The sequence below is a fragment of the Rhinatrema bivittatum genome, chromosome 19 (genome assembly GCF_901001135.1).
Source record: "Rhinatrema bivittatum chromosome 19, aRhiBiv1.1, whole genome shotgun sequence".
Classification (NCBI taxonomy): domain Eukaryota; kingdom Metazoa; phylum Chordata; class Amphibia; order Gymnophiona; family Rhinatrematidae; genus Rhinatrema; species Rhinatrema bivittatum.
In genome coordinates, this window is record NC_042633.1 from 4,733,237 (window position 1) to 4,805,078 (window position 71,842).

At 45.2% G+C, this 71,842-nt stretch overlaps 2 protein-coding genes across 3 annotated transcripts; both read left to right on the plus strand.

Annotated features, from left to right (window-relative positions):
* The first annotated feature begins 13,026 nt into the window (after positions 1-13,026).
* Positions 13,027-28,516, plus strand: LOC115080790 (extracellular calcium-sensing receptor-like). Of its 2 annotated transcripts, XM_029585199.1 has the most exons (3): positions 13,043-13,142; positions 14,671-14,705; positions 27,927-28,516. In XM_029585199.1, the coding sequence occupies exons 2-3, from the start codon at positions 14,676-14,678 to the stop codon at positions 28,221-28,223; spliced, it is 327 nt and encodes a 108-aa protein (XP_029441059.1). In that variant the 5' UTR covers positions 13,043-13,142; positions 14,671-14,675; the 3' UTR covers positions 28,224-28,516. The 2 variants fall into 2 exon arrangements, with proteins under 2 accessions (XP_029441058.1, XP_029441059.1); XM_029585198.1 differs by lacking the exon at positions 14,671-14,705 and having other exon boundaries at positions 13,027-13,142.
* A 21,441-nt stretch (positions 28,517-49,957) lies between these two features.
* On the plus strand, positions 49,958-66,639 carry LOC115081073 (vomeronasal type-2 receptor 26-like). Its single transcript, XM_029585586.1, has 3 exons — positions 49,958-50,017; positions 51,553-51,676; positions 65,258-66,639. Exons 1-3 carry the CDS (start codon positions 49,958-49,960, stop codon positions 66,169-66,171), a joined length of 1,098 nt encoding a protein of 365 aa, XP_029441446.1. The 3' UTR covers positions 66,172-66,639.
* Positions 66,640-71,842: the final 5,203 nt, after the last annotated feature.

Genomic DNA, 71,842 nt, shown 5'->3' on the forward strand with positions numbered 1-71,842 from the left:
TGGGGAGGGGGTCTTTGAAAAGGGGGTACTGTTGTGATCCTGCCTGCGAGCCGTGAGCAGTCCCCCACCTAACTTCCGCGGCCAGCCGGGCCGCCGACGCCATTCCCTCATGGCAGGCCATACCGCTGTGTCCTGGCTCCCCCGCGATCCTGGTGTCGTCGTCGGGAGCTCCCCTTCATGGCCGAAGCTGCTGCTGCTAGGGTCCTCCGTCTAAGTGGCAGGGAAGCCACCTCTGCTGCTGCCTGTGTCCATCTTCCAAGCGGCAGGTAGCCGTCCCTCTTTGGACCTTCCACGCGGCCTGTATGCTGATGTCTTCAGTCCTGCTTCCTGCTTCTTCCTAGGCACAGGCGCACGCCTCTTCTCAGCATTTAAAGGGCCAGCGGCGGGAAAAGCCCCGTGGCCCTCTGTGATGACATCATCAGCCTGGTCTGCTTCAACCCTTGAAAAGGGCTCTTCGTCTGTCCCTCAGGGCCTTCGCAAGGAGCCAGTCTGCTCTGGATGTTCCAGTCCACCAGTCCAGGAGGCTTCTGAGGTCCATTGCTACTTCAAGGTACTGTTTTTCCCATTGGAGCTCCTTTGTCTTCATCTGTGGCTCCGTTCCTGAAAATCCTGATGTTCCATGTCCCGACATTCCAGATGTCATGTTGTTCTGTGTTTCCATTCCTGAGAGTCCTGATGCTCCTCGTCCTGATGTTCCAGACATCCGTGTTCCTGATGTCTTGGTCCTGATGCCCTTGTCTTCACCTCGTGCTACCAGTTCCCAGGCTCCTTGTGCCCACCTGTCTTGGCGTGCCATGTCGTGGTCTGTGACCAGCCCCGGGGAGGCTGTGTAGGGCGCTTCGTAGTACAAGGCCTTCTCATCAGCAGTGCAAGCCTCGGGAGACTTCTGTTTTTAAAGCCTTGTACCTGAGTATCTTGTCCCGGTCTATGGAGTCCCCTTGTGCCTGCTTCTGTCCATGCCTAAGTCTCTGCCAGAGCCTGCTACACTTCAGCATGGTCCATGACCAGCCACAGGCAGCTGTGTAGAGTGCGCCCCAGTGCAGGCCTCTACTTTATCTTCATCATGTTCCAGTCTCAACTTCCATGACCTCGTCTTGAGCCTGCTTCGCGTTCAGCGTGGTCTGCGACCAGCCATGGGCGGCTGTGTAGGGCACGCTGTGATGCAGTTCTCACCCAGTTCTTTTGCCTGACTCTTGAATCCTTGCCTGAAACTCCCGAGCAACCTGAATTCTTTTCCAAGTCTTCTGAGTGACCTGAATCCTTGTCCGAGTCTTCTGAATGTCCTGAACCCTTGTCCGAGTCTTTGGAGTGACCTGAACCCTTGTCCAAGTCTTCAGAGTGACCTGAACCACCATCCGAGTCTTCTGAGTACCTGAATCCCTGTCTGGATCTTCTGAGTATCCAGAGTCCTTATCCGAGTCTTTCTGAGTCTTCAAGTCTTGTCTGAGTTTTCTGAGTATCCAAGTCTTCGTCTGAATCCTATGAGTACCCTGAGTCTTTGTCTGAGTCTTCATGTTCCTGCCCTCAGCCTCCGTTTGGCCTCACGCACTCGTTGTGCCCAAGTGGCAGGTCTGAAAGGGCTTCCGAGTTGTCGGAGGGCTACTCTCATGACCAGCATTGCGCTGCTGGGTCACACTGGTGTGTGTAGGTCCAGCGGAGGCCGGGCCCAGCCTTGTTCCTGTACCGGATTCCCTCGCTTGTCTTCAATCCAGCCTTGCTCCTGTCCTGCCCATGCTTGGACACACTTCGCCTGCCTTGGCACTTCTTCGGAGTTCCTCTAGGGTCGAGCCGTGGCCCAAGTTCACACTCTCTCCCTGAAAGTGGAACTGCTCCCTAGCGCTTCCCAACACATATACATGCCCATTATAACATAATAAACATATTATCACCCTATTCACCAAGAATCACTAAACGAACTGATGCCACTGGCCCCTGGTTAATTTAGCATCAGCTCCAATGTAGCATTTACTGTAGGTGAGCATGCCAGCAGAGTTAGACATTTTTTCCTAAATTTTCAAAGTGGATTTATAAGTCTTCTTTGAGAAAACCTGCGAGTGGTCCTAGTTCATGCATTGACATACACACACTAAGCTATACCTTCTCCCTAAGGGCCTGATTTTAAAAAGGCATTTACATGTTTACAGGTGAATTTTCAAAGGAGTTACTGGCATAAATGTAACATACTATCATAGCAATTTTCAAAAGCCATTAACTTGAGTAAAGTGCATTTACTTGATGAAAATCCTATGGACAATTCAAAGGCATATAGGGGTAGATTTTCAAAGGGTTACGCATGTAACCCCCGAAAAGCTGCCCCAAGCTGCCCCTGTGCGCGCCGAGCCTATCTTGCATTGAAAGTATGAGCATAAGTGCTTTTTCTGCCCCAGTTCCATTCCCTGAAATACCTACCATGAGTGTGAGTTCTTATATAATTGGGGTAGATTTTCACAAAGCGCGCCTTAGCGTACTTTTGTTGGCGCATCAGGCGCCAACAAAAGTACGCTGGATTTTAGTAGATACGCGAGTAGCCGCGTGTATCCGCTAAAATCCTGGATCGGCGCGCGCAAGGCTGCCGATTTCATGTAGCCGGCGCGCGCTGAGCCGCGCAGCCTGCCGCCGTTCCCTCCGAGGCCGCTCCGAAATCGGAGCGGCCTCGGAGGGAACTTGCTTTCGCCCTCCCCTCACCTTCCCCTCCCTTCCTCTATCTAACCCACCCCCCCGGCCCTATCTAGACCCCCCCCTTACCTTTGTCGGGGGATTTATGCCTCCCGGAGGGAGAAGTAAATCCCCGCGCGCCAGCGGGCCTCCAGCGCGCCGAGACGGGACCTGGGGGCGGTTCCAGAGGGCGCGGCTACGCCCCCGGACCGCCCCGGCCCGAAACCACGCCCCTGGGCCCGCCCCCAAAACGCCGCGTCCCGCCCCGAAAACGCCACGCTGATCGGCCCCGCCCCCGACACCCCCCGACACGCCCCCCTTGAAAAACCCCGGGACTTACGCGAGTCCCGGGGCTCTGCGCGCGCCGGTAGGCCTATGTAAAATAGGCGCACCGGCGCGCAAGGCCCTGCTCGCGTAAATCCGGGCGGATTTACGCGAGCAGGGCTCTTAAAATCCGCCCCATTGTGTTTTGCATATACTTTTACATGCACAAACCCTGCTTGGTTTTCAAAGCAACAGTTACAGGCATAAAGTAAGGTTTTATGAGAGTAGGTCACTTTGAAAATCAACCCTAAAAGTTTTCAAAGGAGGTGAAAGGGGTTAAGAGGGTCATTTTCAAAGGCCTTTCTGTAGGTAAACAGTGCTTTCCAATGCAAACATATATGCATACATTTCATTTTCAAAAGTATGTGTGGGTAGATATTGTGAGATAATTTGGAAAGGGAATTTATGTGCAAACTTTTCCTTTGAAAATGGATGTAACCTGCATTGGAGTAATTTTCAAAGGAGTTAGGGGGGAAAATAAAACATACTACCATAGCAATTTTCAAAAGCCATTTACTTGAGTAACTTGCACTTACTTGAGTAAATCCTAAAGACAATTCAATGGCATGTATTGGATCAATTTTCAAAAGCCCACTTACACGGGTAAAGTGCATTTACTCACGTAAAACCCAGTTTTACTCCAAAAAATGCTTTTTAAAATCAGGCGCTTTGTGTGTATTTGATTGAAAATGTACGCAAAATTACTGCTTGAATGTTTTACTTTCACCATAATACTGACCATTTTTCTTGCTTGTCTCATGCATTATGTATCTCCTTTGCACTTCACAGGTTAGCTATGCCTCAGCTCATCCCCTCTTGAGTGATAAAACTCAGTTCCCTTCTTTTCTTAGGACAATTGCCAATGACAATTTTGAAGTCATTGCTCTGGCTCGATTGGTGGCATATTTCAACTGGACCTGGGTAGGAGTAATAACCTCTGATAATGACTTGGGAAGGGCAGGCAGTCAGCTCTTAATCAAGGAAATTCAAAAGAATGGAGGTTGTGTTGCTTTCCTGGAAACTCTACCTGTGCATAACTCACAGGAAGAGGTTTCTCGTATTGTGCAAGTGATAAAAAAGTCAACAGTCACAACGATTGTGGTTTATACCACCATGGAGAACTTAATCCCTTTGATGGAAGAGGCTTCATCTTGGGATGTGATGGATAAAATTTGGCTGGGCAGTGGCAGCTGGTCCATTGATTCAGACTTTCCCAGGAAAGATATCTTAAAGACTTTAAATGGCAGCTTGGGAGTAGCACCTCAGAGAGGCCAGATACCTGGGTTTAAGGAGTTCCTTCAAAGCATCCACCCTTCCACTTCTCCGGAGGATGTCTTTATCACACAGTTCTGGGAGACTGCCTTTGGCTGTAAATGGCTGGATGAGAAAACTAGAGGAAATGCTTCAGAAGATGGTATTCCACTTTGCACAGGAGATGAGAGACTGGACAGTATTGACAACTCAATATATGATGTGTACAACTTCCGATACTCATACAAGGTATCTAATGCTGTGTATGCCTTGGCTCATGCTTTACATAATATGCACTCTTGTGTTCCAGGAGTGGGACCTTTTAAAAATGGATCATGTGCAAACATTCATAATTATCAGCCATGGCAGGTGAGTTTGGAATAGATTTTCTCTTTTAAGATATTTGCTCATACCCATATTTAGCTAATTAAAGAAAATTTAAATCTAGACAAAGAATTGCAGACTGAAATAAATAACCCTGAACTTAAAGCCATGATGGTAAGATATAGGAGGTGGAGGAGGAGATAGGTGTTGGATAAAGTATGGCATCTTGTATATTCTAGGGATGTGCACACATTTTTTTTTCGTTGGTGTTTTGGTCCACTCCCCGAACCCGAAAACGTTTTCCGCTTCTATTTCGGGAAAAACCCGAAAAAACAAAAAAAAAACCCCACCCCCAACCCTTCCAATTATTTAATTATAATCCCCCCCACCCTCCTGACCACCCCCCCCCCAGACTTACGGAAAGTCCCTGGTGGTCCAGCGGGGGTCCCGGGAGTGATCTCCACCTCTCGGGCCGTCGGCTGCCAGTAATCAAAATGGCACCGGTAGCCCTTTGCCCTTACCATGTGACGGGGCTACCAGTGTCATTGGTCGGCCCCTGTCACACGGTAGGAGAAATGGACAGCCTGCGCACCCACCCTACCCTCAAGATCCCCCCTCCACTGTACTTTCAGCAGGAGCCCTGGTGATGTTGCGGGGGTGTGGAAACCCCCCTGGCTATGGGCCTGGCAGTGATCAGTTTTCAAAAAAGCACCAGCCAGCCATCATGTGATAGAAACAGTCAGCACCATGTTTTGAAAATATGGCCAGGCCCAGAGCATAGAAGGTGCACGCGGGCCCCTGCTCCTTTTTTAAGTGCAGGGGCCTCGGGAGGGAGGGTTAGAGTGGGTGGTCCTGCCTCGGGTTGGGGCAGATCCCCTAAGAGGGGTTAATGAGGGCTGATTGTCCCCTTTAAGACAAAGCTCTGGAGGTATCAGGATGTGTGTTACTGTGCTGAGGCTCCAGGGGAAGTTAGCTACAATTCTTGACATGCAGCTAATTTCACCACAAAATACTGTCATTTGCAATTTGTAAGGAAAGCTACATTATTTGATTTGCACGTGTTGGGGTACTAATGATCTGATTAGCCAGCATTTGCGGTAGCTGAATAATAATTGATATTTTACTTTGCCTTATCACTGGGTTAGGCCATTTACCATGTGGTAAACAGCCTAAAACTCTTTAATTTATGAAGCCCTAACAAGGACATTTTTCATTTTGCGTTAGGTTCCTAACGCATGTGATAACGCCGTAACGAGCATGCTAAATCGCGCAATGTGCATTAGTATGCAAATGTCACATTTGTTATGCAAATGGGAGGTGTTTGAGTGGAGTTAATGGTAATGAGCAGCTCCTAACGTGGAATTCGATAGCCTAATGCATAGCAACACGGGTTTTAACAGCAGAAATAACTGCACCTTTTTTCTGTGCGCTGTGCATGCCGTTCGAGAGGGAGAGAGCCCCTCTGTAGAGAAATCAATGTCACTCTCTATTTATACCACTGTAAGAGGGGGCACTTTTAATTCTGTGTGGAGTTTGGGGGGGAGTGGGGTAGATTTGAGGTGGTGGTTTTACGTACACAGAAGGCGGTACTAACAGCAAAGCTGACATCACGGAAGATTTCCCAATAGGTAGAGAGTGCATAGTATAAATCAACTCCTTGTACCTTCCATTGATTCAAACTAACTTTGCTGTTAGTACCACCTTCTGTGTACGTAAAACCACCTCCTCAAATCCACCTCAACCCCCAAACCCCACACAGAGTTAAAAGTGTCCCCTCTTACAGTGGTATAAATAGAGTGACATATTGATTTCTCTACAGAGTCTCTCTCTCTCTCTCTCTCTCTCTCTCTCTCTCTCTCTCTCTCTCTCTCTCTCTCTCTCTCTCTCTCTCTCTCTCTCTCTCTCTCTCTTTCTCTCCCCCCATAGTGTATTACTTTGCACATGCTGTGCTAATTTATCACACCTTGTAGAAATTACCTATGCAAAATGGGAGCAGGGAAATTACCCTAACCACACCCCCTTTTTTATTGTGGGCGCTATTTGCACTATATTTAAAGCATTTTGATAAATCGAGACCTAAGTTAGTTGGATAAGTAGCTCTGTCCCAGAATGCCACATCCTGCCCCTCACTTATCTGGATAAACCTTTTAGTGAGATAAAATGTTATCTGGATAAGTAGTGATCACTGAACGTGGCTGAATATTGAAGCAATGCCACTTAGCTGGTTAAGTCTGAATTTATCTGGCTAAGTGGTGCTGAATATCAGCCTCTCTGTTATTATATTTTGCAATGTTTTCTGCATAATGCTCGATCAATTAAAAAACGTTGCCTTTATGCATATGATTTCATTATGGGCAGGAAGGCAGATTTGATTTGTACAATTGAGACTTGGATTAATAATAATTAGGCATTAGCTATTTCACAAAGTTGTCCAGTGGGGTATAATACTGCATTGCAGACTAGGATGGGGAAACAGAGTGGAGGGAAGGTCATTATTTTTTAGGGAGTGGTGACCTGTAAAACGGGTCTTTTTGGACCAGTTGTGAGGTGTCACTAGGTGTTGGAAACATTGTGACTATGGACTATGTGACATTGTGACTATGTGACTATGGAAACATTGGAAAAGGTTGCAGAAGATATAATAGCACAATCTTTGATTTACTTATCTCTGGGTGATGGGGGAGTTCAATCTACATATTGATTTAGATTCTTTTGTAAAACCTACCCAATTTTTGTCGATGCGAGCAGTAAATTATTTCATGTGGATAGTACATGAAAAACTATATATTCTGGATTTGATTTGTGGGTCTAAATTAGCTTCGGAAGATAGGGAAATTGGAGGATGGGGAACGGAGCTTTCCTCCTGGATGCATCATCATGGGGTGACTTTTGGATTTAAATAAATGATTGTAGCTAAGGTTACTCATCCTTTGCAAGTTTTCTTGATAGGTATATATGGAGCTGGGATTGAAAGGACAGGCACTAAAATGTTTCTCTTCCTTTTTACAAGAAAGAATTCAAATGGTGGCTTTTCAGGGAGTTAATTCTGTTTTTAAAGATGTTTCCCAAGGGGGTTCCACAAGGACTGTCCCTGTCCCCATTACTTTTTAAATTCTTTATAAGAACAGAATAACAAACAGTAATGAAAGGAAACTATAATGACCAAGCTTGAAAAAATCCATATAATCAGAGCAGTCCAAAGAAGTATAATAAGGCATAGTATAAACCGATATGATTTGATATTCTTTCAAGAATGTCGGTATATAAAAATTATAAATAAATAAATAAATAAAGTAGAGAAAAATTGTCCTAAAATTCAGGGATAGACAACATAGTGATTACAAGTTAAATAAAATCAAGATATTTATGTATTGGCTCCCTGGATTTAGATGCCACAAAAGTGTGATCAGTTTTATCAGTGGCAGTAATTTCCTATTTATTGTAATGGGAGATAACATCCCATTATGACAATTCAGAAGGAATGGAACACAGAAGAGGGCTGTGTTAAACCAAAGCTCAGCTGGGGGAGGAGAGGACTCCAACTCCCAGAGGACAAAGGGGTTGAAGGAAAAGGAAGTTGATTAAGGCCAGGCCAGGTGCTGGGCTGATTAAAGGAGAGTAGCCACATATATGAGACTGGTGGGAGTGGCAGCAGGAGGAGGACAGCAGAGGAAGGAGCAACTAATAACTAACGGTAGCAGTAAGCCCTGGTGGACTGTTGGGGTGGAGTTAGGAAAATCTGAGGTAGATGTGTTTTCTTTGAAATGTGTTTTCTTCAGCTTTTGGATTTTCCTACAGAAGGGGAGGAGCAATCTGCCTCAGCTCTGTGGAGACACCTGAGCTGGGGAAGGGAAGGACACTGCTGGGAGTGTGACTGAATTAGACCCCTGAAAGTGGGCCAAGCTTCAGGGAACTGCATTTAAGGACTTCACTATTATAAGCGGTGGGAATGGGACGGGCACAGTTGGAAATGAACTCTGTTATGGAGGAACTGTTGGGCTAAGACAGAGCCCGGCTTTAGCTGCGGAGTCTAAAAGCCTTTTCTGGCATAGGCTGTACCGTGGAGACAGGCATGGTCGTAGGGCACGAAGGTGAAGGAGCTGTTGGTCCCAGATACGGCTGAATCCTTGGAACTATGTTCAAGGCCAATGCTACTATTGGTCAGAGTGCAGGGGTGGGCACAACCTGGATGGACTTTTTTTTGGGAGAACCCATGGCTTTTTCTGAACAGTTCTGCTTACAACCTACCTGGGTGTGGACCAACCTTTGTTTAAAGTCAATCCAGACATCGTGAAATGTTGGGCTGTGAGACACCACTGGAGGAAGCTCTAGCAGCAGAACTCCATGCAGTTGGTGGTTACATATGGTGGCAGAAGTGGAATTGCGGCAGGACGACCCAGAGGGATCACAGCAGCCAGTTTGACCCTTCCTAATACCAGCAATGTCTCCTCTCAAGAGGAAGGACGGTAATTACCTGGGCTCTGAGGGGAGGATAACCGAGTAAGAAGAGGTAAAGTGAGCAGCAGAATTTTGGTTTTAAAGCAAGAATTAAGCTGAGCTTGGTTAACAAGTGGTTGGGAGGCGGCAACTGGAGTCGTTGGATTTGTGAGAGGCTGCACTTGTTTTTTATTTAGTTTGTTTGTTTCTGAAGGTACCACCAGGATGGAGGCTGAAAATATGCTAGAATGGATGATTGAGCAGATGCAGAAAAAGCAGGAAACTACCTTCCTGCTCCTCCAGGTGACCCTACAATGGCAGAAAGAATAGCAGCAACCGATCCTGAAGCTCGTGGAGGAACAGATGATAGAAACTCGGACCTTGATATGACAACAACAGCGGCTGTTCCTTCCAGATGAGGTGGGAGATTTTCCAGGTGCACTTGGGGAGCCTGAGTGTTGCATTCGTGCCTGTTCTCGTCCTCACGCCACCCTCTCTACCTTAGAGGCGACTCCCTTCGGGTCTGATGGACAGATGCTGCTGCGTCTTCTCCTCGCCATACTTCCTGGAATCCCCGGGCTGGCCTGATGCTGCGGATCTGCCATGTTCCTGATGACATAAGGGCGCGCGCGTGCGCTCCAGAGTTTGTACCGGCAAGGACGCGAACCTCAGGGGCATCTCCCCCGTAGTGACGTCATCTGCTTCCACCTTAAAAGGTCTTTACTTGCTACTTCGAATTGAGTTAGCAAGGGGAATTCTTTCTCCGCTGCTCTGCCTCCACCACCTTACGCAGGGGTACCCGCTCCTCAGGGGCCCCGCTCTCTCTTCTTGATTTCAGATTGCTAAGACGGGATCCGGTACTCGTTCCACGAGGGCCTACATCCGTGAATGCTCAGAAGACTCCTTACTACCTGGAAGTGATCGCAGACGTGAATATAGTGAGTTCTATTACAGATAGGAACTGGTACTCGCTCCACGAGGGCCCATGTTCCTAAATCCCTTCTCAACTCTCTTCTATATCAGAAGCTATTATATATCTTTATCTGGTGCATTACTATTATAGATTGCAGATAGGAACCGGTACTCGCTCCACGAGGGCCTATGTTCCTAAAACTCTCCAAAAGACTCTCTTCTGTTCTATACGCCATCTCATATACAGATATTGTGAGTTCTCATTCCAGACTGCATATAGGAACCAGCATTCGCCTACGGCTCCTGTTCCTGAATATACTGAAGACTCTGTTGCATAGAAGCCATTACAGATATCTACAATTGTGAGTAGGGATGTGAATCATTTTTTGACGATTTAAAACAATCGTCAGATATATTTTAAATCGTCAAAAATCGTTAAGAGTCGCGATACAATAGAAATTCCCCCGATTTATCGTGAAAAATCGTAAATCGGGGGAGGGGGGAGGGCGGGGAAAACCGGCACACCGAAAAAACCCCTAAACCCACCCCGACCCTATAAAACGAATCCCTTACCTTCCCCCACCCTCCCGAACCCCCCAAAACTTTTTACGAGTACCTGGTGGTCCAGTGGGGGCACGGGGACCGATCTCCCGCTCTCGGTCCATCAGCGCCATTTTGGCTGCCACTCAAAAATGGCACCGATGGCCCGATAAATAAACCCCCCACCCGACCCTTTGAAAACGACCCCTTAGCTTTCCCCACCCTCCCGATCCCCCCAAAACATTTTAAAATTACCTGGTGGTCTAGTGGTGGTCCCGGGAGCGATCTCCCGTTCTCAGGCCGTCGGCTGTAACTCAAAGATGGTGCCGATGGCCCTTTGCCCTTATCATATGACAGGGTATCCGTGCCATTGGCCGGCCCCTGTCACATGGTAGGAGCACTGGCTGGCCGGTGCCATCTTTAAAGATGGCCGCCACCTTCGTAAAGATGGCCGCCACCTTCGTAAAGATGGCCGCCACCGTATTTAAAGATGGCCGCCGCCGTCGTAAAGATGGCCGCCGCCGTCGTAAAGATGGCCACCGCCATCTTTAAAGATGGCGGCGGCCATCCAGTGCTCCTACCATGTGATAGGAGCCGGCCAATGGCACGGATACCCTGTCATATGATAAGGGCAAAGGGCCATCGGCACCATCTTTATGAGTGACAGCCGACGGCCCGAGAACGGGAGATCACTCCCGGGACCACCACTAGAGCACCAGGTAATTTTAAAATGTTTTGGGGGGCTCGGGAGGGTGGGGGAAGCTAAGGGGTCGTTTTTAAAGGGTCGGTGGGTTTTTATTTTATCGGGCCATCGGCGCCATGTGAAGTGTGTCAGAAGCTGGGGCCAGTAGATTATGAGGAGGCCCAGGGCAGAAACCGAACCCAAGTATTTCATGTGAACTTTCTCAGACCCTGGGTTGAGAGGTACGCCTTGGGGGTAGGAGGAGAAGAGAAGGAGAAAGAGCTGGATATGGAACCCGAGGTAGGACAAGCAAAAAAAAAAAAAAAAAAGAGTTCATAGAGATGGGCCCCACACTCACCCAAATCCAGAGGCAGCAGTTGCAAGCAGTAATTGACCAGCTCCCAGATATGTTTTCTATGTATCCAGGGAGGACACGAATAGTCCAACATAGAATACTTATGGAACCTGGGAAAGTATTAAGACAGAAACCGTATAGACTTCCCAAGGCTAAGAAGAAGGAAGTCGAGAAGCAGCTAGAAGGAATGCTGGAACTAGGGATGATTGAGGAATCCCATAATGAGTGGGCGAGCCCAACTGCCTGAAGGCAGATGAAACGACTCGGTTCTGCATTGATTTTTGACAGGTAAATGCCATATCATGCTTCAATGCACACCTAATACCCAGAATTGAGGACCCTTTGAAGCAGCTGGGTGGGGCCCACTACCTGTCCATGCTTCACCTAAGCAAGTGATACTGGGAAATCCTACTAGAGCAGAAGAGCCACAAAAAAACAGCCTTTATCACTCTCCGGGGCCTGTATCAATTTAGTGCTCCCATTTGGAGTACATGGGGCTCCCGTCAGCTTCCAAAGGGCAATAAACATAGTCCTACGGCCACACCAGGGTTACACAAAGGCTTATCTGGACGATGTAATCTTCTCAAAAACTTGGCAAGATCAGGCTAAAGTAATTGCAAATCCAAAGAAATGTGCACTGGGGAAGACCGAAGTACAATATTTAGGACATGTGGTAGAACATGGACAGATAAAACCCAGGTTAAAGAAAGTAGAGGCCATTGAAGAGACACCACAGTCTAAAACAAAAAGACAAGTTAGGGCCTTTTTGGGGTTGGCAGGTTATTATAAGAGGTTTACCCTCAAGTTTGCCAAATTAACACCCCTTTAATAGAATTATTAAAGAAGGATCACCAGAATCAAGTACGGTGGAACTAGCAGACTGAAAAAAGGCATTTGTAGAGATAAAACAAAAGTTATGCCAGCACCCGGTGCTATATAGCATTGACTATCAGTGCCAGTTTATACTACAGACAGATGTCTCGGACATAGGGTTGGGGGCAGTCTTATTTCAGAAGGCGGGCGAGGAGGAACACCCAGTCCTCTGTCTTAGCAGGAAGTTAAGTCTGAATAAGAAGCATTATGACACGATAGAGAAAGAATGTTTGGTCATCAAATGGGCCATGGAGAGTCCCCAGTATTAACTCCTGGGAAGGTCTTTTACATTGGTCACAGACCATGCTCCCCTGAAATGGCTCAACCAAATGCTCTCTTCTAATGCTCACCTTACAAGGTAGTATATGGCATTACAACCTTTTAGGTTTTTGATAAGACATTGGGAGGGAAAAGGGCACAGGAATGCAGACTTTTTACCCGGGATGCAATTACCCCTGAAAAGGAGAAGCCAGGGTCCTCTGATAAATGAGGGAAGTTATTTAATGGGAGATACGTCCCATTACGACAGCTAAAAAGGAATGGAACACAGAAGAGGGCTGAATTAGACCAAAGCTCAGCTGGGGGAGGGGAGGACTACAACTCCCAGAGGACAAAGTGGTTGAAGGAAGAAGTTGAGCAAGGCCAGGCCAGGCCAGGTGCTGGGCTGATTAAAGGAGAGCAGCCACATATATGAGACTGGTGGGAGTGGCAGCAGGAGGAGGACAGCAGAGGAAGGAGCAACTAATTCTAATGGCAGCAGTAAGCCTTGGTGGACTAGGAAAATCTGAGGTATGTGTGTTTTGTCTGAAATGTGTTTTCTTCAGCTTTTGGATTTTCCTACAGAAGGGAAAGAGGCAATCCGCCTCAGCTCTGGGGAGACACCCGAGCTGGGGAAGGGAAGGGCACTGCTGGGATTGTGACTGAATTAGACCCCTGAAAGTGGGCCAAGCTTCAGGGAACTGCATGTAAGGGCTTCGCTATTATAAGCAGTGGGACTGGGACAGGCCTAGCTGGAACTATTACGGAGGAACCATTGGGCTAGGACAGAGACTGGCTTTACCACCGGAGTTTAAAAGCCTTTTCTGGCATAGGCTGTATTGTGGAGACAGGCACAATCAGAGGACATGAAGGTGAAGGAGCCGTTTGTCCCAGATACGGCTGAACTCTTGGAACTGTGTTCAGGGCCAGTGCTAATGTAGGCTGGAGTGGAGGGGCAGGCATAACATGGCTGGACTTTATTTTGGGAGAACCCGTGGCCTTTTCTAAACAATTCTACTTACAGCCTGAGTCTGTGGACTCACCTTTGCTTAAAGCCACATCCAGACATCATGAAACATTGGGATACTGCAGCGAGGAACCACCTGAGGAAGTTCTAGCAGCAGAATGCCACACAGTGAGCGATTACATTATGCATAAAGACAGTGCTCCACCAGAATGATACATTTAATAATGATGTGCAAATAATATGAAAGTCTTAAGTTTCCACCCCAAGTCACAAACAATATCAAAAAAAGGAAACTCAACAGTGAAATCAGCTGTTTCAAAAGGCTAAAAAATTGTTTAGAAAAATTCTTAGAGAATATCATGAGCTTCTTAAACACATCAGCAAGCCTTGACGGCATACCCTTTTAAATTCTGGGTCGCCCGGACTAGGCGACCAAGTCAGGAAAACCATCATTTTACATCATCATACTAGTTGTTTAACTGTTGGAGTCATCTATGCCATTAGATGTCCATGTGACAAATTTTAGATTGGAAAAACTAGACGAAGTTTAAAGACCCGTATGATCAAACATAGATCTAACGTCATGCTACAGCGGCTAACAGCACCACTTGTGGCAAACTGTATTCAGTTGTCTCATGAATTTCATCAGCTGCAATTTAGCACATTACAACAGATCCTTCCCCATTGGCATGGAGGGGACATTGATCAACAACTTTTAAGATCCGAACAGAGATGGATTCATAGATTAAACACTAGGGAACCTTTAGGTTTAAATTATAATTTGGACATGAGTGTTTTCTTATAACTCCCCCTTTGAGTGAGACTATTTTTGGTCAAAATTATTTTGTGTCTGTTTTGGATTTTTTCAATCTGCTGGCCATAGTGTTTGGCCCTTGAGTGGGTAGAGAGCAGCTATGGAGGGCACCACTGTCTGATTTTTAAATGTAGACATTAAGAAGTGCCTCAGCGCTCACCTAGTTATGACATCAAGAATGTGTTTGGTCATGCAATTGTACACCTAACTGATTGATTTAACACACTAAATAACCAGCATTCAAGATGGCTGCTACTGCTGTTCCTGATCTTTTTCAGGTCGCATGGAGAGATGTTCATGTCTGGAGGAACTGGTAATTTTCTTGTGTAACTAGATAAGTATTGTGAGCTTATTCTTTTCAATGGATTTGAGTTTATTTTCATTTTTATTATAGTTTTCTCTTAAAGCTTCTGCTATATTTAAAACATCTCTGCAAATGACAGTGGATATTAATAATTTGACAACATGATCTAAGCGCTCTTGATGAAGCATATATGTGAAACATCGGCCCGTGTAGAGCCTAGATCTAATTGTTTGATCCTTGTTTGAAGCTATTTGAAATTTTTAGATGTATATAAAAAAAAATGGACTAAAACATTTGGTTTACACACATGATGTAGAGGCTCTGGTGACCCAAAATTTAAAAGGGTGTGCCATCAAGGCTTGCTGATGCTTTTTAAGAAGCTCACAATATTTTCTAAGAATTTTTCTAAATGATTTTTTAGCCTTTTGAAATGGCTGATTTCACTGTTGATTTTCCTTTTTTTGATATTGTTTGACATTTAATAATGAGCAGTCCTTCCCCATTACTTTTTAGTATTTTCTTTAGTATCGCTAGGGATTCTTAGTCAGACTTTTGGATTCACTCCCTATATCTATACTGATGATATACAACTGATTATTCCCCTGGTAAAGGATCCAGAAGCTATCCTGTGGGAACGAGCAGTGATTCCCACAGACTTGGAGGCAGAAATTCAATCTGACTCCAGCCTTTCTTAAAACATGAACTTTATTCACAGTTTCATTCATATACACATTGGACTGACTTTATCTTCCAACAGTTACTCTCTCTCTCTACTCACAGTTGAGCTGCTTTGTCTCAGCTCAGTGTTTGCACAGTGTTACATACAAAAGCTGCCTTCCTCCTGCAGACCTGTACTCCAAATAGATACTGTCTTGGAGGCTGGCTTTTATTTTCTGTGCAAAGCTTTAGAACAATCCCCATGCATTACATCCTATTTGGGAACGAACAGTGATTCCCACAGGTCTGGAGGCAGAAATTCAGTCTGATTCCAGCCTTTCTTAAAACATGAATTTTATTCTCATTGTCAGTCATATATATATATAGCAGTAGACTGTCTCTACTCAGAGTTGTGCTACTTCATCTCAGCTCATTGTTTGGCCAGTGTTACAGGAACTGCCTTCCTCCTGGAGACCTAGGCCTGGTCTTGTTATCCCCACCTGGATCCCAGATCTTATTCCCCAGTCTATGATTATGTTCTCTGAGCCCCACCTGGCAAGCAGGATCCCGCCCATAGTGCATACTCTCCTTAGTGGATTTAAGGTGGACCAGGCATCTAGCCTAGTCCTGCATAAGAAAATAGGGGAACACTAGGGAAGCTGCCTCACTTACCCTTATCATCATTAAAAATTATCTTCAGAATGTATGCATCTGGTTGCAGTAGAATGGTTTGGTTCTAAATATTAACAAAATGGAACTATTTCCTGGCGTGTAGCCAGATGGACTCAGAACGAATGGGTATAGTATGCTCGTACTAGCAGTTGGAGACGGATCTGACGTCAGCACGGGTGTATATATACCCCCACAGGAAGCGTAGCAACTTAGTAATTTCCGTCTCCAAAGCAGTTTGGAGAGCCTGCACGCTCGCTGAGCGTGTTTCCAATCTACTTTATACTTTCTTCTTACTAAATTTCTACTGCAACATCGAGCCCCGCACTCCTGCGGTGATACCCTTGGGGTCCCTCCCCCAGTAGAGTTTCCCGGGGTGATTTCCATGGTCCCCCGGAGGTTTTAAGTCCTCAGTCCGGTGGCCGAATCGCGGCAGGGACGTAGCCCCCGGGCGAGGTTCCGGTGAGGCATACGAGGCGCCTCGGTCCCGGCGTGGACGAGGCAGCGGGTGCATTTCCTCAAACGCGGCGGTGAAGGTACTTGCCCTCTCCCCCCGCAGCCGGAGACCGCCCGGGTTCCAGCCGGGAAGCGCCGAGGATCAGGTAAGGCGTACATCTCTTACTTTGGTCTCCGAGGATCGGCGGCGTGGCATGCCGTGGAGGGCGCCATTTTGTGGACCTGGTTCAGGTATTGAGCGCCCATGATAGGCGCATGTCTATGACTATGCGCATATTATATACATCATTGTGCGTATATTCCTGACCACATATTGCTGAGCATATTGTATACTATTGAGCGTGTATTGTTGACCGCTTATTGCTGAGAGCATACTGTATACTATTGAGCGTGTGTTGCTGACCGCTTATTGCTGAGAGCATACTGTATACTATTGAGCGTGTGTTGCTGACCGCTTATTGCTGAGAGCATATTGTATACTATTGAGCGTGTGTTGCTGACCGCTTATTGCTGAGAGCATATTGTATACTATTGAGCGTGTGTTGCTGACCGCTTATTGCTGAGAGCATATTGTATACTATTGAGCGTGTGTTGCTGACCGCTTATTGCTGAGAGCATATTGTATACTATTGAGCGTGTGTTGCTGACCGCTTATTGCTGAGAGCATATTGTATACTATTGAGCGTGTGTTGCTGACCGCTTATTGCTGAGAGCATATTGTATACTATTGAGCGGTGTTTGCTGACCGCTTATTGCTGAGAGCATATTGTATACTATTGAGCGTGTGTTGCTGACCGCTTATTGCTGAGAGCATATTGTATACTATTGAGCGTGTGTTGCTGACCGCTTATTGCTGAGAGCATATTGTTTACTATTGAGCGTGTGTTGCTGACCGCTTATTGCTGAGAGCATATTGTATACTATTGAGCGTGTGTTGCTGCCGCATATTATTGTGCGCCTATTGTATTAAGCGTATATTGCTGCCGCATATTATTGTGCGCCTGTTCTACTAAGCGTATATTGCTGCTGCATGTTATCGTGCCCTTATTGTATTAAGCGTATATTGCTGCCGTATATTATCGTGCGCCCATTGTATTAAGCGTATATTGCTGCCGCTTATTGTCGTGCGCCCGTTGTATTAAGTGCATATTGCTGCCGCATAGCATTGAGCGCATACTTTTCAATGGAACAGAACGCCTCAGCGTCTTCAGCGGGGGCGCCTCCTGCCTCCGGCATTAAAGCCCTCGGCCTCTGCTCCGCATGCCAGCTTAGAGCCACACACAGTGAAGAGCCAGACTCCCTATGTGCCCAATGTGAGGAGACTGTGGGACCCTCGGGCCAGGACCAGTCTCAGCCACGATTTGCGGACAGTTCCCCAGGGGCTACCCCGGATTTGGCGGGCAGTCTCGACCAATCTGGAATCCCGGGGGATCTTGTACCCCGGCGATTAGAGACTGCCTCCATTTCCTGGGTGGATCTCTTTAAGGGGATTCATGCCTTTGTACAGATGCAAACAGCTTCCCGTCCAGGCCCTGCGGTTCCTGCTGTTCCTGCTGTTCCTGGCATGGCTGCGACTGTGGCGGCTGCTGTGGCTGCTGCTGCGGTTGCAGCTCCAGCGGATCCTGTTCCTGGACCCTCACGCCCCTATCGTGAGCGGGTCCTCCCGCCGCTGGACAGTCTGGATCAGTCGGACCAGGAGGTCTCACTGGACGACTCCAACCTCCCGGACGAGGGGGAACTTCCCCCAGGGATTGAGCCATATAGAACCATGAGGTGGTTCTTCCCTAAGGAGGATCTCTCGGACCTGGTGTCTCAGTGCCTGGCGGAGTTGGATATTGCAGGTCCCAGTGCTTCGGTACCCTCTGCGCAGAACCCCCTGCTGGAAGGTCTTCGTCCCACAGCCCGCCATTTTCCATTCTTGCAAGCAGCACAGCAACTGATAGATTTAGAATGGGCGGCACCAGCGGCCGCATTCAAAGGGGGTCGGGCCCTGACGGGCATGTACCCCCTGGCACCGGCTATCCAGGAGCTGCTGGCGTGCCCTCAGGTGGACGCCTTGATTAGCGCTGTGGTCAAGTGCACTACTATTCCAGTTGAAGGGGGGGGGGCGGCCCTCAAGGAGCCTCATGACCGGCGACTGGACGCCATTCTGAAGCAGACTTTTGAGGTGGCAGCGCTATCTTTGCGGATTGCAACCTGCTGCACAGTGGTGACGTGTTCCTGTTTGTCACAAGTCAGGAACAACGCTCCAGCAGCAGACATGGAGTCAGCTCTCTCGTTCCTCACGGAGCTGCTTCAGACCTAGTCCGGACAACAGCCAAGGGGATCTCATCCTCCGTAGCCGCCTTCAAAGACATGCCTCACCAGAATGCCCTTTAGGGGTTCTTTCCTGTTTGGCAGCGACCTTGATAGACTGGACAGCACATGGGGCGCCTCTCCAGTACCTCGACTGCCGGAAGATCGGTTCAGGAGGAACCAGCGCGCCTTTCCAAGGCCCTCCAGGGGTAGAAGCTCCCAGCGCTTCGTTCCCTACAGGAGTCGCTACCAGGCACCACGTCCTCAGGCCAGGAATCAGTCCTTTCGGACCAAGCAGCGCAAGAGGGGAGCAGGCCCGGGCTCAGGGCCTGGCCGCGCCTCACAATGAGAATTAGAGATGTGCTTCATGTTTTGCTACCGGGTCGTTTTTTGACTCGGATACTTCGTGGTAAAGTTCGGTTTTTATCATTTAGTTTTTTTGAAAAAAAAAAAAAAACTAAACGGGGAAAACCGAAACCGGGCCAAAAAACGACGCGGGAAAACAAAGCTAAAAAAAAAACCCACCCCACGCATTTAAATTAATTTTAATACATTACATACACCCCCCCCCCATTCCAATCCCTCCCCAAGACTTACCAACATCCCTGGTGGTCCAGCGGGGTCCCAGGTGCCATTTGACCCTCCGTGGTGTGCCCAGTGTGCTAGTGCTAGCCACACTCAAAATGGTGCCGAATAGCCTCTGAACTACTATGTCACAGGGGCTTTCGGCGCCATTGGTCAGCCCCTGTCACATGGTAGGAGAACCGACCAATGGCGCCGAAATCCCCTGTGACATAGTATGGGCAAAGGCTATCGGCGCCATTTTGATTATTGGCAGCCGACGACGACATCGCTCCCGGACCCCCGCTGGACCCCCAGGGATTATTGGCAAGCCTTGGGGGGGTCAGGAGGCCCCCCCAAGCTGGCCAAAAAGCTTGCCAATAATCCCTGGAGGTCCGGGAGCGATGTCGTCGTCGGCTGCCAATAATCAAAATGGCGCCGATAGCCTTTGCCCATACTATGTCACAGGGGCTTTCGGCGCCATTGGTCGGTTCTCCTACCATGTGACAGGGGCTGACCAATGGCGCCGGTAGCCCCTGTGACATAGTAGTTCAGAGGCTATTCGGCACCATTTTGAGTGTGGCTAGCACTAGCACACTGGGCACGCCACGGAGGGACAAATGGCACCCGGGACCCCGCTGGACCACCAGGGATGTTGGTAAGTCTTGGGGAGGGATCGGGATTGGGGGGGGGGGGTTTATTATAGTTAATGTTTGGGGTGGTTTTTAATTTAAAAAAAAAAAAAAGTGCCTCTCTCCCCATACAAACCCGAAAAATGGATTTTCCCCGAAGTTCGGTGAAAATCCTTTTCGGGTTTCGGGGCCCCCGAACCAGGACGAATTAGGCAATTTCTTTGTAATTGCCTAATTCGTGATAAACGATTGCACATCTCTAATGAGAATCCGCCGATTCATCTGGGGGACGGAGACATAGGGGGCAGGTTAACCCTCTTCTACCCCAGATGGGTCGAGATTACGTCGGACCAGTGGGTCCTCGCCATATCCGAGAGGGGTATTATCTGGACTTTCATCATCTCCCTCCGGACAAGTTTGTGGAATCTTCCTGTCCCACACACAAGAAGGCAGCATTGGAAGCTACCCTGGCGAGGCTCCTGTCCTTGAAAGCCATCATCCCAGTACCTGCATGGGAAGTGAATTCTGGACACTATTCCATTTATTTCATGGTACCCAAGAAAGGGGGCACCTTTCGGCCCGTACTGGACCTCAAGTCAGTCAATCGGTACTTAAGGAAGTGGTACCTTGGGCAAGGGCCCATATGAGACCTCTACAACACTCCCTGCTCTCTCGCTGGAGCCTCCGTCTATGGAACTATTCCACACACACCTACCTCTGCCTTCCAGAGTAAGGACCCAGTTACAGTGGTGGTTGCAGTCCAACCACATGAGCAGAGGGTCGAAGATGTCCTCCCCTACGTGGACTCTGCTCACCACAGATGCCAGCCTGAGCGGCTGGGGTGCACACTGCGAAGGACTTACCGCACAAGGGCGGTGGAACAGAGAAGAGTCAGCGTGGAACATCAACCGTCTAGAGGCTTGGGAAGTCCGACTGGCATGCTTTCGATTTGCTCACAGACTGAAGAACAGAGCAGTCAGAGTGATGTCCGACAACGCCACCACAGTGGCATACATCAACCGTCAGGGTGGAACCAGAAGCCGACAAGTATCTCTGGAGATCGCCCCACTGATGACTTGGGCAGAGGCGAATCTTCAGGACATCTCCGCCGTCCACATTGCAGGGAAGGACAACACCACGGCAGACTTCCTCAGCAGAGAAAGCCTAAATCCGGGAGAGTGGCAGCTGTCACCCGCAGCCTTCCAGATGATTGTGGATCACTGGAGGATTCCGGACATGGATTTACTGGCGGACAAGTCCAATGCTCAAGTACCCGATACTTCAGCCGCAAGCGCGATCCGTTCTCACACGGAATCGATGCCCTGGTTCAGCCATGGCCTCCAGGGACTCTGCTATACGCCTTTCCTCCGTGGCCTCTGCTGGGCGCCATCATCCACAAGATTCAGAAACACCGGGGCCTAGTTCTTCTAGTGGCACCAGACTGGCCAAGAAGACCCTGGTACGCAGACATGAGAAGACTACTGGCAGGGGAGCCCCTTCCCCCTGCCTCCTCTTTGGGACCTTCTACGTCAAGGTCCCATACTCCACGAGGATCCGACTCAATTCTCTCTTACGGTCTGGCCATTGAGAGGGCTAGACTGAAGAAAAGAGGATACTCGGAGCCCGTGATAGATACACTCCTCCGAGCCCGCAAGTTTTCCACTTCCCTCACCTACGTAAGGATCTGGAGAATATTTGAAGCATGGTGCGACACTCATGGCACCAATCCACATGCGACCACAATCCCTATTGTTCTGGATTTCCTGCAAGATGGGCTTCAGAAGGGTCTCTCCCTCAGCTCCATCAAAGTTCAGGTGGCTGCACTGTCTTGCTATGGTCCCAGGAGGGATGGCAAGACCATTGCCACGCATCCAGATGTGTCTCGCTTCCTGAAAGGAGTTAAGCACATTCGTCCGCCACTGAAGTGGCCAGTGCCTTTGTGGAACCTCAACCTTGTTTTGGATTTCCTCGCGGGATCCACCTTCAGACCCCTTCGGGGCCTGTCTCTTCATTCTCTAACCTTGAAGATGGTGTTCCTATTGGCGGTATGTTCAGCACGCCGCGTCTCAGAGCTACAAGCACTGTCCTGCCGTGATCCCTTTCTGAGAATCACTCCAGAGGCTATCCATCTTCGCACGGTTCCCTCCTTTTTACCTAAAGTGGTTTCACAGTTTCATCTTAACCAAACCATATCCTTGCCTACCACGGTGGGTTTGAAGAAATCTGAAAAAAGGCGTTTGCTACGCCATCTCGACATAGGCAGACTGTTGCCTAGATATCTGGAAATGACAGAAGACGTCCGAAAGACAGACCATCTGTTCGTCCTGCACAGCAGGAAAAGACAAGGGGAAGCGGCCTCTCAGCCCACCATTGCCCGCTGGATTAAAGAAGTTATCAGAGCAGCTTACATGGAGGCCGGGAAGTCTCCGTCTCTACAAGTCAAGGCTCATTCTACCAGAGCACAAGCGGCATCCTGGACAGAATCCAGGATGCTGTCGCCTGCAGAGATCTGTAAAGCGGCGACGTGGTCCTCCCTCCATACCTTCTCCAGGTTCTACCGTCTGGATGTCCAGGCCAGGGAGGACTCCGCATTTGCGAGGGCGGTCCTACATGGTCCTCAGGCAGCCTCCCGCCCAGGCTGGGTGTAAAGCTTTTGTACATCCCATTCGTTCTGAGTCCATCTGGCTACACGCCAGGAAATGTTGAGATTACTTACCTGATAATCTCCTTTTCCTTAGTGTAGACAGATGGATTCAGCATCCCGCCCAGCTGCCTGTGTACATGGGTTTCACCGATGCAAGGTAAGCCATGTCATCTGTTTCCATAAGAGCGTACACTCTACCAGGTGTCAACGCCTTCCGGTTGGGAATGCTGGCAGTCTCCAGCTACTATCAATCGGTCAGGGGAATCCTGTTTCACTTTTCACTGAGCGTCAGTACACACATCCATAACAGCTTTTGCAAGGAAGATTACTAAGTTGCTACGCTTCCTGTGGGGGTATATATACACCCGTGCTGACGTCAGATCCGTCTCCAACTGCTAGCACGAGCATACTATACCCATTCGTTCTGAGTCCATCTGTCTACACTAAGGAAAAGGAGATTATCAGGTAAGTAATCTCAACATTATTTTTGCAGTTGGGTCCATGTCAAATACCATTTTTATTTGATTATCAGTCATTGATACAGGCACAGGAAGTGAAATCTTTAGGGGTTAGTATTGATGCTTGTTTAACCTTGAACAGACAAATCTTATCTGTGGCAAAGAGGGAATTCCTAGGTTTAAAATTGGTGAGACAGCTGAAAAGGTTTTGAATATGGATGCTTTGAAGAAGGTCACTTAATCCTTAGTCATGTCCAAGTTTGACCTTTGCAATGCACTATATCTGAGGCTTCCAACTAAAGCTTAAATAGATTTCAGATTATACAGAATGCAGTTGCATGACAGCAAAACATTTATAGAAATAAAATCTACCAAAAACTATAATGTGTATATATATATGTACATAGTCTTGATTCATGTCATGGCATGTCAGCTTTTGGGCTGCAGTGGAGTTTGTACTGTCCAGCTCATGGGGCATGGCTGGACCCATGCTGGCAGCAGGCAGATGTGTTACTTAATGGACTGCAAGAAAGGCTTCACCAGTACCAGTCTTTTCCCCAGTGGTTTGAGCCTTTAGGTTTTGAGGCAGGCAGGAGAATATCTACACTTAGATGAGTGATCCAAGGGTCAGGGCAGGCAGCTGGCATTCACAGTCCATATCCAAGTGGAGGGTGAAGTCATGAGGCAGTCAGACAGAGTCAGTATCCCAGCTAAGGGTTGTGGCAGGAGGTGACCAGACAGAGTGATATTCAAGTGGAAGCCCAAGTCAGTAGCAAGAGGACAGTTGGAGGGAGAAAATAATATAGGAATCTGAGCAGAGCAATTCAGAAGCTGGAACAAAGTAGAGGAGGAAGGCAAGGGACTGGTCAAGGCATAGGATCAAGTAATTGGACAAGGAAATGAAAGCCTGCTATAGAAGCAGGAAGGCCTGTTGCTGAGGTGAAGTCCCACTGCAGGGCTGGCAAAATGGCTGATGTGTCTGATGTCATCTGGGAGGGCTGCTGGAGGGCTGCTCCTATGGAACCTACAGGATTGAGTAGTGCATGCTTAGGAAGTAAATGGCTGAATGGGCATTCTGGCAGCATGGTGGCATTCTGTGGTATGTGAGAGCTTGCTGCAGAGTTGTTGCTGAGGGTTACAGTACCCCCCCTTCCAAACCACCTTCCTAAGCCTTTTGACTTGGGCTTATTGAGAAGGAGGCATTGGAACCTCCTGTTGAGTTGTGGAGCTTGTAGGTTTTTGCCAGGTTCCCACATGATTTCCTCTGGACCATACCCATTCTAAGAGATTAGGTAATGGAGTTTTCTTGGCGTCCAGAATTTCTTGACCTTCATATTCTTTAACTGGATCTATTGGTACGAGTGTTGGGGTGGGAACCTGCCATGATTCCCAAGAAAGTACCAGATCTTTCAGTAGGGACACATGGAAGAAGTTGTGTGTCCGTAAGGTGGGAGGTAGCTTGAGCTATATGTGACAGATTCCAGTTGGTGGAATATTAGGAAAGGCCCAAAGAAGTGAGAGAACTTCACTAGGAGACTTTAAGTGGAGATTCTGATTACTGAGCCAGAGCTTTTCCCCTGGCTTAAATTGAGGTGCAGGATGACATTTTGTATCAGCTCCCTTCTTGTATCATTTTGCAGCCTTGATAAGTAGTTGACAACTTCCCTACCATACCTTGCAGAGGTCCTGAGCAATGTTTTCTGCCATTGGGAAAGGTGCAGTCTGCCACATGGAAAAATGGATCTTTGAATGCTTCCCATACATGATAGTGAATGGAGATGAGCGTGCAAATTCTCTTCTGAGATGGGTACCAGGGAAACCCAATTGTTTTGGTGTTAATTCATGTACTCCCATAGAAATAATTTTAAGATTTGATTAATCCTCTCGGTCTGTCCATTCGACTAAGGATGGTAGGCAGATGAGAAGTCAAGGGTGATGTTAAATTTTTGGCACACATTCTTCCAGAGCTTTAATGTGAAATGAGCTCAATATATAAAAGAGGTTTGTATGGGAATATGCTTGTCTGGGGGAGGGGAGAAATTGCAAGAGGCCCTGTAAATAGTTTTCCCTTGTAGAACAGATAAGCCAGGCAAATATGCTGCCTGATCAGAAATGTCCATCATCTCTGCCTCAAGTGCAGAGAAATATAGGCCAAATGTCAATACTGCTTATGTCAGATAATTCTTTTTGTCAGCATATACAGTAGTGAAAATTCAGGACTCGCCCCATAGAAGCAGCATATGAGGAGGGAGAAACAACAGAGTATTTATTTTATTTATTTATTTTAGTTTTTTCTATACCGGCATTCGTGATAAGTATCACATCATGCCGGTTTACAATAAACAAAGGGGTGTAATAATAGGTTACAATAAAAAGAACAAATAACAGGTGCTGAGCGAAAACAATTGCAGTTACAATAAAACAGGGAAATGCACAACTGGGAGCAGAGAAAGGCAATAGGAATGTAACAGAATACATTTACCAAACTATAACAGAATGCATTTACAGAATTTATGGTATTTGCTAGATTATGCCATTTGCAATGTTATAGTTTTCTACGTTAGGGTAATGACTGGAAGTTGGTTAGTGGTGAATTAAGATTCATTCGGTGTCTGGAAAGGCTTTTTTTGAGTCTTTTCCTGAATGCTGGGAGGCAGGTAGGAGGAGATACCCCCATAGAGAGGGTATACAGGCATCAAGTCATCAGTTTATACCATTTTATACCTCTGCCAGAAATTGGAGGAGGATCTGCTCTCTTCCACACAGGGAGGCCATGCTTTTCCATCCCACTTCAAATTCACCACATCAGGGGTGATGAGTCAGACGAACTGAACAAAATCACTGTGAACCTGGAAGATGTAGTAGGCCAGATTGATAAACTAAAGAGTAGCAAATCACCTGGACCGGATGGTATGCATCCTAGGGTACTGAAGGAATTAAAAAATGAAATTTCTGATCTATTAGTTAAAATTTGTAACCTATCATTAAAATTATCCATTGTACCTGAAGACTGGAGGGTGTCCAATGTAACCCCAATATTTAAAAAAGGCTCCAGGGGTGATCGGGTATATATAGACCAGTGAGCCTGACTTCAATGCCGGGAAAAATAGTGGAAACTATTCTCAAGATCAAAATCATAGAGCATATAAAAAGACATGGTTCAATGGAACACAGTCAACATGGATTTACCCATGTTGACTGTTTACTGAAAGACTACCTTGAGAAGTGATATGTTCTGAAGAAGCAATTTGGTCCTTTTGCAAATGCTCTGGAAGGAGCAAGTTCCGAGGTGGTCTAGTGGTTTTTGTTTTATCTGTTACGGTCAAGGGGTTAGCTATTGAGTTTTGGGGTTCCAACCCCCTTCGCCCTTTAGTAAACTTTAGTTGCTTGGGTACAGGCCAATACTGAGGGATTCCAGGTGGCACTCTCGGTTATGTAGCAGTGCCCAAAGCTTTTGTTCTCTGACTCCATCTGCTGATAGGAATGCACAACCCACTGGCCTGGACTGATCTGATCTGTGGTATTACAGGAACGAAAATTAGCATGAAAGAACCAATTTTCCTATTAAATAGGAGTAGCCTAGTGATTTGAGCAGAGGGCTATGAACCAGGGAGACCACAGTTCAAATACAGCTGCCATTCATTGGACCCTTTACCCTCCATTGCCTCAGGTATATATACTTAGGGGTAGATTTTAATACATGCGTGCGTGCACATATAGCCATGTCAAATTTATAACATGCGTGCGCTAGCGTGCACATGTTATAAAATCATTGGGCTGCATGCACATGCGCGCTGGATTTTGTAATCCATATGCGCAAGGGGGAGGGGGGGGAATTATGCAATGTTCGAGCGGCGACGCATCACAGCCTTCCCCAGTTCCCTCCCAGTCCGCTCCAATTAATGAACAGACTGGGAGGGAACTTTCCTACCCGCTACCCTAACCTCCCTTCCTCTTCCCCTTCCCCTCTCCTCCCCAACCCCTAAATCTGTTTGTTTTTGTTGTTGTTACCTTTGTTGAGCAACTTACTTCAGCTCCTGAGCTGAAGTAAGTTGCGCGCGTCGGCAGCCGGCCAGGGAACAATGGCGCTGTCCCGGCTCTCTCCACACCCTGCCCCTCCCCGCCCCCCAGCCCACACCTTGGAAGAGGCCTGGCTTTTGTACGTGTAACGGGTTACATGCATGGCCGGGCCCCTTCTAAAATGCGCGCGGTGCGCACAAGGCCCAGCCACACACATAACCCCCGTTTTCCCCCACACACACCTTTTTTAAAATTACCCGATAGATTATAAGCCCTCTTGAGAAAAACTTGAATGTAATTTGCTTTCAAGTGCCAAAAAGCAGAATGAAAATAAATAAAATCTTCTACTTCTCATTGCATTTATATAATCTCTTGCACCAGGGGTGGGCAATTCCAGTCCTCGAGGAAAGCAAACCAGTCATGTTTTCAGGAAATCCCTAAGGAATATGCATAACATAGATTTGCATGTAATCTACCTCATTTGTATGCAAATCTTTCATGCATATTCATTGGGGATATCCTGAAACCCTGACTGGTTTGTGGCCCTCAAAGACCAGAATTGCCCACCACTGTGTTATACCCCCTTTCCAAGATGACCCACTTCACATTTGCCTATCCCCATGCATTCTAGTTGCTTTAATGTTATTGTTCTTTACAAAATGTGGCCTACCTTCTCCTTTCCTGCTTTTCCTATTCTTGCTGAAGATATTACAGACTGATTTGGCCATCTCCCAGTCATGAGACGCATTGAATCATGTTTCTCTTTGCACACCCTTACTAATTGTAATAAAAAAAACACATTTTCATGCCAGTGTCTGTCTGTGTTTATGCATTTCAGTTCCTTCACTATGTTAAAAATGTGCATTTTAAGAACGCTGCTGGAGAAGAGATCTTTTTCGATGAGAATGGGGATGTCCCACTCTCTGTTGATATTTTGAACTGGCAGTTGTACTCCAACGGCAGCAGCAGATATGTGCAGGTGGGAATTTATGATGCTCGTTCCCCCAAAGGCAAGGACCTCATTGTTGATGAAGGGAGAATCCAGTGGAATGGAGGACACAGTCAGGTGAGACAGCGAGCATCACACAGCACAGGCTTTATAGCCTTTCAGACATGGGCAGATGGAGGCTACTGAAGAATTATAGACTAGAGCCAGCCCTACTGCAGCTTGTATGTGGCAGGGAAATGGGCTGGCCATGTTGGCATCTTTAGGCAAGATAAATGGCATTGTTGCTGCTCCATAAATTTCAGAAATAAGCAGCGCTGTTCTTTGAACGAAATCCCTAAACATTATTGAACACTGAAAGATTATATCAAGAGACTCAATGAACACTGAAAGGTCATACTGTGCTATTTTTTTCCTTTTGCTGTTAGAAAGTTTGTTATGTAAATGAACTTGAATAATTAAAGATATTTTTGAAAGGGTTATTTTCCTATGATGGCATCTTGATTATAAGCTTGATTCTGTTTACTGAAGAAGTCTGTGTACTCTGCTTCGATTAATATAATATATATTTTTCTTATGGGTGAATCATGAAAACAGTGTCTAATGTTTAGGGTTTGTATCTTTTATTTTGGAATAAATTAAAAAAATTAAAGTATAGTGTAGAATATCTGTATTTTCAGAAACATTTGACAAAGTACCACATTAGAGAGACTTGAGGAAATTAAAATGTCATAGGATAGGATACAATGTTCTATTGTGGATCGATATCTGTTTAAAAATAGAAACAGAAAAGAGGGCTAAACAGTCATTTTGCTCAATGGAGAAAGGTGAATAGTGGAGTGCCCCAGGGATCTGTACTAGAACCAATGCTTTTTACATTTATAAATGATGGGAATTATAAATGGGGTGATAACATTTGCTGATGATACAAATGATTTAAGTTGTTAAATCACAAGAGAATTGTGAGAAATTGCAAGAGGACCTCACAAGATTGGGAGGCTGGGTATTCAAAGGGCAGATGACATTTAATGTGGATAAGTGCAAAGTGAGGCATGTAGGGGAAGAGCAACCCAAATTATAGCTACACAATGCAAAGTTCCAAAATTTGGAATCACCGCCCAGGAAAAGGATCTAGGCATGATTAAGAATATAAGAACCCATACTGGGTTAGACCAAGGGTCCATCAAGCCCAGCATCCTGTTTCCAACAGTGGCCAATCCAGGCCATAAGAACCTGGCAAGTACCCCTAAGTCTATTCCATGCTACTGTTGCTAATAATAGCAGTGGCTATTTTCTAAGTCAACTTAATTAATAGCAGGTAATGGACTTCTCCTCCAAGAACTTATCCAGTCCTTTTTTAAACACAGCTACACTAACTGCACTAACCACATCTTCAGGCAACAAATTCAAGAGTTTAATTGTGCGTTGAGTGAAAAAGAACTTTCTCCGATTAGCTTTAAATGTGCCACATGCTAACTTCATGGAGTGCCCCCTAGTCTTTCTATTATCCGAAAGAGTAAATAACCGATTCACATCTACCCGTTCTAGACCTCTCATGATTTTAAACATCTCTATCATATCCCCCCTCAGCCGTCTCTTCTCCAAGCTGAAAAGTCCTAACCTCTTTAGTCTTTCCTCATAGGGGAGCTGTTCCATTCCCCTTATCATTTTGGTTGCCCTTCTCTGTACCTTCTCAATCACAACTATATCTTTTGAGATGCGGCGACCAGAATTGTACACAGTATTCAAGGTGCGGTCTCAACATGGAGCCATACAGAGGCATTAGGACTTTTTCTGTTTTAATCACCATTCCCTTTCTAATAATTCCCAACATACTGTTAGCTTTTTTTGACTGCCGCAGCACACTGAACCGATGATTTCAATGTGTTGTTCACTATGGCGCCTAGATCTCTTTCTTGGGTGGTGGCTTCTAATATGGAACCTAACATTCTGTAACTATAGCATAGGTTATTTTTCCCTATATGCATCACCTTGCACTTATCCACATTAAATTTCATCTGCCATTTCGATGCCCAATTTTCCAGTCTTACAAGGTCTTCCTGCAATTTATCACAATCTGCATGTGATTTAACTACTCTCAACAATTTTGTATCATCTGCAAATTTGATTACCTCACTCATCGTATTTCTTTCCAGATCATTTATAAATATATTGAAAAGTATGGATCCCAATACAGATCCCTGAGGCACTCCACTGCCCACTCCCTTCCACTGAGAAAATTGTCCATTTAATCCTACTCTCTGTTTCCTGTCTTTTAACCAGTTTGTAATCCACGAAAGGACATCGCCACCTATCCCATGACTTTTTACTTTTCCTAGAAGCCTCTCATGAGGAACTTTGTCAAATGCCTTCTGAAAATCCAAATACACTACATCTACCAGTTCACCCTTATCTATATGTTTATTAACTCCTTCAAAAAGGTGAAGCAGATTTGTGAGGCAAGACTTGCCTTAAGAACATAAGAACATAAGAAAATGCCATACTGGGTCAGACCAAGGGTCCATCAAGCCCAGCATCCTGTTTCCAACAGTGGCCAATCCAGGCCATAAGAACCTGGCAAGTACCCAAAAACTAAGTCTATTCCATGTAACCATTGCTAATGGCAGTGGCTATTCTCTAAGTGAACCTAATAGCAGGTAATGGACTTCTCCTCCAAGAACTTATCCAATCCTTTTTTAAACACAGCTATACTACCTGCACGAACCACATTCTCTGGCAACAAATTCCAGAGTTTAATTGTGCGTTGAGTAAAAAAGAACTTTCTCCGATTAGTTTTAAATGTGCCCCATGCTAACTTCATGGAGTGTCCCCTAGTCTTTCTACTATCTGAAAGAGTAAATAACCGATTCACATCTACCCGTTCTAGACCTCTCATGATTTTAAACACCTCTATCATATCCCCCCTCAGTCGTCTCTTCTCCTTGGGTAAAGCCATGCTGACTTTGTTTCATTAAACCATGTTTTTCTATATGTTCTGTGATTTTGATATTTAGAACATTTTCCACTATTTTTCCTGGCACTGAAGTCAGGCTAACTGGTCTGTTGTTTCCCGGATTGCCCCTTGAGCCCTTTTTAAATATTGGGGTTACATTAGCTACCCTCCAGTCCACAGGTACAATGGATGATTTTAATGATAGGTTACAAATTGTTACTAATAGGTCTGAAATTTCATTTTTGAGTTCCTTCAGAACTCTGGGGTGTATACCATCTGGTCCAGGTGATTTACTACGCTTCAGTTTGTCAATCAGGCCTACCACATCTTCTAGGTTCATCGTAATTTGGTTCAGTCCATTTGAATCATTACCCATGAAAACCTTCTCTGGTACGGGTACCTCCCCAACATCCTCTTCAGTAAACACCGAAGCAAAGAAATCATTTAATCTTTCCATGAGGGCCTTATCTTCTCTAAGTGCCCCTTTAACCCCTCGGTCATCTAAAGGTCCAACTGACTCCCTCACAGGCTTTCTGCTTCGCATATATTTTAAAAAGTTTTTGCTGTGAGTTTTTGCCTCTACGGCCAACTTCTTTTCAAATTCTCTCTTAGCCTGTCTTATCAATGTCTTATATTTAGTTTGCTAATGCTGATGCATTATCCTATTTTCTTCTGTTGGATCCTTCTTCTAATTTTTGAATGAATATCTTTTGGCTAAAATAGCTTCTTTCACACCTCCCCTTTTAACCATGCCGGTAATCGTTTTGCCTTCTTTCCACCTTTCTTAATGTGTGGAATACATCTGGACTGTGCTTCTAGGATGGTATTTATTAACAATGACCACGCCTCATGCACACTTTTTACCTTTGTAGCTGCTCCTTTCAGTTTTTTTCTAACTATTTTTCTCATTTTATCAAAGTTTCCCTTTTGAAAGTTTAGCACGAGAGCAGTGGATTTGCTTACTGTCCCCCTTCCAGTCAACAATTAAAATTTGATCATATTATGATCACTATTACCAAGCGGAACCACCACCGTTACCTCTCTCACCAAATCCTGTTATCCACTGAGAATTAGATGTAAAATTGCTCCCTCTCTTGTCGGTTCCTGAACCAATTGCTCCATAAAACAGTCATTTATTCCATCCAGGAACTTTATCTCTCTAGCAAACAGATCGGACCAGTCTTCCTGCTGGTCATTAACATAAGAATGTAAGAAGGTTTTTAAGGACCTGTTTGTTTTTTCTGCTTGGCTGTTCGCCTAGGGATGACAAGCGGAAGTCAGACTCAGAGTAATTTCAAATTTCTTCCACAAGGATTTCCAATATTTGGCGGCAAACTGCAGACCTCGGTCCGAGATCTCTTTGGGTAGCCCGTGTAGGTGGAAGATGTGTTTGAGGAAGAGTTTAGCCAGTTCAGGAGCTGAGGGAAGCTTCTGGAGTGGGATGAAGTGACCCATTTTCAAGAATCGATCAACGATGACCCAGATGACTGTGTGGCTCTTGGATGGAGGTAGGTCCATGATGAAGTTGGTGGAGATGCTCAACCAGGGTTCTGTTGGTGCCGGGAGAAGTCGGAGGAGTCCCCATGGATGGCCAGTTTGAGGCTTCTGTTGCACACATATGGGACAGGAGTCGACATAGTTGCGGGAGTTCTTGACTTTGTTAGGCCACCAATAGTATCTCCTTAGTATTTCAAGGGTCCGAGCCCAGCCGGGATGGCCAGCCAACTTTGAGTCATGGGCCCATCAAAGGACACCTTTGCAGAGGCAGTGTGGGACACCGTCTTCCCCGCTGGCACAGTATTGGTGACTGTGAGGGTTACACAAGTTGGGACTATGATATGCCTGGGGGTGTCAGGTGTATACTCTGGTTCAAGAGAGCGGGAGAGGGCATCCGCTCACATGTTCTTGGCTGCAGGACAGTAACAAAGCTTGAAATGAAAGCATTCGAAGAACAATTGGGCTTCCTTCAAGTGTTCAAGATTTTTGTGATCCTTAAAGATTGTAAATTTATGCTGTACTCCTAACCAAGGACACCATTCTTGGAGTGCTAACTTTACTGCTAGGAGCTTGCGATCCCCGATCGTATAATTTTGCTCTGCAGGGGAAAACTTGTGCGAATAGAAGGAGCAGGGTACTAGGACTCCTTTAGAGGAATACTGGCTCAGGACTGCCCCTGCCCCAATGGCGGAGGTGTCACTTCAACGAAAAAGGGGCGGTTAGGATCCGGGTGACGTAGACAAGGTCCAGTGCAGAAAGCCTCTTTCAAGGCATGGAAGGCGGATTGAGCCTAGGACTCTATTCCTTGTGGTTACTGCCTTTCCTAGTCATGGCAATGAGTGGAGCAGCTAATGTGGAGTAATTGGCGATGAAGTTCCTGTAATAGTTTGTGAATCCAAAGAACCTTTGTAGGGCGTGGAGACCTACAGGTTGAGGCCAGTCTCAGATTCCTTGGAGCTTTTCAGGGTCCATGGTAAAACCACGATTGGAAATAATATACCCCAGAAACAGAAGACTAGTCTGTTAGAAGATACACTTCTCTAGTTTCGCATAGAGACGGTTGTCCCTAAGACTTTGAAGGACTGTCTGAACATGAGAACGATGGGATTTTAGATCCTTGGAAAAGATCAGTATATCGTCTAGATATACAACGACAAACAAGTATAGAAGGTCCCGGAAGATCTCATTCATCAAGCGTTGAAAGACCGCGGGGGCATTACAAAGTCCGAAGGGCATCACTACGTACTCGTAGTGGCCGTCCCTGGTATTGATAGCGGTCTTCCAAATGTCCTCTGGTTGGATTCTGACGAGATTGTATGCCCCTCGGATATCTAACTTTGTAAAGATCTGGGCTCCTTGGAGGCGATCAAAGAGCTCGCTGATGAGTGGCAGAGGATAATGATCCTTGTGGGTTACAGTGTTTAGCCCAAGGTAGTCGATGCAAGGGTGGAGACTTCCATCTTTCTTCTTCACGAAGAAGAAACCGGCTCCTGTCGGAGGTCTTATGAATCTCTTGTCCAGATTCTCTTTAATATACTCAGACATTGCCTTAGTCTCAGGTACCGAGAGAGGGTAGGTCCTGCCTTTGGGAGGCGTGATACCTGGTAGGAGCTCAAAGGGGCAATTAAACCTCCGGAGTGGAGGTAGGTTGTCAGCATTCTGTTTAGAGAATACATCTTGGAAGTCTGTATACAGAGCAGGCAACCCAGTTAGAGTTGTAGAGTTCAACACATTGACTGCTGGAGACACTTGACGTAGGCAGCAGTGTTTGCACTGGGGTCCCCACTGGATTAGCTGTAGGGATTGCCATTCAAATTTCAGACCATGGACCTGGAGCCATGGAAATCCAAGGATTACTGGGTGCATAGAACGCTTAGGATGTATAGGGAGATCTCTTCTTCATGGAGGGTTCCCACGGAGAGGCGGAAGGCTATGGTACGATGAGTGATGCGTCCAGGAAAGTGCTCTCCCTGGATGGATGCAATCCTGAGAGGAATGTCTAAAGGCTGGAGTGGGATTTGGAGGAGTGTGACGATATCATCCAAGATTAAATTGACACTCGCCCGGTGTCCACAAGGGCAGTGATGGCAAAGGCTCGTGACTCTCGGAAGAGAGACACAGGGAGTAGTAATTGGGGACCAGAAACAGTGGTGCCCAAGCTTGGGACCCCCGCCGGGCTCAAGCTCTGCAGTTTCCCGGATGAACTGGACAGGCTTGTAAGAGATGTCTGGAGCTGCCACAGTACAGGCAAAGGCCTTCCCTCTTTCGTCAAAGGCGCTCTTCGGGGGACAAATGCCCGCGGTTGATATGCATTGGCTTTTCTGTCAATGGAGGAGGCGCCGGTAAGGCCTTCAGCTGAGGACTGGTAGCACAAACTGGGCATACAGCAGAAGGCCGAGAGGCTTTTACCTCCTGATGTCGCTGACGTAGGCGGTGATCGATCTTGCTAAACAAGGAGATGATTTCATCTAGAGATGTGGGAATCTCTGGGTTGGCCTCCATGCAAGCCCTACACAGCCTAAAGAGTCTGGTTGTGGACCATGTGGAGAGTGGGACAGGCTCAGGACTGAAATTCAGGATGGGAGAGAGATCCAGGCAGCACTTGGAAGGAAGATCCAACCGGAACAGAGCTCCAAAGACCGGAACAGAATTCAGGTTCAAATTCAGACTAAGGCTCAAACTCAAGGTTAGTTTTCTGGAGACTGGATCTGGTGTCAAGGAACAAGGCTGGAAAACCTGGACCCAGGAACTGGAGAATCAAGAACATCTGGAGACAGGAAAAAAATAGACTGGGTCATCTGGACACCTGTTCCTGTGTCCAGATCTTCCAGTCTCTTTGGTTCCTAAGAGACTGGAAGATCTGGACACAGGAACAAACAGGACACAGGAACCATTGAGAGACCAGGAACACAGGACGAAGACAAAGGAGCTCCCACAAAAAACTGAAGACCTTGAAGAAGCGATGATGGACCTCAGAAGCCTCCGGAAGGATGAGCTGGAAAGAGGAATCCAGGAGCAGGCAGCTCCTTGCGAAGGCTCTGAGGAACTGGCAAAGAGACCTTTTATAGAACTGAAGATACGACGAGGGATGACATCATTAGATGGTGTTGCGACCATCGGTCTTCGGCTTCGCCGCGCCTACCTCTCACTACTTGCGGCTCCTCCCGCTCACCTCGGACTACTGGCTTCCGCGGCATCTGTTTGCCGTCCTCTCCGGTGTCCCCGGACCGGCTTTGGTGCTGCCTCCTGCCATGCTCCTCCAAGGTATTTTAGAGTGCGCACGCTGCCCTCATCTTTATTTCCACGTTGGCGCAAACCTCAGGGGCATCCCCCTGATATGACATCACACTGCCCGGATATTTAAGCCTACAGTATTTGCTAGCTCATCGAGTTAGCCACGGAAACTCTAAGGATGGGATTCACTCTCCGTACCGAAGCTGCTCTGCCACTCCAGCTCTATCTGGAACTCTTACACCCTTCGGGGTTGCTAACGGGGTACCCGCTCCTCAGGGGCCTCTTCTGCTTCTTTCAGGTGCTATCAGGAAACCGGTACTCGCTCCTCGAGGGCCCATGTTCCCTGAGTCGCTGCCTGCATCTTCAAAACTTTCTACTTGGAAGACTTCACTAACAGTTTCCATCTGTGAGTACAACTACCATCTATTCCACAGTACTGCTTCACTGGAACCAGGTACTCGCTCCTCGAGGGCCTGCCCCCTGTTCCGGTGCCAGACCTCTCATCTAGTGGAATCTCTGTTACTGCTACATGAGTACAATACAACTGAGTCTCTCTGCTCTAAGGGATCACGTACTCGCTCCTCGAGGGCCTGCTCTCCCTGTCTCGGAGCTTCTCCTAATTCTACCTGGGACTCTGAATGCTTCTTATTGTGTACTCATAACTCTCAGTCTCTTTCCACTACAGCACTGCCTAGCAGAGGATTCGCTGTTCCAGCGTTCTGTGGGAGACCTGCCCAGCCGGGCTCAACATCCACTACTCACTACTGCCACCTCTGGTGGTTTCCAAGACTGTTTAATAAAAGATTTAAATCTGTGTTTGTGTGTCCAGAGTCTAGCCTGACACTGTGGTCCCTCACGGGATTGCCCCCCCCCCCCCGGTGGGCGTGGTCAGCTGCCACAGTGTCCAAGGATCCACCCAAACATCAATAACCATAACAGATGGATCCACAGGGCTTTTTCCCGCAACTGTCCCTTTAAAGCCAGAAGAGAGGTGCAGCTGCTTGCCTAAGCAGGAGCCAGGCCAGGCCAGGACAGAGTCGGCAGCATCAGCGGCGTCCCTGATGCTGAGGTGGAGGGAATTGCGGTGGCACTGCAAGCCGCAACCCTGGTGGCACAGAGCCACGAAGAGAAAGTATGCCAGCGGCAGCTCCCCCGCCAGAAGGAGAACAGCGGGTGATGATGGCACTCCGGCCACGAGGATCAGCGCAGAGGGTGGCTCCCGCCATGAGGCAAAGACTGGCAAGTCCCTAGCTGCAGCACTGTGACCGCAGGGAGGTCAGGCAGCAGAACTGGCGAGAAGGTGAGAGGCTGCTCACGGTCGAGCCCATGGGCAGCATCGCAACAGAATCTCCAAACGATACTCATGAAACAGGGCACCCCAACAGAGAGTCCAATAAAAGCAAAAGTAGTCCATTTCCCTATAAGTAATGAATCACCTGAGTTAAATGATTCCAAATTATCCCTGACAACTAAAAAGCAGGCTGTTAATGCAAGCAAAAACCACAGAAGTCTAAGAAGGGAAAGTTAGAGTGTATAGCAGTGATTGATGAGAGAGATGTGGTGGAAGGAGGCTAAACAATGGGACAGTCCTGTGCCAGAATACAAATTACATCACAATGATAGGGAGGATCAACTTGTTGTTTGGGTGGGGGCAGGGGTGGTGCTTTATGTCCAGGATGGCATAGAATCAAATAGGATAAAGATCCTGCAAGAGACTAAGGGGTAGATTTTCAAAAAGCGCGCCTTCGCGTACTTTTGTTGGCGCATCAGGCGCAAACAAAAGTACGCTGGATTTTAGTAGATACGCGCGTGGCCGCACGTATCCGCTAAAATCCTGGATCGGCGGGCGCAAGGCTGCCGATTTCTTGTAGCCGGCGCGCGCGAGCCGCGCAGCCTGCCGCCGTTCCCTCCAAGGCCGCTCCGAAATCGGAGCGGCCTCGGAGGGAACTCGCTTTCGCCCTCCCCTCACCTTCCCCCTCCCTTCCTCTATCTAACCCACCCCCCCGGCCCTATCTAGACCCCCCCCTACCTTTGTCGGGGGATTTACGCCTCCCGGAGGGAGAAGTAAATCCCCGCGCGCCAGCGGGCCGCTAGCGCGCTGAGACGCGACCTGGGGGCGGTTCCAGAGGGCGCGGCCACGCCCCGGGCCCGCCCCCAAAATGCCGCATCTCGCCCCCAAAATGCCGCGCCGATCCGACACGCCCCCCGACACGCCCCCGACATGCCCCCTCGAAAAACCCCGGGACTTACGCGAGTCCCGGGGCTCTGCGCGCACCGGTAGGCCTATGGAACATAGGCGCACCGGCGCGCAAGCCCCTGCTCGCGTAAATCCAGGCGGATTTACGCGAGCAGGGCTTTTAAAATCCGCCCCTAAGTGCACAGTAGAATCTTTATGGGAAGAAATTCCATGTGGGTTTGTTAAGAGTATAGTGATAGGAGTAGCTTATTATCCACATGGTCAAAATGCTAAGAAAAATGTTGAAATACTAAGAGAAATTAGGGAAGCAAACCTATTTTACAGTGTGGTAACAATGGGATTATACAGATTAAAGTTAGTTTAATCTTCCTTTACTTCCGAATTAATTTCTCTTGTCTCTTCCCATGGGAGATGGTTAGAATATTCACACATTCCCAATATTTAATGCTCTTCCAGAAATCCTCTTTGAATACCTTTAGCTCCTTATGCAGCATCTGAAGGGTTCTTCAGTCTCCATTGCAGTTTCAGGAATTCTTTCTTGATTCTATTAACTCCTTAGTCAGCGCCTGGTGGGTACTTCACACCCCTTTATATTTTGTCATGCATTTTCCACTCCTTAGGCAGGTGGGCATTTCTCATACCCTTAAATAACTTCCCTACCTTTCAGGCCGCACTGTTAGCCGGCATTTGGATGCGCGTTTTGGATGCGCTAGCTTTACCCCTTATTCAGTAAGGGGTAATAGCGCGTCCAAAACGCGCGTCCAACCCCCCCGATCCTAATAGCGCCCGCAACATGCAAATGCATGTTGATGGCCCTATTAGGTATTCCTGCGCGATTCAGTAAGTAAAATGTGCAACCAAGCCGCACATTTTACTTTCAGAAATTAGCGCCTACCCAAAGGTAGGTGCTAATTTCTCCGGGCACTGGGAAAGTTTTTACTGCTTTTCTCTGCACCCTCCGACTTAATATCATGGCGATATTAAGTCGGAGGTCCCGAAAGTTTAAAAAAGTAAAAAAAAAAAAATTTTGAAATATGCCCGCGGCTCGCGGGTTGAAAACCGGACGCTCAATTTTGCCGGCGTCCGATTTCCGAACCAGTGGCTGTCAGCGGGCTCAAGAACCGCCGCCGGCAAAATTGAGCGTCGGCTGTCAAACCCGCTGACAGCCGCCACTCCTGTCAAAAAAAGACGCGCTAGGGACGCACTAGTGTCCCTAGCGCCTCTTTGGCCGCCGGGCCTAATTTTAATAAATTAAAATACTGAATCGCGCGCACAGGAGCGTGGCCTGGGTGCGCACTGGGAGAGCGGGCGCTCGCCCGCTCTCCTGCGTTTTTACTGTATCGGCCCGTTTGTTTTGTATCTTCTTTGTTTCTCCTGGTAGTGCACTTTCTGGAGGTTCTGGAAGCCAAATTTAGGCTCTTAGCTAGAAAGATTAAATCCAGAACCTCCAGGGTAGCATTCTCTGAAATGCTCCCTGTTCCACGCGCAGGTCACCAGAGGCAGGCAGAGCTCCGGAGTCTCAATGCGTGGATGAGACGATGGTGCAAGGAAGAGGGATTCAGTTTTGTTAGGAACTGGGGAACCTTTTGGGGAAGGGGGAGTCTCTTCCGAAGGGATGGGCTCCACCTTAACCAGGGTGGAACCAGACTGCTGGCTCTAACCTTTAAAAAGGAGATAGAGCAGCTTTTAAACTAGAACAAAGGGGAAAGCCGACAGTCGCTCAGCAGCGCATGGTTCGGAGAGAGGTATCTTTAAAGGATACTAATGATGCATTAGAATTAGGGCATCCCAACAGTGAGGTTCCAATAATTAGAAAAGTAGTCCAAGTGCCTGTAACTAAAAACTCACCTGACCTAAAAAATTCTAACTTATCCCTATCAATTAAAAAGCAGAATGAAAATACAAACAAAAAACAAACTTTGAAATGTTTGTATGCTAATGCCAGAAGTCTAAGTAGTAAGATGGGAGAAATAGAATGTATAGCAGTAAATGATGACATAGACTTAATTGGCATCTCAGAGACATGGTGGAAAGAGGATAACCAATGGGACAGTGCTATACCGGGGTACAAATTATATCGCAATGACAGAGAGGAGCAGTCGGGAGGAGGTGTGGCGCTTTATGTCCGGGATGCCATAGAGTCCAACAGGATAAACATCCTGCATGAGACTAAATACAAAATTGAATCTTTATGGGTAGAAATCCCTTGTGTGTCAGGGAAGACTACAGTGATAGGGGTATACTACCGTCCACCTGGTCAAGATGGTGAGATGGACAGTGAAATGCTAAGAGAAATTAGGGAAGCTAACCAAATTGGTAGTGTAGTAATAATGGGAGACTTCAATTACCCCAATATAGACTGGGTAAATGTATCATCGGGTCACGCTAGAGAGATAACGTACCTGGATGGAATAAATGAGAGCTTTATGGAGCAATTGGTTCAGGAACCGACGAGAGAGGGAGCAATTTTAGATCTAATTCTCAGTGGAGCACAGGACTTGGTGAGAGAGGTAACGGTGGTGGGGCCGCTTGGCAATAGTGATCATAATATGATCAAATTTGATTTAATGACTGGAAAAGGAACAGTGTGCAAATCCAAGGCTCTCGTGCTAAACTTTCAAAAGGGAAACTTTGATAAAATGAGAAAAATTGTTAAAAAAAACTGAAAGGAGCAGCTACAAAAGTAAAAAATGTCCAAGAGGCGTGGTCATTGTTAAAAAATACCATTCTAGAAGCACAGTCCAGATGTATTCCACACATTAAGAAAGGTGGAAAGAAGGTAAAACGATTACCAGCATGGTTAAAAGGGGAGGTGAAAGAAGCTATTTTAGCCAAAAGATCTTCATTCAAAAATTGGAAGAAGGATCCAACAGAAGAAAATAGGATAAAGCATAAACATTGGCAAGTTAAATGTAAGACATTGATAAGACAGGCTAAGAGAGAATTTGAAAGGAAGTTGGCTGTAGAGGCAAAAACTCACAGTAAAAACTTTTTTAAATATATCCGAAGCAGAAAGCCTGTGAGCGAGTCAGTTGGACCGTTAGATGATCGAGGGGTTAAAGGGGCACTTAGAGAAGATAAGGCCATTGCGGAAAGATTAAATGATTTCTTTGCTTCGGTGTTTACTGAAGAGGATGTTGGGGAGGTACCCGTAATGGAGAAGGTTTTCATGGGTAATGATTCAGATGGACTGAATCAAATCACGGTGAACCTAGAAGATGTGGTAGGCCTGATTGACAAACTGAAGAGTAGTAAATCACCTGGACCGGATGGTATACACCCCAGAGTTCTGAAGGAACTAAAAAATGAAATTTCAGACCTATTAGTAAAAATTTGTAACTTATCATTAAAATCATCCATTGTACCTGAAGACTGGAGGATAGCAAATGTAACCCCAATATTTAAAAAGGGCTCCAGGGGCGATCCGGGAAACTACAGACCGGTTAGCCTGACTTCAGTGCCAGGAAAAATAGTGGAAAGTGTTCTAAACATCAAAATCACAGAACATAAAGAAAGACATGGTTTAATGGAACAAAGTCAGCATGGCTTTACCCAAGGCAAGTCTTGCCTCACAAATCTGCTTCACCTTTTTGAAGGAGTTAATAAACATGTGGATAAAGGTGAACCGGTAGATATATAGTATACTTGGATTTTCAGAAGGCGTTTGACAAAGTTCCTCATGAGAGGCTTCTAGGAAAAGTAAAAAGTCATGGGAGAGGTGGCGATGTCCTTTCGTGGATTGCAAACTGGCTAAAAGACAGGAAACAGAGAGTAGGATTAAATGGGCAATTTTCTCAGTGGAAGGGAGTGGACAGTGGAGTGCCTCAGGGATCTGTATTGGGACCCTTACTGTTCAATATATTTATAAATGATCTGGAAAGAAATACGACGAGTGAGATAATCAAATTTGCAGATGACACAAAATTGTTCAGAGTAGTTAAATCACAAGCAGATTGTGATAAATTGCAGGAAGACCTTGTGAGACTGGAAAATTGGGCATCCAAATGGCAGATGAAATTTAATGTGGATAAGTGCAAGGTGATGGATATAGGGAAAAATAACCCATGCTATAATTACACGATGTTGGGTTCCATATTAGGTGCTACAACCCAAGAAAGAGATCTAGGTGTCATAGTGGATAACACATTGAAATCGTCGGTTCAGTGTGCTGCGGCAGTCAAAAAAGCAAACAGAATGTTGGGAATTATTAGAAAAGGAATGATGAATAAAACGGAAAATGTCATAATGCCTCTGTATCACTCCATGGTGAGACCGCACCTTGAATACTGTGTACAATTCTGGTCGCCGCATCTCAAAAAAGACATAATTGCGATGGAGAAGGTACAGAGAAGGGCTACCAAAATAAGGGGAATGGAACAACTCCCCTATGAGGAAAGACTAAAGAGGTTAGGACTTTTCAGCTTGGAGAAGAGACGACTGAGGGGGGATATGATAGAGGTGTTTAAAATCATGAGAGGTCTTGAATGGGTAAATGTGAATCGGTTATTTACTCTTTCGGATAATAGAAGGACTAGGGGGCACTCCATGAAGTTAGCATGGGGCACATTTAAAACTAATCGGAGAAAGTTCTTTTTTACTCAACGCACAATTAAACTCTGGAATTTGTTGCCAGAGAATGTGGTTCGTGCAGTTAGTATAGCTGTGTTTAAAAAGGATTGGATAAGTTCTTGGAGGAGAAGTCCATTACCTGCTATTAAGTTCACTTAGAGAATAGCCACTGCCATTAGCAATGGTTACATGGAATAGACTTAGTTTTGGGTACTTGCCAGGTTCTTATGGCCTGGATTGGCCACTGTTGGAAACAGGATGCTGGGCTTGATGGACCCTTGGTCTGACCCAGTATGGCATTTTCTTATGTTCTTATGTTCTTATCCCTTTATTTAGATGGAATTTGTAACACCTCTGTATGTTTCTGGATGAAAGTCCTCATTCTTCTAAAGTTTTCGTATGGTGATTCCTCGGTATCATAGGTTATCAGCTCCAAGTGGAAAATATATTTAGTTGAACCCAAAAGGAGAAAAATTAAGCAAGAAGCAGGAAGGGTGGAATAAAACCTCAGTGCCTCTGACATAAGAGATAGCTTGAAACAGTTAATGCAAAAATATTCTTCCTCTGCCGCAGGTCACTGTCACTGTGTATGCTCATTAGGAGACACAGCACAAATAGGTCTTCCTTACCCCACATCCTTTGCAAAAAGGGGGAAATAATCTCACAGAGAATCCTCAAAATTTGTCAAAGGACTTGTTTAAAGGACTGGGGATGCACACTGCACAGTGGGTGGTAACCGTAGTACAGTCTGGGGTAACCTGATAGATGGAGGTGAATATACTCCTAGATCTCTGACCCCCAAGCCTAACTGGCAGCAGGCCAGATAAGAAGGAGTGGGAAGGTGAGGAACTTCTCTGGATAGGATCCAGGGGGAGTGAAAACACTCAGGCCGATGGGTCCAAGCTGGGGGGGGGAGGGGGGGAATATGTGACACAGTGCCTCTATCTTCTCCCTTACACCTGTGCAGGACCAGCAGGGGAGGAATAAGAGTTGGAGCCCAGGTAGGTTAATGAGACCAGGCCCAGGTCTCCATGAGGAAGGCAGCTCCTGTAGAATAATGTTGTCCAAACCCTGAGCTGGAATAAAGCTGTACTGAGTGAAGCTGCAAGAACCTGGTGATTATTTGAGAGAACACTGTTCTGAAATTAAACAGTAATGTTTGATTGAAGCTGTAAAATTAAAGATAAAGTGTTTTGAAAAGGCTGGAGTCAGACTAAGTTTATGCCTCCAGGCCTGAGGGATTGCTGTTCGGGTCCCACACACTGCCATCACCACCACCACTTTTTCTTCCCCAGCAATCTTTCCTTTTCTCCCTCCCTGACACCTGTACTCTTCTTGCTCCCATCCCCTTATAGGTTGCAGCTTTTAATCTACCCTGAGCTGAATCTCAAGTCCTAGAATCATGGCTGTAACGTTTCCCCACAAGCTGCCTGCAGTGTGTGTGATCCAGGCTTACCCCTCCCCATCTGAAATTTACAAAAGATGAACAGGAGCAGTAAACAGCCAAGCCCAGAGCATTTCAATGTTTCCCCTACAATTTGCTTCAAATTTCCTGAGTTTTCATGGGAAAACTGGAGTGTTCTGAGGCCATCCATATAATAAATTATGCCTCTCTAAAAACCCTTACCTGTGGATGGCCAAATGGTCAATCCCAACAGTACGAATTGTATGACTCCACCAACGCTCATCCATTTATAATAAATTTAGACGCGCACTCTGTAATAACATAGAAACATAGAAATGACGGCAGAAGAAGACCAAACGGCCCATCCAGTCTGCCCAGCAAGCTACGCACTTTATCCTTTTTTTTTTCTTTTTCTCTCTCCCACCTGTTACTATTGGCTTCCAGTACCCTCCAGCCCTAATTCCCCTCCACCCCACCACCAATGAAGAGAGCAGCGTCGGATCTGCATCCAAGTGAACATCCAGCTCAATTAGGGGTAGCAACCGCTGCAACAAGCAAGCCACACCCCTGCCCCATACTCTTACCCACCCCTGTTTTTTTTGTTGTTTTTTTTTTTTTTTTTGGAGATGGCAGCCTCCATCCTTCCGCTCCATGAAGGTGGAACACCAACCACTGGCATCCCGCTCCGTGAATGCCTCTGTGGCTACTGCCGCTCCGTGCAGTGTTTTGCTGCCTCCTCTTTATTCACGCCCTCTAGACTTGATGGATCCACAGTGTTTATCCCACGCCCCTTTGAAGTCCTTCACAGTTTTAGACTTCACCACTTCCTCCGGAAGGGCATTCCAGGCATCCACCACTTTTTCCGTGAAGAAATACTTCCTGACATTGGTTCTTAGTCTTCCTCCCTGGAGCCTCAGCTTGTGACCTCTGGTTCTGCTGATTTTTTTCTGACGGAAAAGGTTTGTCTTTGTCTTTGGATCATTAAAGTTTTTCAAGTATCTGAAAGTCTGAATCATATCACCCATGCTCCTCCTTTCCTCCAGGGAGTACATATTTAGATTCTTCAATCTCTCCTCGTATGTCATCCGATGAAGACCCTCCACCTTCCTGGTCACCCTTCTCTGTACCGCTTCCATCTTGTCTTTGTCTCTTTGTAGATACGGTCTCCAGAACTGAACACAGTACTCCAGGTGAGGCCTCACCAAGGACCTGTACAAGGGGATAATCACTTTCCTTTTCTTACTCGATATTCCTCTCTCTATGCAGCCCAGCATTCTTCTGGCTTTTGCTATCGCCTTGTCGCATTGTTTCGCAGACTTCATATCATTAGACACTATCACCCCAAGGTCTCTCTCCTACTCCGTGCACATCAGCCTTTCCCCCCCCATCGGATACAGTTCATTTGGATTTCCACTCCCCATATGCATGACTTTGCACTTCTTGGCATTGAATCTCAGCTGCCATATCTTCGACCACTCTTCCAGTTTACTTAAATCCCGTCTCATTCTCTCCACTCCTTCCGGCGTGTCCACTCTGTTGCAGATCTTAGTGTCATCCGCAAAAAGACAAACCTTACCTTCGATCCCGTCCGCAATGTCGCTCACAAAGATATTGAACAGGACCGGTCCCAACACAGATCCTTGCGGTACACCACTTAAAACCACTCTCTCTTCAGAGAAAGTTCCATTTACCATTACACATTAGGGATGTGAATCGTGTCCTCGATCGTCTTAACGATCGATTTCGGCTGGGAGGGGGAGGGAATCGTATTGTTGCCGTTTGGGGGGGTAAAATATCGTGAAAAATCGTTAAAAATCGAAAAATTGAAAAATCGAAAAACCGGCACATTAAAACCCCCTAAAACCCACCCCCGACCCTTTAAATTAAATCCCCCACCCTCCCGAACCCCCCCAAATAACTTAAATAACCTGCGGGTCCACCGGCGGTCCGGAACGGCAGCGGTCCGGAACGGGCTCCTGCTCTGAATCTTGTCGTCTTCAGCCGGTGCCATTTTCCAAAATGGCGCCGAAAAATGGCGGCGGCCATAGACGAAAAAGATTGGACGGCAGGAGGTCCTTCCGGACCCCCGCTGGACTTTTGGCAAGTCTCGTGGGGGTCAGGAGGCCCCCCACAAGCTGGCCAAAAGTTCCTGGAGGTCCAGCGGGGGTCAGGGAGCGATTTCCCGCTGCGAATCGTTTTCGTACGGAAAATGGCGCCGGCAGGAGATCGACTGCAGGAGGTCGTTCAGCGAGGCGCCGGAACCCTCGCTGAACGACCTCCTGCAGTCGATCTCCTGCCGGCGCCATTTTCCGTACGAAAACGATTTGCGGCGGGAAATCGCTCCCTGACCCCCGCTGGACCTCCAGGAACTTTTGGCCAGCTTGTGGGGGGCCTCCTGACCCCCACGAGACTTGCCAAAAGTCCAGCGGGGGTCCGGAAGGACCTCCTGCCGTCCAATCTTTTTCGTCTATGGCCGCCGCCATTTTTCGGCGCCATTTTGGAAAATGGCGCCGGCTGAAGACGACAAGATTCAGAGCAGGAGCCCGTTCCGGACCGCTGCTGTTCCGGACCGCCGCTGGACCCGCAGGTTATTTAAGTTATTTGGGGGGGGTTCGGGAGGGTGGGGGATTTAATTTAAAGGGTCGGGGGTGGGTTTTAGGGGGTTTTAGTGTGCCGGCTCACGATTCTAACGATTTATAACGATAAATCGTTAGAATCTGTATTGTATTGTGTTCCATAACGGTTTAAGACGATATTAAAATTATCGGACGATAATTTTAATCGTCCTAAAACGATTCACATCCCTATTACACATTGTCTTCTGTCCGTCAACCAGTTTGCAATCCAGGTCACCACCTCGGCACTCACTCCTAAGCTTCTCGTTTTATTCACCAGTCTCCTGTGCGGAACCGTATCAAAAGCTTTGCTGAAATCCAAGTAGATGACATCGAGTGCTCTTCCTTGATCCGATTCCTTGGTTACCCAGTCAAAAAAGTCAATCAGATTTGTCTGACAGGATCTTCCCCTGGTGAATCCATGCTGCCTCTGGTCCATCAATTCTCCGGACTGTAGATAGTTCACTATTCTCTCTTTCAACAGTTACTCCATTACTTTTCCCACCACCGAAGTGAGGCTAACCGGTCTGTAGTTACCAGCCTCCTCTCTGTTCCCACTCTTGTGAAGTGGGACCACCACCGCTCTTCTCCAATCACTCGGCACCACTCCCGTTTCTAGGGATCTATTGAACAGGTCACACAGCGGACCCGCCAGCACATCTCTGAGCTCCCTCAGTATCCTTGGATGAATCCCATCAGGCACCATGGCTTTGTCCACTTTCAGATTCTTTAGCTCTTCCCATACATTTTCTACTGTAAAAGGATTTTCATCTATTCCACTTCCCTCCATTTTCTTGTTGTGTAGAGATGGTCCTTCTCCAGGGTCTTCTTTAGTGAACACAGAGCTGAAGTATTCGTTTAATATTTCTTCCAAATAAATTGATCGTAGCATGACCATCATACTAGGCATCATCGTATTAGCTTGCACTTTTTAAGACTCAGCCTTACTCTTAATCATAGGTCATTTAAATGAAAAATCCGACAAAAGTCCTTTTGTTTAGAATTTTTTATGCTCTTAAAACTTCAAATAATGAAATGCTTAGCTAGTGCTGTATCAGTCTTTCAAATGAATTCATGACGGTCCATCATCTCCCAACGAAAACTGGTAACCCGACACGGGGCCGTGTTTCAGACTGCTAGTTCTTTTTGCTAGTCCTTTTTCAAGGGTAGTATTCCTGCGTCAAAAAAACTTATAGGTAACATCATTCGACAAAGTTTCATATCACAACAACCAATTCATTATTCCCAGGTCGACAGCACTTCCAGGGTACTCACATAGATGTTTAAAAAATGGCGGTCCGGCGTTTCAATTCAAACCATTTTTCTTATTTCCGGGAACCTCCGGAACTGACTTAAATACTATTAAAATGATGTCACAAAGCTCCTCCCCTCCTAAATAAGGGAATACCATTCAACGGAGGCGTTTAAACCAGCAGGTGACACGGTTCTCAATTTAAAGATCCATTGCTGCCCTTTCAGATTTAAAACTCTCTTTAAATTTCCGTGTGACCTGCTGATTTAAGCCATATGGTTTAAACCTGTATGGTCAAATTTAGTGATTTCTCAAAACCAAGGTGTTTTAGATTCAAGGAGGTATTTATCTATTTATTTATTTATTTATTTAATGGGTTTTTTTTTTATACCGACATTCATAAACAGAATATCACATCGGTGTACATCTTAAAAGCACATCTTAAAAGCTTTAATATCTGGCTCAAGTCATAGATCTTGAGGCAACGACCACACAACCACAACCACAGTTTATTCTTAAAGATGTTTTCTTTCATTTTCTGTTTCTTATTTCCCATTTTGTTGTGGTTTGAACACCACATTCAAAGCATATATTAAAGATTGCCTAATGACAAAACATTCTCTTCTTGGAGTTTTCAATACAGCATCTCTCCCAAACACAGAAAAATGTTACACTACAGTTTTTATTTTTTACGCACAGGGTAAGAACATAAGAGCATGCCATACTGAGTCAGTCCAAAGGTCCATCAAGCCCAGCATCCTGTTTCCAACAGTGGCCAATCCAGGCCATAAGAAGCTGGCAAGTACCCCAAAACTAAGTCTATTCCATGTAACCATTGCTAATGGCAGTGGCTATTCTCTAAGTGAACTTAATAGCAGGTAATGGACTTCTCCTCCAAGAACGTATCCAATCCTTTTTTAAACACAGCTATACTAACTACACTAACCACATCTTCTGGCAAAAATTCCAGAGTTTAATTGTGCGTTGAGTGAAAAAGAACTTTCTCCGATTAGTTTTAAATGTGCCACATGCTAACTTCATGGAGTGCCCCCTAGTATTTCTATTATCCGAAAGAGTAAAAAAGAGCTCAGTAATCTTACTTACTCAGGTCAATTTCTGAAGCTCCAGTTACAGCAAACATTCCAGCCTTGGTTTCAATGCACACTGCAGAACATCTTAATGCTAATTAGTGACACTGCACTCACTGGGTTTAGATGCACATTTGCCGAACTTACAAAGCCACATTTGCAATACCTTCCCATATAATTTTCTGTCACCAATTCCAAACTTTAGGCTTTTGCAGAGCATAAGTTCAACAGCAGCAACAATGTTCCCAGGTTCATAACAAACTCAGCCAATTATCACCCACACAAGCAGCAACCTAGTCCAGGACAACTTTCCCTATGATCTGTGTGCATGTCTTTCAGGGTTCCTACTAGCCTGTAGTCCTAAATTTCTTTCTTTGACCTAGTTTTTAGTCAAAGCTTTTATTTTACTTCTCACTTAATTAAAAGTTCTATGAGGTCTATAGGCACTAATGTTAAGTTTTTACTTTTACTGGGGTTTCTTCTTCTCTGCCTTTTCCCTGACTTGAGCAGTGTAAGCTTAGCCTTTTCTACTGCTGCTTTTAAATTCTTACAACCCCAGTAGGTATTGCATACCCCAAATAAAGTCACGCTCTAAATAAGTAGAAAGGTCTCTTTAGAGCAGACTTTGAAATAGATTTAGCTTAGACTGCAGCCATGTCCCCCTGTCTCTGTTTTTGCCTCTTCATCAGCCTCAGACTCAGACTTAATTGAGGCAGTTCTCTCCATCTCATTCTGCTTCTCCTTTTTTCCAACCACAAACTCCAGGCTGTCTCATGATATTTCACCTGACAGCCTATCACCGCATATGGTAAACTCGCCCCCTGCTTTCAGCTGCTCCCTAATGAAATCCTTCTAGAAGCTGGATGCTAGGATGTCTCAAAGGCAACCATGCTAAGAAATGCTGTTTTGCCCAAATGACCAAGGCAAATTTAAAGACTTACTCATTTTTTTAAATACAGGGACTGGAGGCAAATCTATCATAGCTACCAATGCTTTTGGGTGTCCCTACTGTTGTTGATGCTCTTTTGGCCCTTTCACAGAGTCTTTGGGTGTTCATGTCACTGTTGGTGCTTCTTTATTCCTCTTTTGGTGCTTTGGGCTGATCTTTAGGCCATGGTTGCCGATGGCCTGTGCTCCTCTTTTGGAGCTTTTGGATGTTCACGCCTCTGTTTGGTACGTTTTGCCCTGTCATGGTGCCTTTGATCTGTTCATGCCACTTTGCGTGACTCTTGATGTTCTGAAGTACTCATCCTTCTGCTGGAGATGTCTGCTTGCAAATTTTACTAAACTTAAATTTAAAAACTGAAAATATTATACTTTGCTTTCCCCATTGATTTCAATGGAAATGTATGATCAGATGATACAAATACACAATTTTTTAGGGGCTCAGACTGAATAAATTAAATTACTGAGCTAAGCAAACTAAATGAATGAACTGAACCAATATTTTTTTCTCTGAACATTCCTACTACCATTTACTCCATCAAGAATAGAGGTAGGGGAAAGATGATTTGGAAAAAAACAAATGGAAGAGAAACGAAGCATGACCTGGTGATAATTCAGACAATGGGTTAGCTGAGCTGCAGGTTACATCTCCCAAAAATCTACATAGCTGATGCTTTCAGGTTGGTGGTAGCTGATTAATGTCCAGCAAAGCCAAAGCTACCTAGAAGACTCTATGCTCAGCAATAGCCTCATTAGTTTTGGTAGCTATCTAGATTATTGCAAAGTTTGGGTTTAAGATATAGTAAAAAGAGGGATATGGGTATTGAATTAACATGGGATCTTATATGGGCATCTATCCTGAAAGATAAAGAGCCAATGAAAAAGTAAGTAAATAAAAACTAATTTGATAAAGACTGATATCTTGCAAATAGTTAAGCTTTAATAGATGGCAGCTGGGAGATATCCTTGCAGAGTAGATAGGACTAACTGGGTCATGTTAGTGGTATTTACTATATGTCTGTTAGTGATAAGTGACTGTGCTTACTCTATTATTGCCAATGTGATATGGCAGCATTCTGCATATCACTAGTTACAAATATACTTCATTAGCACTGGTTGTAAGATCAGCTCAGTTAAGTTACAACTAAATGATAGTTCTGTTTTTGTAAAAGATTCTACTTGTTTTATGTTCAAATATTTATATACTTGCCTTTTTTAATTGTATAACGCTTATATAACTCTGTTAAATGTAAAACGCTCCGGCGTAAGTTCCTGTTCACTGTACACCGACGTGATATCTTTGATGAGCGGCGGTATATAAAAATTTATAAATAAATAAATAAATAGTTTTGTTACCTATTATTATCTCCTTGTGTCTCTGCTTATCCAACTATAATTGGGTAGTAAAAAATTATCTTCCTTCTCTCATTAGTTTAGATGCTTTTATGGCACACTGATACTGTAAATATACAACGAGACTGGCTATCTCCAAAGTGACCATGTGCCTGTATCTGAAAGCAATATAAAAATATGAGGTCTTATTTGAAAAGGTGAATAATTAAATTTACTTCTAAAATCCAAATATGCAAGGCTATATTTTATCAGTTAGAAGTTAATTCAGCTTAAGTTGGGTCTTCTTCATTATTTGTACCTCTGCTTAATGATAATGAATATATGTTTTATTGACTTACTGACCTTATGTAATGTAATAATGTTAATAATATCTCCTTGGAGAACATTTTTATAACACTTTATCTTTTAAGGCTCCTGCCTCTGTGTGTAGTGCCAGGTGTCCACCTGGGCACAGAACTGCCGCTCGCAAAGGTCACCCCATTTGCTGTTTTGACTGTATTCCATGTTCTGAAGGAGAGATTCTCAATTCTTCTGGTATGCACACCTCGTAAACCTGTCTTGTTTGCTCAGATATTGCTAACTACAATCTCAACCGTGGTTATATTTACATCATAATTACATGATTAATGAAATTGGACCAAAAATGATCAAATACATGATTTTTTTGCATGTGCCTGCACAATCACACACACACATGCATGCATGCAGGCTAGTTTGCATTGATCCCATTAGCAAACATTGTTCCATTGCAAGCATGTGTATCTTCTTATTCTTGTGCTGCAAGTGAATTGCCCACCTGCCCTCACGATATCTGTGATTTCTCTGCCTTTTTGTTAGGTTTTCAGTATTCCTCTAGAAATTCAATAAGCTATGCAATGTATTTACACCATGCCATAGTTTCTCATCACAACCATTACTGCTTATATTTCCCCAAATCACAGAGAAAAGTATCAAAGTTTTTCAGTAAATTACTATATAATATTTCCACACTGTTAAAATGCCTTGACTGGTTACCCACTTAATCTGGAAAACACAGGCAAAGCAGCAATCTGCATTTAAGTTTGCTATGTGCCTCTTACTTATTGAGTTTTTTTCTTTCTCCTTTCTTGCCGATTAGAAAAACAAATGCTTTTACTTTAATAATGGCCTTAATCCCAAAGTGCAATAGCGGCACACTAATCTAGGCCTGCAGCACTTAAAGTTAGCCCTCGCTGCAGGCTTGCTGGAATTGAATTTTAAGTTTATGAACCTTTGAGGACTTTTACAGGCTTACATGTGACTTTCTTCCTCAAGGAATATCCTAACTGAATCAGTCAGATAACATCCAGGGGAAAGTATTCAGAAGCATTTAGATGGATAACTGAGAAGTTATTTGTCTAAATGGAAGATTCTGGCATTTATCCATCTAAGTTCTAGCCGGATAATAAGTTATCTGTCTAGAATTTAATTGGATAAGTTAGGGCTTTCCCGAGGATGTAACTAGGAGGTATGGAGTTAGCTACATAACTTATCTGGCTAAGTCTGACATTCAGAGTTAGCTGAATAACTTATCTGGGTAACTCTCACCAGATCATAGACCTCTCCTCTCTTTAGTTTACTGATGTATGAAAATATGATTAATCAAATAATAAATAAACATAAACCTCTCCTAAAGTTAGTAGGATAAACATCTAGAAGAAGAATATGCCATACTGGGTCAGACCAAGGGTCCATCAAGCCCAGCATCCTGTTTCCAAAAGAGGCCAATCCAGGCCAGAAGAACCTGGCAAGTACCTTTAAGAGAGCTGGATACATTCAGCAGCGCAGCTAGTTGAACAGATAACTTTATCCAGCTAACAAGCTAAGCTGCACAGCGCCTGAATATGGACTGAACGAGGAAAAAGAATATCCTATTTGCCTTACCATCCTGATCCTCACCCCCCACCTGGCTGAAAAAGAAAAAAGTGATGTGATCCATAGCACCCTAATCCATTCTCCCTCCACTCAAGACACCTGAAAGATACAAAACATCTGGGCATAATGACCTGAGACACTGCCCCTCTCCTCCTCCCAAGAATTCACAAAATACATTTTGAATCCAGGCCCCTCTGACCCTTGCCTCCTCACCCTCAATACCCAAACTTCTCACCCCATAGCTCGGTACAGGTATCTAGTTCCCGGCACTACTAACATTTCTGTCATGCTGGACACACCAGGAGCTCCCAGAAATTGCAGTCATTTTAGGTGGTGGTGGTGGGGGGGGTTGCATTTGGAAGACTTAGGTGGGCTTCAGAGGGACCTGGTTTCAAAATGTATTTTGTGAACTCAGGGGTGATGGGAGTCTTCAAGGAGTAGTGTCAAAATATATTGCTAAGGTCAATAGGGAGCATGCAACAGGTAGACTCAGGGAGAAATAAATCTGCACTGACTGAGAAGGCCACTAACATCTGACTTTCTCCCTCTATGACTCCCCTGTACTGTAGACACCACAATATCATCTACTTACTCACGGCTGACAGAAATGAGTCAGCAGAAAATAAGCTTTTAATGCTCAGTCTGCTGTTAGGCCTCAAGTCTCTGAATGTGTAGAGTAGCCTTTGGCTTACATTACCAATGATCAGGACAGCAAAGGTCTTGTCAGCTGGGAATCATCCCCCCCATCCTGCACAGGCTTCATGCTAGATAGAAACCAATGGGAGAGGAGAAGATCTGCATGAATGGTCAGTGCTCACCAGCTGAAGAAGGCTCAATGCTAAATTTTCTGTCTCCACTTCCTCCAGCGGTTTCTGCAGGGCCAATGCCACAGTGGCAGCCCCCAGCTTTAGACATGCAGCAGTGGCAATGATGCTCCAGCACCTGCACACATTTTGGGCCAGAGGCAGTTGCCTATGCCTAAATTTGGGCCTAATGATCGCACTGATGTCTTTTCTTCCCCCCCCCCCTCTTTTTTTCCATTTTTATTTATAAATTTATAAGTATTGAAAAAAGACAGAATAAACTAAACCACACCAAACTAAAATCTCCAAAACTATGGGGGTCATTTATCAAAATGTGCTAAGGCATTTTCGCATGGGTTAAGGGCTTATTGCATGCGAAAACGTGTTTTAACGCATGCGATGGAAAATAGGAGGAGTTAGGGGTGGGGAGTGGGCTGGGCTTGCCTGTCTGTGAAGAGCTATTGCACAGACTTAACGCTGATTTTAACTACACCTTTTTGAATTGTGTTACGCTGTGAGATAGCTGCCGTGACTGGGTGGTAAGGGTTTATCAACTTTTGTGATGTCTCCTGCAAGGCCTAGTTTAGGGGAATTGAGAGAGAGTGAGTGAGTGAGAGCAAGAGCCTGGCTATAATGTCATCTCCCTAGATAGGTATTTGTATCCCTATGGTAGGCCCACCTAGTAACTCGAGGTGAGGTTTAGGTATTAGTGTAGGGGGTTAGGGGCTAGAGATGTGAACCGGAATCGGTTCGGTTCCGGTTCTGATTCAAATCGTGCATTTTTTTTTGTCTGGCCCGATCGTTTTTTTTTTTATCGGCTGCGCCCAATCCGATAAACAAAAAACCCACCCCGACCCTTTAAAACCGCTCCCTTAGCCTCCACCACCCTCCCGACCCCAAAAAACATTTTAAAATTACCTGGTGGTCCAGTGGGCCCCGGGAGCGATCTCCCGCTCTCGGGCCGTTGGCTGCCACTAATAAAAATGGCGCCGATGGCCCTTTGCCCTTACCATGTGACAGGGTAACCGTGCCATTGGCCGGCGCCTGTCACATGGTAGGAGCACTGGACGGCCAGCGCCATCTTTAAAAATGGTACAGAGGCATTATGACATTTTCTATTTTGTTAACCATTCCCTTCCTAATTATTCCTAACATTCTGTTTGCTTTTTTGACTGCCGCAGCACACTGAGCCGATGATATTAAAGTATTATCCACTATGATGCCTAGATCTTTTTCCTGGGTGGTAGCTCCTAATATGGAACCTAACATCGTGTAACTACAGCAAGGGTTATTTTTCCCTATATGCAACACCTTGGACTTGTCCACATTAAATTTCATCTGCCATTTGGATGCCCAATCTTCCAGTCTCACAAGGTCTTCCTGTAATGTATCACAATCCGCTTGTGATTTAACTACTCTGAATAATTTTGTATCGTCTGCAAATTTGATAACCTCACTCGTCGTATTCCTTTCCAGATCATTTATATATATATTGAAAAGCACCGGTTCCTGAGGCACTCCACCGTTTACCCTTTTCCAATGAGAAAATTGACCATTTAATCCTACTCTCTGTTTCCTGTCTTTTAACCAGTTTGTAATCCATGAAAGGACATTGCCTCCTATCCCATGACTTTTTAGTTTTCTTAGAAGCCTCTCATGAGGGCCTTTGTCAAATGCTTTCTGAAAATCCAAATACACTACATCTACTGGTTCACCTTTATCCACATGTTTATTAACCCCTTCAAAAAAATGAAGCAGATTTGTTAGGCAAGACTTCCCTTGGGTAAATCCATGTTGACTGTGTTCCATTAAACCATATCTTTCTATATGCTCTACGATTTTGATCTTTAGAATAGTTTCCACTATTTTTCCCGGCACTGAAGTCTATAGTTACCCGGATCGCCCCTGGAGCCCTTTTTAATTAATTAATCCATGCTACAGTTACATGATGTTAGTTTCCATATTAATAGTTACCACCAAGGAAAAAGATCTAGGCATCATATTTTATATTACATTGAAATTGTCAGCTCAGTGTGAGTTGGTGGTTAAAAAAGCAAATAGAATATTAGTAATTATTAGGAAGGGAATGGCAAATAAAACAGAGGATTGTCAGAATGCCTCTATTTTGCTCCATGTTGTGACCGTACCTTGAGTACTGTGTGCAATTCTGGTTGTCACATCTCAAAAAAGATATAATTGCACTGGATAAAGTACAGAGATGGGCAACCAAAATTATAAAGGGCATGGAACATCTCTATGAAGAAATACTAAAGAGGTTAGGGCTGTTTAACCTGGAGAAGAGATGGCTGAGAGGGATATAATAATTCATGAAAGGACTTGAATGGGTAAATGTTAATCTGTTATTTACTCTTTTGTATAAAAAAGGACAAGAGCGCACTCCATGAAGTTTGCAAGTAGCACATTTAAAACATCAGAGAAAAGTCTTTTTCACTCAATGCACAATTAAGATCTGGAATTCACTGACAGAAGATGTAGTTAAGGGAGTTTGTGTAGCTGGGTTTATAAACTGCTATCAATTATTAAGGAATAGCCACTGCTTGTTGCCATCATTAGTTGCATGGAATTTTTTATTTTTATTTAAACATTTTGTATACTGTCATTTCATATAAAGATCACAACGGTTTACAAAATTAACATTCATATCATTAATCAACAAATGCTTACAGTTTACGGGGGTAGTATTCATAGGAATTTGTTATGATTACTTATGCCTTATCAGTTTTTATGTATTAAGTGCATTATGCATCCTGTTATGTACGTCTTGTATCCTGCTATCCTAACTGGTTGTAACATACTCTCTACTCTCTTGTTGAAAAAGCAGGATATAAATGAATGATGATGATGAATAGCTCAAGGGAAATCTGCAAGTTGGCACATTGGTACCATAATTTTGCATAATCAAAACTATACATTGCTCCACCATCCCTCACTACTAAAATGCTTCCCCAGTTTAAGATTAAACTATTTGTATTGTTGAAAACCATATACAGAGTTGGTAATATTCAAACACCCCATTTCCTCAGGTAAAATATGCATTTACCTGTGGAAATGCCTTTGATTATTGTACTTTATGGGGGGTACTTTTCAAAAGAATTTACTAACAGACCAAGTTTTTATGTATGTGAATCTGCTTTTGAAAATTATCCTGAGGTAGGTTGGGGAAAAGAACTTTTGGAAAACAATTTCGCATCCACTTTTCCCTCGACTATTGAAAGGACTTCTAGGAACCAGGGCAGGGAAAACATTTATGTGCATTTGTGATATTTTTTTTGCAAGTATGCAATAAGCTTCACCTGCCTGAGATCATGTATAACTTGCCACTCGAATGTCCCCATGCATATACTGGCAGCACCAGCTCAATGTGCAGCAACAGTCAAAAAAGTTAATAGAATACTATGAGTTTTTAAATAAATTATCAGAAAACAAAATGAGAATATCATAATGCCTCTGTACAGATCTATGGTGTGACCACACCTTGAGCACTGTGTGTAGGTCTGAATGCCCTATCTAAAAAAAAGATATAGCGGAACTGGAAAAAGTACAGAGAAGTCAACAGAATAATAAAGAAAGGCTAAACAAGTTACGGCACTTTAGCTTGCATAAAAAATAACTGACAAGAAATACTGATAGAGGCTTAGAGAAACATGAGTAACAAATTGTTAGGAAACTGCTATTAACCCTGTCCAATACTGCTGGAACCAGGGGACACTTCATGAAAATAAATGGTAGCAGATTTAAAACTAAATTAGGAAAGTATTTGTTGTTTCGGGCAATACACAATTAAGAGGTGGAATTTGTTGCTAGAGGCAGACATGAGAATTGCCACCTCATGGTGGAAGGGATTTGCAAGTGACAAGACCTGGTCACGGTCACAGTTCTGGGCTCTATGGATCATTGGTTTGACCCGAATGCCAGTAGCATTTTTTTTTATATTTTTTATATTCTTATGTTTATCTTTACAGAAAAATAATAAGAACATATAAGAAGTACCATGCTGGGCCAGTCTAAGGTCCATCCAGCCTAGCATTCTGTGTCCAGCAGTGGCCAGTTTAGGTCACAGTATCCATTACTGTAGATCCCAAATAGTCGATCCATTCTTGTATCTCCCTCCCAGAGATAAGCACTGACTTTCTGTGAAGAAAACTTAGGTATGTCTCGGGCTCTTCTGCAGGAATCCAGCCTAGGCTTGGGCTAGTAGATAGACTCTGCAGGATTAAGAGCAGTGGCGTAGCTACGGGTGGGCCTGGGTGGGCAGTGGCCCACCCACTTTCCATTCAGGCCCACCCAAATTTATTTGCAAGACACTGCAGCCAATAAAAGCAGGCAGCATCAGCAGGCACCCAAGGGAGAAAAAAAAATAAAATCAGCTGGTGTGTTGCGGCTCACGGTGTCCCACAGCCCCAGTAATACTTCCCTTTACCTTCTTCCTGCCCCCGCGGGCCAATGGGAAACCTCCTATCTTCTTCCTGCCCCCGTGGGCCAATGGGAAACCTCCTCCCTTCGACCTGCCCCCGCGGGCCAATCGGAAGCCTTCTTCCTGCCAGTGGAAGGAGGAAGCCTCTGATTGGCTGGTGGGGCAGGAAGAAGTGGGTCATCAGGGTGGGAGGAGTGGCAGTGTTCAAGCCACGGGCTGGAAATGCAGGGCAGGGAGGTGACTGGGGTGTATGTGAGACAGAGACAGAGACTGGGCAGGGAGGGTGACTGGGGTGTGTGTGAGACAGAGACTGGGCAGGGAGGGTGACTGGGGTGTGTGTGAGAGACAGAGCCTGGGCAGGGAGGGTGACTGGGGTGTGTGTGAGACAGAGACTGGGCAGGGAGGGTGACTGGGGTGTGTGTGAGACAGAGACTGGGCAGGGAGGGTGACTGGGGTGTGTGTGAGACAGAGCCTGGGCAGGGAGGGTGACTGGGGTGTGTGTGAGACAGAGCCTGGGCAGGGAGGGGGACGGGGGTGTGTGTGAGACAGAGCCTGGGCAGGGAGGGTGACTGGGGTGTGTGTGAGACAGAGCCTGGGCAGGGAGGGTGACTGGGGTGTGTGTGAGACAGAGCCTGGGCAGGGAGGTGACTGGGGTGTGTGTGTGAGAGACAGAGCTGCTGCTCCTGGTATGTGCTTTCAAGGGAAAGGAGTAGGAGAGTTGCTGGAGATGGTAAGTAAAAGTGGCATTTTAAGTTTATTTTTCTTGATTGACTGCCATTTTAATTATTGAGTATTATGTGATGTGTCTGCTGTTTTGAAATATTTTATTGATATTTGGACAATGTTTAATAATTTTTATGAGTTTTGTTGGATGTTATTCTGTTCATCAGCTGTTTTGAAACATTTATTAATATAGTTTTACAGTTATTTCTGTGTGGGGCTCTATAGCAGCTTGGCTTGTTCTGTTTTCCTAATAGGAGGTGTATTAGTGTTTAGGACCTGATTTAATATTTGTAGTGTTGCCTTTTCATAGATAGGGTTGTTATATGTTCCATAATGCAGGTGTAACTTTGTGCGGCTTAGTTTGTGTGCATTATTGCAGATCCTGGGACTGTTAGGTGCTATATTTCTCTTTCCATTTCTCCAAGTTTGCACTGCATGCAGAGTGGCCTTTTTGGTTTTCCATTCCAGTTTCTATCTCCATATTTATAATGTGTGGTCTTTCTGTACTTTGATGAAGGTCGGTTCTGTGTGTGTGCCTGAGGTGAGGTATTTTACTAGGATGTAGGCAATTGTATCAATCTTATTTGTGGATGCAGAGTGCATGTTTACATGATGATAGCTTAGTAAATGACAGGGCTGGATAGCCTTTTTCTCCTGTCTACCCAGTTATCCTCTCCACACTGCTAAGGATACATCCCAGCTGTCAGCCAAAGGGTGTGACCACCTTCAAGACATCTCTTTATCCAGAACAGTCTTTTTTTCTGTTCTTCCTTTGTAAAGAAATGGGGATGAATGTCAGGAGCCCCTGGATTCGATTCAGCAAATGTCAGCATCAGAGGAAGACTAAAACTAAATAGTTGAGTCATAGGAAAGGAAAATAAATCTTCAAAGATATTTATCTGTTTTATTGATACAGATTAATAAGGCATTTGCTCAATTATGGTAAATATTTTGGTACAAATTCAATGATGAAGGAACCCTCTTTCCTATTTTCTTAAACTTATCAAACGCAGTAATTCATGACCATCATAATAGGCATCATTGTGTGGTAAAGTATACCTTTGTCACTCTGCCTTATGCTTAATCATAGGTCAGTCCATATTTTTAAGTGTTTTTGTTGCTTAATTCACCCCAGTGATATACTCCAAATTTCTAGCAATAATCTTGTGTTACATCAATTCAAGGTTACTTTTGTTGAAAATTATGAACCAAACTTATCTGGATAATACAATGTTATTACTTCTTCTTAACCACCATCGACTTTGAGCTTGATGCCCTCAAACTGTCAGCAATATGAGAATTCACTATATTGCTGTTCTATGCCCGACATTGCACAATGTTTCGGACTAGCATCGAGTCCTTCTTCAAGGGCGTAATATATTCCACAGCATGGCGTATCTTGGCGTGGCATCAAGCTCAAAGTCGATGGTGGTTAAGAAGAAGTAATAACATCGTATTATCCAGATAAGTTTGGTTCATAATTTTCAACATAAGTAACCTTGAATTGATGTAACAAGATTATTGCTAGAAATTTGGAGTATATCACTGGGGTGAATTAAGCAACAAAAACACTTAAAAATATGGACTGACCTATGATTAAGCATAAGGCAGAGTGACAAAGGTATACTTTACCACACAATGATGCCTATTATGATGGTCATGAATTACTGCGTTTGATAAGTTTAAGAAAATAGGAAAGAGGGTTCCTTCATCATTGAATTTGTAATTAGTTTGAACCTAGTTCCATCTTAAAAGTACATTGCCTTTCTGAGCTTTTTTCAAGTAGAAATATTTTGGTACAACATTCCAGAGGGTTTTAAAACATCTCACAGAATACTGTGATGTATGATGAGATATCTGTCTTTATAGTAGACTAGTATATGGTTCTTTGTAAGTTATGAGATACTGCCACTTGAGATCTCTTTAAGTATAATTGAAATGCTTTCATAACTATATATTAGGTTTAGCATTGGTAGCTGCTTGAAGTAATTGAGTTTAAAATATTAAAAGTATAACAGCTGTAGCAGATTATTTAGAAATCTATTGTCAGGTGTGTGTGTGTGTGTGAAAGTATTTATCAATAAGAATATGAATTCCATGGCTCAGACTTTTAGTGCCCACCCATGTTAACCTTGGGCCCAGCCAAAAATTCATTTCTGGCTACGCCACTGATTAAGAGCACTTAATTAGAAATAAAAATCATTAGGTAAGGTGGGCAAATGGGCTTTCCCTCTTTCAGAGATGACCAGGTGCTATAGCATGGCCCTCTGACTCATGAGCCGTGGATGGGCCAGTGAGGGTACCAGTAGCATTAGTAGTATCCTGGAGTTTGGCAAGTCTTGGGGGTTGGGACAGTGGGGGTTTGGGGGTTTGTAATTAATTGAAGGGTTGGGGTGGGTTTGGGTTTTTTTTTTTATGTGCCCTTTCTCCCCCACAAGAAAAAACGATAGGAAACCACACGAAATTTTGTGGGTTTTCCTTTCATATTGTCAGCCCCTGAAATGCAACGAAATAGGAAATATTGTCTTTATTTCCTATTTTGTTGCAAATGAATGCACATCCCTAGTCTTTTAATCCTCAGTAGCAGTGCATGAAATAGCTTGAAATCCTCAGTGCTTAGCAGTGCTTGAAATAATGGTTTTAAATTCTCAGTGCCTAGCAGTGCTCACAATAGCAGTCTTTGAATTGTCAGTGCCTAGCAGTGCTTGCTTGCTTGCAATAGCAGTCTTTAAATCCTTAAAAGCATAAGAAATGCTATGTTGAGTCGCTCTCAAGGTCTATTGAGCCCAGCATTCTGTCTCTGGCAGTGACCAGTCTGGGTCACAAGTGCCCATCAGATACCCAATAGTTGATACATTTCTTGTATCTGTTGCGGTCCCGGGCCGTGCCCCGGTCCCTCCACCTACCTCGGGGGCGGCCCGGGCCGTTTCGAGCCTTCCCCGGGTCGTTTCCAGCAGGCCCCGGGCCTGCAAGCCTTCCAGCGCATCTCTCCCTCCTCGGGAGAGATGTCGACGCTCCGGCACGGCTGTCCCCGCCCCCTGACGCGCACGCGCGGGGAGGAGCCCCATTTAAAGGGGCCAGCGCGGGAAAAACCTCTCCTGGACTGAAGATGATGTCAGACGCCCTCAGGGTATAAGTACCCTGCAACTAGCTTTTCTGTGCCTTGCAACAAGGTTCCTGGTCTTCGGCCTGCAGTTGCTGCGTTCCTGGTTCTCTCTTCATCCCGCTTCTGCCTTGCCCTTCTCGCTGGATTGATTCTTTTGGATTCTGACCCCTGGACTGGCTTTGGATTGCTCTCTGGACACCGACCCCTGGACTGGTTGCGGACCACTCTTTGGATTCAGACTCCTGGACCGACTTCTAGATTACCTACGACCTGCTGGAGGCGCCAGCCGTCCGGAACCCATGACCTGCAGGAGGCGCCTGCATCCGGACCATCTTCCACCGTCAGGGAGTCGCCTAAGTCCCAGCGGCCGTGTCCCTACGGGCCCCTCCTGGGGGGATTTCGGCTTCCAGGGTGAATCTCCAAAAGTCCCAGTGGCTGGACTCCTAAGGGCTCCTCCCGGGGGAGTACCGGTCTCCAGGGTGAAGACTCTTCGACTACCGGGGTCCAACGTCAGCCATCCTCTCAGTGGGTACAGAGTCCTTGGTCACATAGGACTCTACCGTGGTCCAGTATCTCCTAGTGCTCCGGCTCTCCGAACCGCCTCCTGGTTGGGACACTTGCTGCGGACCCCACAGCACATCATCCTCTGTCCCAACTGGCCCAAGGGTCCATGAGCATAACAGTATCACATTTCCAGGGATAACACTGGCTTTCCCCCAAGTTTACCTGGTTAATAACTCTTTATGGACTTTTCCCTTCAGGAACTTGTCCAATCCCCTTTTGAATCCCACTATATATGTTGCCTTGACCACATCCTCCAACAACAGATTGCATAGCTTGATTGTCAACTGAATGAAAAAATAATTTCTACAAATGGTTTTAAATCTGCTAGTTGCTAGTATCATGGAATGTCCCCTGGTTCTAATGTTGTTTGGAAAGGTACCCGTTCCTATAATGCATATTGTATAGAATTTGGTGAAATTCTTTAGCTTGTTTTGTTTTCCTTGAATTAAAATTAATAATTTTTTTGTTATTGTGATGCGGTTACATTTGCTTCCGGTTTTGAAGCATTATAAAGTGCTATAATTGGTTTTTTTTCTTGCCTTTACTTTGTATACTAGCATGGCAGCCATACTAAGCTAACGTAACTCATGAAAGCTGGTAAGCATGACTTTTGCCAAAGGGGCCTTTCTAGCCTCAAAGTAGGTGCAAACAATTTCAAGACTACAAGCCACACTACAACTGCAAGATCCTTTTTTTGTTGTTTGTAACTTTTCTGTGCAAATGATCAAATACAAAATGAGTATAATAAATTCTGCTGGCAGAGATTATCTATTCCCTGTTTTATTTTTGTTCCATGAATGAATGAATGAATATAGCAATCTTACTATAATTTCCCAAACTATCATGGTAGATGATAGTAGATATGGACCAAATGATGCATCCCGTCTGCCCTGTTGGTTTGGTCCACACTGCTAAGAATATACACAGATATCATCTGATATCTTGAAGATTATCAATCCTTAACCAAGACAGTTTTTGTTCTTTATCTTTGGTTCTCTACCATAGTGTTCCACTGTGTTTCAGAAATCAGAACCATGGCTCAAGATGAACTAAATAGATTTACTAAGAAATGCCATTGATATAGTCAAGGTAGTTATTTTTCTGCATAAGCAGAGCCTGAATCTCTGAAACTTGATAACTGGTTGACACTGTCCCTCAAAGATGGGCTGCAGGATAAACAACACTGTACTAGAGGAGGTTCAATTAATCCTGGTCTTGACTTCTGAAATATGGACATTACAGACAAGCTGTCATAGTTAGTCAAACATCCAGTCTCTACCCCCGCCCTCATGACCCCCACACACATACTCCAATGTCTTAGCACCAAACGTTTTACTAATCAAAAATAAGCAAAACTAGTAAGACTGTTCCTTAAACATCTGTATGCCTAATCTGATGATCTTGATGAATGGTATTTGGTCTCTATCAATTTTCTGGCATCAACCCAGTTGATTTCTAGAGAGTTATAGCCTGCTGGTTCCAAACTGGCTTCCCTGTGGCCTATGGTGTTCCGTTTTCTGTCCCTGATTGTCTTGGTGAATGAAGCCTGGCTGAATCCAGGCATCTATCAAGCAATTTATTCTAGTTTATGGTTTGGTGGCATTTCTCTTTGCACCCTTGGACCATAAAGGGTTGTGCTTGCTTTTGTACATCTATTTAGCCCCCCTTGAATTTCTTAATCCCTATTTTATGAAAGCTGGTGTTTCCTGAAAATAATATAAGGATTATAGACAGCGTGGAAGAGAGTTTGTCTTTCATAAGCACCTGCTTTATATACACCAACCTTTTAACTTCTTTCAACTTTATTAAAAGCATAACTGTGCAAGATGTGATATTACTTACTATTACTACTACTACTACTACTACTACTACTACTACTATCACTTCTATAGTGCCATTCAACATGTGCAGAACTGTAAAAAAAACACATGAGACAGTCCCTGCTCTGTCAAGCTTACAAACTAATCAAGACAAACAGAGCAAAATAGACTTTTGGGAGATTATGAAGAAATGGTTAAAATCAGTAAGGATGTCAGCAGAATAATCAGGGGTTACGATTTAAAAGCACCCTCTGAAAGATAGGTTTTTAGATAAGGTTGGAATAATGTCAGCAAGAAAGCATAATGCAACTCTGAAAGTTTATTCAAGTATACAGTGCAGCAAGGTAGAAAGCATGGAGTCGGGATTTGGCAGTGGAGAACAAGGACATAGGTGAAAGTAACTTGCCCAATGAGCAGAGTTCACAAAGAGAAATGCAGAGCGAGATAAGCAGAGAGATGTGGTGAGGAATTGCAGGGTGAAGGTTCTTGTAGTGAGGAAGAAATGGATAAAGAAATAATGTAGTGATTTGAGAAGAGGGGTTTACTGAGCAGAGTGGCATTGGCTAAAGATAGGTTGCACAGATGAATTTTGGATAAATTGCAGTGGAGAGAGATGGCTCACTGGGAAACAGGTTTAGAGTAGCCTAAACTGGAGGTTATGAAAGTGTAGATAAGGGTTCTGGTAGAGTGTTCAGAAAGGAAGGAGTATTAAATATACCCATCTCTTCATTAATTTTGTGAAATATTAATGTATATTTTATGTCTTAACAGAAAGCAACCAGTGTATTAAATGCCCAGATGATCAGTGGCCAAATAGCATGAGAGATCAGTGCATACCCAAAGTCATCCAATATCTCTCCTATGATGAGTTCCTGGGAGGATGTCTGGCAGCCATTTCCATTGTCTGTTCTACACTCACAGCATGTATATTTGGACTTTTTCTTAAGAACCGCAACACTCCCATTGTGAAAGCCAACAATCGGGAGCTCAGCTACCTCCTCCTTATCTTTCTCATGCTCTGTTTCCTCTGCTCCTTAATATTCATTGGCCGCCCTTTAAAGGTCACATGCATGCTCCGACAGATTGTCTTTGGGATCATCTTTTCCATCTGCCTGTCATCCATATTAGCCAAAACCATCACAGTGGTCATGGCTTTCAATGCCACAAAGCCCAACAGCAAGATCAAGATGCTAGTGGATTTCAAGCTACCAGTTTATATTGTTCCTACTTGTTCATTGGTACAGGTCATTCTCTGCATTTCATGGATAGCAAATTATTCTCCATTCCCAGAATTCAACATGGCAGCTGAGACGGGGAAAATAGTCATTGAATGCAATGAGGGTTCAACTGTATTTTTCTCCTGTGTCCTGGGATACATGGGCTTCTTAGCCTGTGTAAGTCTCTTAGTTGCCTTCCTAGCCAGGAATCTCCCCGATTCATTTAATGAAGCCAAGTTCATCACCTTCAGCATGCTGGTTTTTGCCAGTGTCTGGGTGACTTTTATCCCTGCATACCTAAGCACAAAAGGGAGATATATGGTGGCTGTGGAGGTCTTTGCCATTCTGTCTTCCAGCTCAGGTCTCCTGGTTTGTATATTTTTCCCCAAATGTTATATCATCTTAATGAAGCCAGAGATGAACACTAGAACATATATCATTGGAAAAAACCAGAAAATGTTAAAATGACAAACAGTTCTTTGGTGCACACACATGCCTGTAAATATCATTCTTCAGCCTCTGTAGTGTTGAGCTCTGGCTAATAGATTATGAACAAGCCCACATATTTCTTTACATCAGCAAAACTGTTAAGTTAATATAAGAATACAAGTATTTGAAGGAATCCTATAATATTCAGCTCAGGAATTGGTTAATGCCCACTCATCAAGATTAAACAAGGTGCACCAACCAAATTAATGTGGGTGATTTCATTTTAAAGCAATCTTTAGTAAAAGAAATAAGACCCTGAAGTAGATAGCTCTCAGGTATAGCTGTCATTACTTCACTGAACAGCTTTAAAAATAAAGTGATATAGGGCTGCATGAGCCAAAATGTTCAGTAATTAGTAATGTATGAGAATAGCATGAAGGAAACACAGAGATATGTGTCAAACAAGATTACAAGAACAGAAGCATGAATTCAGAGAAGAAAATATTAAAAAAGGACCTTCCCATATTTGAAGGTTTACACTTTATCTAAAATGTTGATAGAAGAAATGCAATATATTGCACCGAGACAAAAATCAGAATTCTTGTAACTTTACTGATTCTGAATAAAAATGAATTTTATTCTGACCGGAAGCTTTTATTAAACAATAAGCTACACTTTTCTCTGTACTAATCTTTGTCTTATTCCTTTATGAAATAACAATAGTAACTGCTAATTAAATGCTAATGCTTGTGTCTAATTTAACTACTAAATCTAAAAGATTTTCAGTCCCAAAATGTTTCTCAGATGACTATTTTTCAAATGCTGCTGCTCTGGTTTGGAAAGAATGAGTCCCAAGCAAACCTGGATTCTTACCCGCTGCCGCTAAACATTTTCTTGGCATTCACATATCTATATATAGAAAATGGGACAGCACTGTGCTATTCTTGTGTTGTAAGGAAGAACGTCCTATTTTTTGCAGTTATTGAAAATTGTTTTACTTATTTATTTACTTGAAATATTTGTTACCCACTCACATCCAAAGTAAAAGGTGGGGCACAGCAAAACCATCATAAAGTCAGGGACAGAAAAAGTATTAATTATACCGTCATTCCACGTGAGTTTACCTTGTATGTTATAACAATAACATACAAGGTAAACACATATAAAATAAAGGATTATTAATAACATATAAACAATTCCAGAGGGATATTTTCGAGACCATCTTATTTATCAATTAAGTAATCTGAATGCTAAGGCTATGCTAAGTAATAAAAAAGGCAAAAACCTTCAATGATCACAGCAGACAAGAGAGTAAGGGACTGATTCACTGAGGCATTTCTCCCATTCTGTGTCTATGGGAAAATGCCTTGATGAATCAGGCCCTTAAGTGAGATATGTAAGAGCATCTTCCCAACAAGATTATAAATAAAACAGACACCCATAACTACAAAACGCTTGCTCTCACCTCAAAGATCTTCACACATACATACAAGATGAGTCAGAAAAAAATAACCAGTATACAGCACTTCTAGGTGTTACTTTCAAAAGTCTGCTTAAATAGAAAGTTTTCAAAGACATTTTGGAGTAGTTTTTAAAAGGAGCGCTTGCGGCGTACATATGCGCGCACTACCCGGCGCATGTTATAAAATCGGGGGTCATGCGCACAAGGGGGTGCACAATTGTGCACCTTGAACACACCGAGCCGTGCTGCCTTCCCCTATTCCCTACCCCCCCACCCCACCTTCCCTTCCCCTACCTCCGCCGCCCTTTCCCCCCTACCTTTTTGTTGTGTTTGAGGAATTGTGGACCCTTGGTCGCAATGGAGATGACTCCGCCCACGGGGAGGAGCCCCGTGGGGATCCACTGCGATAGGCTGACACAGTTAGCAGACACAGAATGGATATTGTACTGCTGTCAATAGATGGTAAAGCAGGAAGGTAAGACACTGATCCACGAGGTGCCAATAGGCTCAACAGGCTCAGAAGTGTAGTCTCACCCAGATGTTCACGATAGACAGGAGCTCACAGTGCGGGCAATGCCACGGCTGGTGGGTGGAGTTGGAGTGCCGGTTTGTAGAGGTACTCACAGAGTGAAGGTGTCTTTCTGGGGGAGAGGTGGGACTGAAGGTCCGTGGTGCAGGATATGAAGAAGATAGACCCTCAAGAAGCAAGTACCCAATGGTCCAATATCCTGGAATGAATAAGAGAAAAGACCCCTGAGGAGCGGATGTCTAGGTTAGTGAGGACCCTGAAGGGAGTTGGAAGCGAGAGACCCCAGAGGAGTGGGTGTCTAGAGCTTCTGCTGGAGCGAAGCCCTTAGCAAAAGGAAGTGTCTAAGCTAGCAGCTTAGAGCAGGCAGAGTAGCAAAGCGAAGTCTTTGCTAGCTCAATATGGTAGCGTAAGTGGAGGCTAGTTATACCCGGAGGTACTGACGTCATGCGGTGGGGCCGCCCCCGAGGTTCCCACCATGACGTGTACTTGAGCGTCAGAGGTGAGCGCCAGGAGGCCACAGGAGTGAGCATGGTGGATGGGAATGCCGAGGTCCATGCTCAACTGGGAACGCCGAGGCCTGCGGCACTCAGCATTGGAGACAGCCATCTTGCCCAGAGAGAGAGAAAGGGGAGAAAAAGAGGTAAGGCAGAGCAGTCACAGCCATCTGCAACCGACAGACGCAACACTTTTCCTTGTTTTGCTTTTTGTTTCACAACTTACTTCAGCCCTGGGGTCAGCCAGCGCGTGATCCCTGGCACAGCGGCAAATGGCTGTGCCAGGAGCCTCTGACCCCGCCCCCATCCCGCCCCCAGACCACCCCACCCTGCCCATGCCCAGCCCCTGGACCGCCCCTTTAGTAAAGCCCTAGGACTTCCACACGTCGTGGGGATTTACGTGCGTCACTGGTCCTTTTGAAAATAAGCCTGGCGCGTGTAACCTTTTGAAAATCCTGCCCTTTGTGTTTTTAGTTTAAATTTCTTTAAGTTTTAAACATTAGAAGAAAGTAGAAAGAAGTAGAGCTTCCACAAGAAAACACATAACAAAAATATTTCCATACCATTACATTAAGTTGAATATATATTAACAAGATTGATAATGATATAAACATTTCAAAAATGAAAAGGAAAATACAGTCATAGAATGTAAGCCCAGTTTGAGGAAAGACAACAAGGATTATGGGTTGAAATCAGACCAAAAGAAAGTAATGGTCTACCAGCCTCCACATTGCTATTCAACTAGATATGCAATATTATCTGAAAGCCACTTCTTTTTCATATCTATAATAAAGACATAGGGGCAGATTTTAAAAGGCGCGCAAATAGCCTACTTTTGTTTGCGCTCCAGGCGCAAACAAAAGTACGCTGGATTTTAGTAGATACGCGCGGAGCCACGCGTATCTGCTAAAAAACCTGGATCGGCGCACGCAAGGCTATGGATTTTGTATAGCCGGCGCGCGCCGAGCCGCGCAGCCTACCCCCGTTCCCTCCGAGGCCGCTCCGAAATCGGAGCGGCCTCGGAGGGAACTTTCCTTTGCCCTCCCCTCACCTTCCCCTCCCTTCCCCTACCTAACCCACCCGCCCGGCCCCGTCTAAACCCCCCCCCTTACCTTTGTCGGGGGATTTACGCCTCCCTCCGGGAGGCGTAAATCCCCGCGCGCCAGCGGGCCTCCTGCGCGCCGGGCCGCGCCCGGGGGCGGGTACGGAGGGCGCGGCCACGCCCCCGGACCGCCCCGGGCCGTAGCTATGCCCCCGTACCCGCCCCCAAAATGCTGCCGACACGCCCCCGAAACGTTGCGACGACCGGGCCCGCCCCCGTCACGCCCCCCTCGGAGAACCCCGGGACTTACGCGAGTCCCGGGGCTCTGCGCGCCCCGGGAGGCCTATGTAAAATAGGCTTCCCGGCGCGCAGGGCCCTGCTCGCGTAAATCCGCCCAGTTTTGGGCGGATTTACGCGAGCAGGGCTCTGAAAATCCGCCCCATAATGTAGGCCACCAAAAGATGAGATTTAAATTGGCAATGTTTTTATAGTTATGCAAAAACATTTTAAATGCAATAGACATAAAAAAATGGAGCTATTTCCTTTGTGGGCAAGATAGGGGAAACTGAACAGCATAGGATAGTGGGCAGGATAGGGATGTGCATTCGTTTACAATGAATGTCACATTTGCAACGAAAAGATTCCTATTTGTTTCATTCATGCGACCACGAAACAAACGATGATCCCCCACGAATGAACCATATCATATTAGTTTCATTTGTTTGGGTCACAGTGCTTTCTTAGCAGCCTTTTTCAATAGGAGGTCATGTGGGAGTATCCATAGCAACCAGCCCTTTCCTGTGAGTCATAAGGACCTCACAGCCCTGTCATAGAGTGGGTTGGACAGGTTGGCAAGGAGACCAGAATGCCAACATATCAGAGCGAAGCATTTTTTCAATTCAGCCAATCACTGCTCATCCTGGTGTTTTTCTACCTTTAGCAAGTATAGCACAGTACACTTTCTTCTTGGATTCTATCTGAGAAGGCTGTTTGCTGATTGAGCTCTCTCAGAGTATCTGAATTATCTATTGAATTGCTGAAAATCAGAGCTATTGCTATTGCTGAAAAAGATTTTTGTCCTTTTCTGCTGCTGTGCCAGGCAGCCAGGCTTTTTTTTTTTTTACTGTACTCAGACTGTCTCTCTGTCTCATCCACTGAGACAAGCTGCCAGCAGTGGCATTTTGCTGCTGACCTTACCCCCCTGGGGTAGGTTGCAGGCAGGGTTTGGGTGGTGTGGGTGGGAGATAGTGTGAGAGTTGCAGTGGCTGCCTGGCAGTGGGCATTTTGAACTACAAGCAGCAACACAGTAAGTACTGTAGGAATTGGCCTTGCAGACTCACAGCAGGAGTATTCAGGCTGAGGCTTCCAGTGTTTTATTTCGAGTTTCAGTACTGTTTTTGTGCATATAGAGCAGTCTCAGGTGTAGTGTACAGCAAGACACCAAACTGTGTGTGTGTGTAGTTTTCCACACTCACATATATTGGTACAGCGGTGTTCTTTTAATCCAAATCCCCAGTAGGCATCTGGAGTTTTAATTTTTTTTTGTGCACATAGAGCAGTCTCAGTTGTAGTGTACAGCAAGACACTGCACTGTGTGAGTGTGTGTGTGTGTGTGAAGTTTCCACATTCACATATATTGGTACAGTGGTGTTCAGTACAAACAATAAAGAAATAATCCTTTTAATCCAAATCCCCAGTAGGCAGTAACATTAAAATCCATGATGTCAGGGAACGGTACAGGTCGAGTAATTGGCACTGGTAGAGGAGGCACTGGCAGAGGAGGCACTTCAAGAGGCAGTCCCCATTAAAGTTAAAAAGGGACCCGTTCCAATCCAAAATCTCTGGAGGGGCAGGTAGTTCCAGCCAGAAAAAAAAAATAAATTTAAAGATGATGCACTGCCACCACCTGTTTCTGACCCTGTTTTGGAGGTGAGGGAAGGGGAGGCTGAGCCATTCAAGGCAGTCGGAGTAATGGAAAAAGCAAAAGAGCGAGACCCAAAAGCAGCAGTGCGACAGCAGACTCTAGTTAGCACTGATGATGTAGCACAGTCACTGTTTGTTTCTGATTCCAATGAAGAATCATCTTGTTTGGGATTCCCTTCATCAGAAATGGAAGACATAATAGCTGAAGAAGATTTAGGAGGATTAGTTAGTTCCGTCTTAGCCACCACTTCAGTGCTGGA

What these genes read in the sequence shown, in the direction of transcription:
- LOC115080790 (XM_029585198.1), top strand. Translation starts at nt 13,044, where the DNA reads ATGAGACTGGTGGGAGTGGCAGCAGGAGGAGGACAGCAGAGGAAGGAG. An exon ending in GTGGACTAGGAAAATCTGAG is followed by an intron (nt 13,143 to 27,926) that starts GTATGTGTGTTT and finishes TATGCATTTCAG; the next exon opens with TTCCTTCACTATGTTAAAAA.
- LOC115081073 (XM_029585586.1), top strand. Translation starts at nt 49,958, where the DNA reads ATGGTTGCCGATGGCCTGTGCTCCTCTTTTGGAGCTTTTGGATGTTCA. An exon ending in GATGTTCACGCCTCTGTTTG is followed by an intron (nt 50,018 to 51,552) that starts GTACGTTTTGCC and finishes TTATCTTTTAAG; the next exon opens with GCTCCTGCCTCTGTGTGTAG. An exon ending in AGAGATTCTCAATTCTTCTG is followed by an intron (nt 51,677 to 65,257) that starts GTATGCACACCT and finishes ATGTCTTAACAG; the next exon opens with AAAGCAACCAGTGTATTAAA.